Source organism: Ylistrum balloti, unplaced genomic scaffold (genome assembly GCF_031769215.1).
Source record: "Ylistrum balloti isolate Yb309-2 unplaced genomic scaffold, AGI_CSIRO_Ybal_v1 Utg370946, whole genome shotgun sequence".
In the NCBI taxonomy this organism is placed as follows: Eukaryota; Metazoa; Mollusca; class Bivalvia; order Pectinida; family Pectinidae; genus Ylistrum; species Ylistrum balloti.
In genome coordinates, this window is record NW_026782533.1 from 1,057,257 (window position 1) to 1,129,345 (window position 72,089).

At 35.1% G+C, this 72,089-nt stretch overlaps 5 protein-coding genes across 5 annotated transcripts; 1 reads left to right on the forward strand and 4 right to left on the reverse strand.

Moving 5' to 3' along the window:
- Positions 1-5,997: 5,997 nt before the first annotated feature.
- Positions 5,998-20,480, reverse strand: LOC132559626 (snake venom 5'-nucleotidase-like). Its single transcript, XM_060224259.1, has 8 exons — positions 20,145-20,480; positions 12,012-12,225; positions 11,203-11,388; positions 10,006-10,203; positions 7,703-7,954; positions 7,395-7,550; positions 6,581-6,784; positions 5,998-6,191 (listed from the first exon to the last, which is right to left on the reverse strand). The coding sequence occupies exons 1-8, from the start codon at positions 20,478-20,480 to the stop codon at positions 5,998-6,000; spliced, it is 1,740 nt and encodes a 579-aa protein (XP_060080242.1).
- A 1,573-nt stretch (positions 20,481-22,053) lies between these two features.
- Positions 22,054-23,469, reverse strand: LOC132559627 (uncharacterized). The gene has a single exon (XM_060224260.1). It carries the CDS (start codon positions 23,467-23,469, stop codon positions 22,054-22,056), a length of 1,416 nt encoding a protein of 471 aa, XP_060080243.1.
- A 15,606-nt stretch (positions 23,470-39,075) lies between these two features.
- LOC132559597 (uncharacterized) lies at positions 39,076-43,934 on the reverse strand. The gene is made up of 5 exons (XM_060224233.1): positions 43,882-43,934; positions 42,169-42,303; positions 41,678-41,758; positions 40,692-40,796; positions 39,076-40,101 (listed from the first exon to the last, which is right to left on the reverse strand). The coding sequence occupies exons 1-5, from the start codon at positions 43,891-43,893 to the stop codon at positions 39,958-39,960; spliced, it is 477 nt and encodes a 158-aa protein (XP_060080216.1). The 5' UTR covers positions 43,894-43,934; the 3' UTR covers positions 39,076-39,957.
- Positions 43,935-49,817: 5,883 nt separating this feature from the next.
- On the reverse strand, positions 49,818-51,769 carry LOC132559629 (uncharacterized). The gene is made up of 2 exons (XM_060224261.1): positions 51,765-51,769; positions 49,818-51,510 (listed from the first exon to the last, which is right to left on the reverse strand). Exons 1-2 carry the CDS (start codon positions 51,767-51,769, stop codon positions 49,818-49,820), a joined length of 1,698 nt encoding a protein of 565 aa, XP_060080244.1.
- Positions 51,770-57,681: 5,912 nt separating this feature from the next.
- Positions 57,682-67,174, forward strand: LOC132559630 (serine protease inhibitor dipetalogastin-like). The gene is made up of 11 exons (XM_060224262.1): positions 57,682-57,745; positions 59,414-59,486; positions 61,062-61,181; positions 61,412-61,531; positions 62,643-62,762; positions 63,455-63,574; positions 64,042-64,161; positions 64,901-65,020; positions 65,334-65,453; positions 66,428-66,550; positions 67,051-67,174. The coding sequence occupies exons 1-11, from the start codon at positions 57,682-57,684 to the stop codon at positions 67,172-67,174; spliced, it is 1,224 nt and encodes a 407-aa protein (XP_060080245.1).
- The last annotated feature ends 4,915 nt before the right edge of the window (positions 67,175-72,089 follow it).

Genomic DNA, 72,089 nt, shown 5'->3' on the forward strand with positions numbered 1-72,089 from the left:
ATCATGGCTATGTGGGTGCTGTTCCAATGGCAGAAAGAAAATCTTGCATGGATGTTCTTCAATAAAAGCATCCTCGTATGAAAACAAATTGAAGTCAGTCAACAGTTAGATATGTTAATAGTTGGTTGGACGATCTAGCCACCAAACCCGACGAAGATGTTGTCAACCAGAAACTTGATTCGTTTTATGATTCCATCCTCCGTATACTTATATAGACGTATATTACGAAATACATTTCAGTATGGTTAACAATTATAGGAAAAATCTCTCATAACAAGAGAATGAAGGCGTTGCTTCAGTTTAGAATGGGGAATGGTGTAAAGGGTAAAAATAAATTGCTCAGATATGTCTATAACGCTTTTGTTTTTTAACTGTTGTAAAGATCATAATGTAACATATTTACGCTCATATTCAATACGTCGCTGAAGATTGCCAAAATAACATATTTCGCGTGTGTTTGACTGAATAGACCGAAATTAATAGGATCGTTTTTTGTTCAAATATATTTTTGATCGTGATGGATACATACTCAATTTTCAAAAGAAAAATTATAAAATAATCTTCTATCCACGCTTTAATTTATTTGAATAGTGGAACAGTTAAGAATATACACATGTACTTGAAGTTCTACTGAATAATCAGAAATGTAAATGTGAAAATTACGAAATTTAATTAATAATTACCTCCCCTTTTTAAATTTTGAGATCTTTAATTTTCTTTGCAACACTGACAAGTTCCAGCACTGATGAAACAGCTGTGTGATGTAGGTACTATCCATTTGAAGAATCTAGTATACAGACTAGTGATAGAGATAAATAACTACATTCAATTACAATGACTGAACACAGTTGCATAGCCCTTACATAGTACATCATAGAGATATACTTTGAAATTGAAACAAAATCTACATATGTCAATCACTGATCTATTTCATAACAGGAACATGCTCTCTCCCTGATAAACATTCTTTGGTATGACTGCCGAATAGACGTCATACTGAAGTCAGTACAGAACCTGTCGATCCAAATCTATAACTGATTAAAAAATCGAGAAGTAATTTTGGCCTTGACAGAGAAACACCAACCCATTCTCCTGATTGAAGTCGTATGTCTCAAACAGGTCTTTTTAGATCTAAAAGCTCAGCTTTGACGAGTTCCCTCCCTTGTATCGGTGAATATCTGCATAGTTCATATTATACTCATGTAATATTTTTGTGTATTATACATGTGTCATATGGAAATAGATGTCAGATTCAATATAACACAATAATATAACAATACAATATTATTCTTTTCTTATCTTTATTTTCCTCCTTTTTTAAACGCAGTTTTTCTCACTGGTCAAGTCGTACTGCAAGGTTCATAAATACGTTTACTTCACAACAGTTCGTGGAGTATATTCTTGTAAACAATGCTTTGATTTGATTTTATTAAGTCCGATACGTAAGGGACACCGTTATAGTACTTAGCTTCAAAATGTGATATCAATAAATCGAATAAGTTATATCACTAAATCGAAATAATGATATAATTAAATGTCTGGAATGATTCGTAGCATTAATTCGAATTATTGAAGAGACAGATTAACATAAGTTTATAACTTCTTTCTGAATCCTTTTTGTATAACATGCTTTGAATGAAATGCCACTGCCCAAATAAAATAAAATTTAAAACAATTATTAGAATCAGTGTCATACCTAAATCGTATTAATGATAATGATTATCGTTATTTGATATCAGTATTACGAATTACTGATATCAATGATTTATTTTTTGATATCAATAATTCGAATATGTAATATCACTAAATGAATCAATAATTCTGATTCGATTTAGTGTCATTGATAATTCGAATCACTGAAGTATAATATAGTAGACAATGCCTTGATTGCATTTCTCTGTCCGATATCTACGTTGTATGTATTACCAATAATTCTAATTAGTGATATCATTAGATGAATTATTGATATCACGTTGTGAAGATAATGATAAATACTAAAACGGCACCCTATAGATATAAAGTATATTGTGTTCATTGCTCGTTACTAATATGTAATGAGAATATCTCTTATTTACGGACATGGCATAACCTTCTTTGACCGAACATGGCGGGTTTCTTTCCATGAATCAGACCAGCCTGAACCTGTCTTCTTCTCTTGGTAGTTTTCCAAAGTCTGTCAGTCCAAGCAAGTAATATCGACTCCTCAAACAAGATTGATGTTAGAAACATTGGAGCCAACTGGTATTGGAACAACCATCACAAAATGGCTTTTAATTTCATTTTGCACAAGAATGCAGAGTAGATTCGAACCTCGTTATCGCGGTCTCGAATACCCCGTTTAATTACAAGCATTTCGCCAGTCCTTGCCAAGCTTTACACAAAACATCCGAACTCACTTAAATCGAATACTTAGTTATCTCGATGTTTTCATATGGTCTCGCCGAATTCGATATAACGAGGTTCGACTGTATTTCTGATTATGATCATGGTGCTTATCATAAGACTCAAAATTTTGCATCTCTCCAAATTCTGGGTTGTAAGCTAAAAAAATATCTGTCACCGAATCAAATGCAGACATGTGAACACTGTCGGTGTTTCCATTTATTACTTAATAAAATGTATATCATGTAACCTAACATGGATACGACTCAGGTCGCAATGATTCAGCTTTGATTTCATTTTGTTTAAAGTCCTATAGATGTATGGTCATTTAAGGACGGCCTCCCTATGTATGCACCGTGAGTGTATGTGTTGCTTGCGTGATGATGGCGTCGACTGACGGACAAAGGCGTAACACAGGGTTCCAAAAGATGCAGGTTGATGAGAATTATGGGGATGTTTTAGGAGTCGTCGTAGTGATCATATTGGGAAATATTCTATTTCTTCGAGCGATACGGAGCTGGGCGTGATTGTTCCGTTGTTGTTTACCTTGTTCTCATTTGAGAACGTGACATTACTTACTTGGATTGACCAAAGTTTACAAAGCAGGTGTGGTTAGTGCAGACGAAAATGCTTATGATTTTGTAAACATTTGTTATTTTTCTTGTTGCTTTTGAGAGGCTGCGATACGTTCGTATAGTGCCTATACCCTAAATATCAATAGTCCTACTGAAGGCTTTCGGCAGGACATCCCACCTAGTCATATTATATTGACACTAGCAAACCAGACGTTACACTATCACAACGCCCAGCTTCAGCAAGCTGTAGTGATAACATAAAGCTTTCAACAATGGAGAAACACCTATATATCAAGAAGTGAGTCGGTGCCAAGGCAGTAATTAGGAAATAGACAACTCTTAAAAAAAAAATTGAGAGAGACGAAATAAGATTCCAACGTTAGTCGCCAGCTACGGTTATACATTGGAGGATAAGAGGTTCAACTCTTACCTGTAGGACAGTAAAGTTACAGTACTGTCCCTTATTTGATCACAATAGACGAGTAGTATGGATATACAGTTACCAAAATCAATTGTTTGGAAAATTCTGGTTCAATAGTTTACGATAAAAATACCTATACTCAAATTGTCTTTTAATTTTTCCATTTTATCAATGTAACTACATTCACATTAAAAAGTGTTCATAAAAACCGGTATCTTAAGCGCCTGCGTGTTCAGTATAATCAGCCTGCTCTCTCTAGAACCCTGTTTTTCTTCGTCAACTCCGAGATGTTGCTTGAACTTTTATTTACTTCAGGTATTAAATCCGGATGAATATACTCTAAATGCATCAATAACAAATAACTATATACCACAATGATATTCTTTATTTTCTAGTTTGGAGTCGTTGCCGTCGTTATTTTCGTGTACAGTATGTGGTATATATTTCTCCATAATATCATGTACAGTGTATACCGGTTTGCTCTATCTGTCACAAAATCGTTACCAAAAGTTTTAAAAAACCTGTTTTTTGGATTCCGTGTATATCATTTCAATTCATGCCCTAAACTTTTTAGGATTTCAAGGGCAAATTTCATACAATAGCCCTTGGAATACCCCGATTTTAAAAATTAAGTAACAAGATATTGCACATGTCCGTCACAGATGTGCATGTTGCGTAATTTTAGCATGCACCACTTTACACTGTCACTCAGATGTCATCAGTGTTTCTCATGAGAATCGGTTATCTAATATGTCAAACGAACATTTGTACCTTTTTACCTTTTCATATATAGCTTGATGTATTATTCTTATGTGAAACAACTCCAGACTGTCATTGTCAATAGGACATGACAGTTTTCTTTTTTCATCAAATGGAACCCATTTTCAGGTCTTCTCCAATTAAGTAAATAAAGAATAGTTTTGAAACACCATCTAATGTTACGTAGCCTTACATTTTCGCCAACACAGCTAACGCGTCCTCCTAAAGCTTTTAATAGCGTTTCATGTTAATAAGCAGCACGCTGACAAACTTGTTTCAGTTTGATATTGTTCCACAGAAGTCATGAATGTTATATATAAACAAGGAAACGATTACGTTTTACGAATAAACATCTTTTAGAAATCGAGATAAAACATTACAATAGAATATACCTCTCTGGTTTTACAATATAATACAGTACATAATAAAGGATTTATAGACACAAAGTATCCCAGTGTTACCAAGAACTCATTTGTGTATCATGTGACAATGTTTATTCAGACACAAAGCAATGGACACCGATTCCCTCTCAGTTTACAACCAAGACACATTCGTTCATACATGTACACCACGATAAAAGAAAAGTTACTCAAAATGTCTCTCATATCTTGAAAATGGTTATAAATTGATTATTTAAAAATAATGTGTAATGTGAATACTATGAAAAATTTGATTATTTAAAAATAATGTGTCATGTGAATATTATAAGAAAGTATGTGTAATTCTGGTGTAAGTGATATGAATGAAGTAAGAAAGCCTTCCTGCGCGAAGACATTGTATGTCATATCGTTGTATCTTTTCCGGGAATAACAATAAAAAAAGATAAATTGATTGCTTTTAAACATAACAGACAAAAATCATTCACAGAAAACAATAGTATCTCAATTGGAAATGCTGATGGTTTGAGAGCTAATAGATTTCATTTTCAAAAACAGATGAATTGATTTTCATGCAAAATTAGAATATTATTTATGAGGGTGAAGTGAGTTTGGTTGTCTATCATAGTAGTGTTGACATGCTGTACATAGATATCTTAGTATAACTGATGAGCTTCATCTGTAATTTATAGTCCCGTCAGGAAATTACAACCCAATCAGGACGTAAACAGCTTTGATAAATCTGCTTGTAACAAGTACTAACTGGACACAGAAAATCAAATACCGTTAAAACTAACCAAATCAATATGAAGATCTACATGAATGATTTTAAAACTACATTAATTACAGATTTTACGTAGAATTAGAATTATGACCATGCTTGAGATCAAAACAGTTCCTAGACCTTTAAGCTCTAGCGCAACGAACAAACCGAGCCATGACAATAAGGACTTCAACAAAAGTAAGATGAGCTGTTTTGTTTCCTAAAGTTCGCCAGTTTTGCAATGATGAACCGTTCGCATACATATAAAAGATAAAATAAACAAATGACAACTCTTATTTTTTTTTTTTTTTTTGGGGGGGGGGGGGGGGGGTGTATTAATTCTAGAGCCTACGTAATCCTTGTGAATTATTTTACAAATACTGATTTTGAGCAGTTCAAACAAATATATACTACAGTTAGAGACAGAAATATTCCTAGTTAGTCAGGCCACCTATTATTCTCTGTGCCCAATCCAATTTCAATCAACAAGAGGTACAGCATACTGAAACAGCGCAATGGCTATGCTTAAGCTACAGAAACATATAATCCTCCTAACAAATAAGCTAAGAGCAGAGGGGGGAATTTCCCGACAAAACGTTGCTGCTTTTAATTCATAATCTTTGTTTAGTTTCGTCATCATAAAAATCAATATAGTTCTTGACTTGAAGCAGGCTTTTAACACATTTGGTGATACATAGATACATAGACATCAAAACTAAATCATCTTGTCAATACGCTTTGCAAAATAACTACGGTGATCAATGTAAGCAAGCTTGCTGAACGAGTGGCAATTCCCGCCCCGACACACTGCTCAATTTCAGTTCCGTTTATGAACTTAATCCTCCCCTCTAGTCCGTGATAAAGTGGCGAAATTTCCTGGATATACTCCGTCATTACGTCTGAATCAAGGTCACCTATCATGAATAAGAAAAAAATGTTAATATTAGCTTTGTATTTTGAATGGTAGGAAAGTAATCCTCTAACATTTTTATTTTGATATGATTGGTTTTCTTTATTTCGAGATACAATGATAAATCGATATGAGGAATCTATGATAATGATGCTCAAATTTGAAAATATATTGCACTTTGATTCTAGAAAAAGTGTCTTGTACATTTAGCTAAAATAGGTGTAACAACAGATATACATGTTTCAGTGAAATGAAATAAAATTATAAGTACAATTTTATTTTTTATGTATTCATCAACGTCATGAAGCTATATCGAATCGTTATTTGCATCAGACACACGTACAAGCTAAAGACACCATCTTTTCATTTCATTTTCTTTTCATTTGATCTTACCAGAAATGTGCTCCTGTTCTGCGTTGTCCCTGATGACGTCATATCCGTCCCCTCCTTGTACAATGAAGTTAGATAAGATAATTCTGTACATTTTTGTGTCGTCAAGCGGAAGGTATTCTGGTATTGTACAGTCCGAACACAGGGCATGAACATCCACCACCCGCCTTCCGACTTCCTTCTTGAGGTCATATGTTACTCGAAGACCTAAACAGATAAAGACATGCGTCTCATTATAGAGCGCTATGAACGATTCCATAATATCCTTATTTCTATTGATATTTAGATATTTTGTGCAGTGTGATTGAGTAACGAAGAGTAATTGTAAGAAATATCTTTTACAAAGACAATAGGTATTCGATTTAACAAATTAAATATGGGAAATTTGTGGGCCTTTTTTTGTTGTAACCTTCTGATGTTGCAAGTCCACTCTATAGTATTTACAGTCGTCATACGGTAACAGTGTCTACATATACAGCGCTGTCACACTGGAATGCCATAAGCAGCAATCCTCTGCCGATAACATTATACTAAAAACAGGCTAGTCAACACTTCAACAACAAAATTTTGAAATACTAGGCTAGTGCACCTCCTCATCAAGATTTTGACCATTTTGTCACTTAGAATTCTCTGCGGCCACCTCGTAGGCTCTCAGATTTCGACATGTGTTATTAGAAGGAGGAAACAGCTATATGATGCAGATATCATTATTTGTCTCTACCGTATTGAATTCTTAATTTGTAGTCAATGGTGCTATCCATCTATGTGTCTTTTGTATAGAGACTGGTTTACCATAGTCAGTGGAAAAAACTATTACCTGAAACCTGGAGGAAGCGACCGGATGGATCAACTGTGTTCCAGCGGCTCACACTGTTCTCTAAAGCTGCGCGCAAATGGCGCCCCTGAAGGCGAATTGTCTCCAAAGTGTTCCTGAATGGTTGAACTTCGATGATATTGGCAAACGTGATGTTACCTGTGTTATAACGATTGGCGTGTTTTATGACAGATAAAAGTAGGTAACACTTATATTTCAGATCAATATGAGAATAAATGATAATTATTACATGTATGATACTAGGTCCATCGACTATTATCTACTTTCACCCCAAATATTTCATCTGTTACCTTGGTCGAAGGACGAGCGAATGGAACCGGAATTAACAAGCGCAATGAAGATCCTGGACGTCGCTAATGAGTCGGCGTGTCGGAGATTTTGATAAACCATGGCATCCGCAATCATGTTTCCCATGTTACACTCTTGTCGTCTGCACACCAGTCTGTCTCCCTCCATTCTAACCAATGAACGACCAGCTACCTTATTTTGGAAGGCGATGATTTCAGGCCTATATATGTCAAGTAGGACTTTGGCTGCAGGGTCTGTAACGAACACGTTATAATATATATATTTCGTACCGAATTAATTATCAATTTAGTATCTATTGCTGACGAATTCTATGATAGGAGACCAAAATTTATCTTCCTCATAAAATTTCGATATATAGCTCTTGGAAATATCAACCTTCTACAATATTCACCAAAGTTTTAATTAATAGACGATTACGTCAAAAACACTTCAAAAATGTCACTTGACTCAATCTATCAGCTGATTATTTCTAGCCATAAAAGACGTGTATCTCCCATAAAATATCTCAAAGTTTGAGATTGAAACATCAGTGATGCATTCACATTTGATATGCTTTTTAAACAACCTTACATATCTGAAATACCAAAAGGAGACAAAATTATGTGATTATCCAGAAACTGATTTTCAATTTTAAAAAAATACGTGCTTGTTCATGGTGAACTATTTCGTGTTGACTTTGTATGCTATGTTCTCATTTACATCGAACCCCAAGAGACATGATGTACAAACATCATGACAAACCTGACATTAGCGACAAGCGATGGTACGCCGGGACCATGCCATTGATCGGCCCGTACAAATAATTACAACAATATATGATAGACCCAGACAAAAAAGCTTACATCAGACCTCTACAGACCTGATGACCGATCAATGAAAGCTCAATGGCGACTTGTAATTACATTGTATTTGTCGTCTTTTATGATTTTCTGGGAACAATGAAAACATAAGATACATCTATTACAATTATGAGTCTACTGGTAATCAAAGCACAAAATGTAATCTTCTTTTGTCGACGGAATCACTTAGAAGGTTAATGAGTATTGCTATATTTGTATTCTAAATCAATGATATTTTTAATTATGCCATAACGTTCCCGTTTTTTCCACTACCGCGTTTTCAATCTGATGGATGTTTGGTTGACTGAAAGCTGAACTGACTACATAATCAACTTGATATGGAAATGAAGACAAAGAAAAACACTTTTACGTTCGTGGTTGTATCATACATTTATGACTCAATACTGGCACAAGCGATCAGATATATGAAATGAATATTCCTTGTATGTGTGAGCACATTATATGGGAATCTATATCAAAATATATTACAAGAGTCATATCTGAACCAAAAAAAGATATCCTGTTTAATAGTTGAGATCAACACTTTTAAAGCATATAATTTTATAATTTCAAGTCTAACCTTTTTGCAGATTTAAGATATAGAGAATGCATGGTCAGTGTCTTAAAACATAAGCTGTATTATGGCGAGGGTGAAGGAAGACAAAAGTGACGTGCCTTTGGCGAGACCCTTTTGTCTTTCTATCCCGAGCCAAAATGAAGCATATATTTTAAGATAGCAACCATGTATTCTATTTATCCTTCAACATCGATTAAAAATATCAGTCTACCACAATTTCAACAGCGTTGTTGTTCAATCTTTGTTTACTTTACGTGGACGTTACGCGGAAATTTACATGTAGTTCCAAGCGTCTATGAATATGGCAACGATTTTATGAATTTTCGTTAATATATCTGTTCAATGCAGTATATACAATAACTTGATTCAACAATTAGTTATACTATTAAACGTTAGATTTAAGTAAATTTAGAAGGGAATTCTGTTGATTTAATGCATGTATTAAAATAAATTGATTTTCCGTCACAGCGAAAATGTATGTGGCAGATGTATCCCAATGATAGCAGCCCCAGTTACAGGATAAATGTCTTATCTTTTAAAAAATTCTTTCAAACACTTACGTTTATGTTATTAATTGTGAAAAAGAAGGTTTTGTATAACAGTATATATGATAACTAATCGAAAAGCCATCCATTAGAGATTGCACGTATTGTTTTTTATAAACTTTTAAAACTATCAACACGTGTATCAAAAACACAATGTCAACATCTGCATCCTGCAAATCGGTCAAGGGAATTGTTTGAAATCTTTAAACAACCTGTGTATATTTTATGCTTTATCACCACCAATTCGAGGATGAAAGAACATGGGAGCAATTTGCGGTAAATCATGCAATAAATTGCAAATAAACATTCGATAAAATAACCACCTTTAGGCACACTTGAATCCAGAAGAACCGGATTCCCTGCATACTGAGTTATCTGTCCTTGGTCATCGAAAGTGACGTTAAGAACACCAAGGTATTTGCCGTAGGCGTAATCTTGAACGACCAGCACGGTGTTTCCATTCGTCTGTGTTATTACGGTAGGGTAGGCAGCTACAGGAAATTCGTTAGAAGGGGCGTCACCTAAAATATACATGTGTGTATCTAAAGGTTGATAGGGCAAATTATTTTTAGATTAATAACAGAGCTCATTGATTGGCGGTTAGTTTTTTTCACAATGCCGTTAAATTGCTTTCTAAATCTAATCGTTATATGTTCCCGCTACTGTGATTCTTCGTATTGTGAAAGACCACCAAAGATTTGATTTGAATTGATTTCACAGCTCGTTGTCAGCCAGGGTCATTGTATGTGATAGAATGCATCAGTAGTTGATGTGTTTCAGATTACGTAAAAGTGAAATACCTGTATACTATAGGGTGCTTTAAAATAACCAGTATACAGAAACGTGTTGTTTGCTTTCACAAAGAAAGGTGTTTTTGATTATCTGTATAAAGAAAGATGTTATGTTTATTTGTAAAGACAGATATTGCTGTGTTTACCACTATACAGAAACGTGTTGTTGTGCTTGTTTCTAAGGAAAGATGTTATATTTATCTGTACAGAAAAGCATTGCTGTGTTTACCTGTATACAAAAACGTGTTTTGTAATAAACTCTATACTAAACGAGGTCGTTGTGATTACCTGCGCAGGAAGGTGTTGTGTTTACTTGTAAACAAAATCGTGTTGTGTTTACTTGTATACAAAAATGTCTTTTTTCGTTTACTTTCTAAAGAAAGGTGTTGTATTTATCTGTACCGAAAATGATTGCTGTTTACCTGTATACAGAAATGTGTTTTGTGATTAACTGTATACCGAAAGAGGTTGTTGTGATTATCTATGCAGAAAAGTGTTGTGTTTACCTGTATACAGAAAAATTTAGTTTATCTTTTAAAAAAAGTGTTTCGTGTCTAGCTTTATGCAGAAAGGATTGATGTGTCAACTTGCACACAAAGGTGTTGTTGTGATTTCCTGTATATAGTGAGTTGTTGGGTTTACCTGTTTACAGAAAGATGTTGTGTTTAACTGCATTGAGAAAGACGTTAATGGGTGCACCTGTATAAAAAAAGGTTTTGTTTTCATTACCCGTATACAGAAAAGTGTTGCTGTGACCTCCTACTATGATGTCCAGTCCGTCCACTTCTGTCGCCATCTGTTTGTCCACTACGTATCCAGCGTGTCCAACAGCGATGATGATGTTAATACCTTGACCTTGGAGACGTGTCACCTCTGCCCTTACTGACGTGATTTCATCATTGAAGGTCAATGACCCTTATTGAAAAATAAAGGATGTTAAATGAGTTTCTATTTCATATGAGGAATAATGAAACTTTACACGATTGTCATCATGCCAAGCACAATATATTTGGCAATGTTTTTTTAATTCTGATGTAACGACAATAAATCCTGCCGACTTGACACGAATTTTCTTGATCTTTGAAATTTTTCACACCGACGAAGATATATTGACATAGTGCTCTATATCAGCTTAACTACACAGAATTGCGTGTTGTTTTTTCAGTAATGCAAGATCATAACATCGGGTACTTTATGTGACTTCGTGTTAAACTGCATATCATAAATAGACAATGATTGATAGCGTAAATACATTTCGTGTCCTCCATAATTTGAACTAAAGTTGTACTTCGTAAACATATCATAAAACAATATCATACACAAGAATAATGTATCACAAGTGAGCATACATAGCTACCTCCATAACCTTTCAATATATATTCTGGCATTTGAATAAATTTTGTTAATATTTCTATCTACATTTTGTACGGTATATTGACTATGGAACATACCTACAGCAACAGCAAAGCAATACTAATCCATATGTTTTTTTGTCTTTAATATTTCGATTGATAAATATCTAGTATAAATCTTACTACCTGGATTGGAAATAATTGTTGTGTCCTTGGTAGTGTACCCAATGACCCCGATTTGTTTCCCGCCGACAGACAGCACAGTGGATTTAGCATACTTTCCCTGAATGGAGGGTTCCATAGAGTCCTCTATGTTACTACTAAGGACAGGAAATGTTGTGTTGTCCAAGAAGGGGATAAGACCAGAGATACCCCGGTCAAACTCATGGTTACCGAGGGCCTGAAAATATTCCGATAGAGGAGGAATTCATCACTTCATTTTACAAAAACTTGGATGTTGTCATTACAGCATCTGAGCATCAGACGCTTACTCTTCTCGAACACCTGGCCTTATTCATTCTTGTATCTTTTCTTCCGCCTCCGTGCTGATGTTATTAGCCCTCATTGTTGAGATGCCTGTTTCTCTCTAATAAATTGTCTGCAAATGTTTACCGCCATTATTTCTTATTTGTTATTTTTATTCTATTTTTATACTGCCTTGAAAAATCTAAAGTCGAAGGTGTTCGACATATACCTCCTCCGTTGAACCCAATTTTTTTCATTTCGATACAAACAATTCAACCTTAACCCTTGCTTTTACTGTTTTAAAACCGACAAATACGTTCTTAAAACCGATAAATAAGTTTTTGAAAACCAACATTTTATGTTTCTTAAAAGCAGATAAATACGATTTTTAAAACCGATAAATATGATTTTTGAAACCGATAAATACTTTTTTTATAACCGACATATATGGTTTTAAAACTGACATATATGTGAACAAGTATATCAGTCGATATATCTTTACAAAATCATTTCATTTTCTGTGCGCCACAGGCAAACCCACTGCCGATGATTAAAATGCAACATGTGTGCACCATTTGTAATAGATATCTAAGACCTATTTTTACATCTGGCATACGAATGTTACTGGTGAGGCGAGAGGAATGCCGCTTCTAAACTCAATGACTGACCTTGTCTATCAGGAGAAAGAGAAACCTCAGTCGTCATTTCAAATGATAAATGTGAAAATTTAAAAGAAATTCAAGCGCCGATTCATAAAAAGAAACATATCAGATGTCAAGGAAACATTAATATTTTCTGTCTTGTGTACACGACAACCATGTAAACCCAGATTACATCAATGTAATGTGATGCTAACTAAAGAAGAATCAGGGCAGCGGAGATAAAACTGTTTTGATCTCCGTAGATACTGCGTAACAAACAATATAAAAGTTACAAAGTTATTTGACAACAAAGGTAAAATATTTAAAAGATTGTATGAACACAAGAAATTATTGTATATAAATTATCATTGAACCTTAAACCGACATACAATTCAAAGAATTCAAACATGTGCGAAAATTATGAGTCGTTGTGTTCAAACTTCACGATAGTATCTGTTTTTATTATCTTCCAAAAGTGTATAAAAAGAGATTCAAGACTGATCTGGATATCTAAGGAATATCTGTGGATGTTAGCATTCATTGGTAACTTATTCTCCACAGAAGCTAAGTTGCTTCACGTCTTGAACAAAACACATCTTTCACAGGAGAAGAAACTTGTTTTGAATACTTTATAACTCTTCTCGAATGTATGCATTTATTGTGTGTGATTGCCTTTTATTTTCATCAATGCTAAATACAACCTCGTACATTTATGCAAAAACGTGAAATCATTATATCTAGTTTGAAACGACCAATAATCTGTTTGGAGGTCATACAAAAATTGCTATTTGCGAAAGGTTAAAGTCTAAATGTTGTACCGAAAGATTGAAAAAAATAATTGTCTATCATGGATGTCTTTAAAAGAACTGAGTTCTAATTTTCCTTTTAGAGCAGTAAAATAACACTCCTTAAACATTCATTGTCAATAAAGCGCTTTTGACATAGTATATATCTTCGTCGGTATGAAACGTTTCAACGATCAAAACAATTCGTATCAAGTCGGCAGGATTGATTGTCGTTACATCAGAATAAAGGAACATTGCCAAATATATTGTGCACGGGATAAATAGAAAGGTGATTTGTTCTGATCAACCAGCTTGTGCTCTATATTGAAGGTGAGTCTAAAGGTAAACTGAATTGCTGTAGTAAATATACCGGTCTTCAAAGAAGGAACTTTTATACAGTCTTCGACAAAACACTTTCTTATTGACATAGCGAAATGCTTAAATGAAATGAAACAGTTTTATTAGTCCGGAGGAAATGGCATATGACTAAAGTAACATAATAAGATGACTAAATACAAGTTATCTTAACTAGTTCCAGATTACGTACGTTTTTCAAAATTTTCTTTTTTTCTTTTATATGATTATCTTTACGCCAATATATATTACACCAATACCGTACAAAAATTACTTCAACAATGTCAGATACCTTCAACAATGCCAGATACCTTCAACAATGTCAGATAACTTCAACAATGTCAGATACCTTCAACAATGTCAGATACCTTCAACAATGTCAAATACCTTCAACAATGTCAAATACCTTCAACAATGTCAGATAGCTTTGACAATATCAAATAACTTAAACTTCAACAATGTCAGATACCTTCAACAATGTCAGATACCTTCAACAATGTCAAATACCTTCAACAATGTCTGATAGCTTCAACAATGCCAGATAACTTCAACAATGTCAGATAACTTTAACAGTGTCAAATACCTCCAACAATGTCAGATAACTTCAACAATGCCAGATAACTTCAACAATGTCAGATAGCTTTGACAATATCAAATAACTTAAACAATATTTTCAACAATGCCAGATACCTTCAACAATGTCAGATACCTTCAACAATGTCAAATACCTTCAACAATGTCTGATAACTTCAACAATGCCAGATAACTTCAACAATGTCAGATAACTTTAACAGTGTCAAATACCTCCAACAATGTCAGATAACTTCAACAATGCCAGATAACTTCAACAATGTCAGATACCTTCAACAATGTCAGATACCTTCAACAATGTCAGATAGCTTTGACAATATCAAATAACTTAAACAATATTTTCAACAATGCTAGATACCTTTAACAATACCAGATACCTTCAACAATGCCAGATACCTTTAACAATACCAGATACCTTTAACAATGTCAGATAGCTTTGACAATATCAAATAACTTAAACAATATTTTCAACAATGCTAGATACCTTTAACAATACCAGATACCTTTAACAATGTCAGATAGCTTTGACAATATCAAATAACTTAAACAATATTTTCAACAATGCCAGATACCTTTAACAATACCAGATACCTTCAACAATGTCAGATAGCTTTGACAATATCAAATAACTTAAACTTCAACAATGCCAGATACCTTTAACAATACCAGATACCTTTAACAATACCAGATACCTTCAACAATGTCAGATACCTTCAACAATGTCAGATACCTTCAACAATGTCAAATACCTTCAACAATGCCAGATAACTTCAACAATGTCAGATAGCTTCAACAATGTCAGATAACTTCAACAATGTCAAATACCTTCAACAATGTCAGATACCTTCAACAATGTCAGATACCTTCAACAATGTCAGATACCTTCAACAGTGTCAGATACCTTCAACAATGTCAGATACCTTCAACAGTGTCAGATACCTTCAACAGTGTCAGATAACTTCAACAGTGTCAGAAAACTTCAACAATGTCAAATACCTTCAACAATGTCAGATACCTTCAACAATGTCAGATAGCTTCAACAATGTCAGATAACTTCAACAATGTCAAATACCTTCAACAATGTCTGATATCTTTACCTTGTCAGATACCTTCAACAATGTCAGATAACTTCAACAATGTCAAATACCTTCAACGATGTCAAATACCTTCAACAATGTCAGATAACTTCAACAATGTCAAATACCTTCAACAATGTCAGATAGCTTTGACAATATCAAATAACTTAAACAATATTTTCAACAATGCCAGATACCTTCAACAATGTCAGATACCTTCAACAGATATGACAATATCAAATAACTTAAACTTCAACAATGCCAGATACCTTTAACAATACCAGATACCTTCAACAATGCCAGATAACTTCAACAATGTCAGATAGCTTCAACAATGTCAGATAACTTCAACAATGTCAAATACCTTCAACAATGTCAGATACCTTCAACAATGTCAGATACCTTCAACAGTGTCAGATACCTTCAACAATGTCAGATACCTTCAACAGTGTCAGATACCTTCAACAGTGTCAGATAACTTCAACAGTGTCAGATAACTTCAACAATGTCAAATACCTTCAACAATGTCAGATACCTTCAACAATGTCAGATAGCTTCAACAATGTCAGATAACTTCAACAATGTCAAATACCTTCAACAATGTCAAATACCTTCAACAATGTCAGATAACTTTACCTTGTCAGATACCTTCAACAATGTCAGATAACTTCAACAATGTCAAATACCTTCAACAATGCCTGATAGCTTTGACAATATCAAATAACTTAAACAATATTTTCAACAATGTCAGATAGCTTCAACGATGTCAAATACCTTCAACAATGCCAGATACCTTTAACAATACCAGATACCTTCAACAATGTCAGATAACTTCAACAATGTTTTCAGCAATGCCAGATATCTTAAACAATGTCTTCCCGATGTCAGATAATCACCTTCAACAATGTCAGATACCTTCAACAGTGATAAGATACCTTTAACCTTGTCAGATACCTTCAACAAAGCTTTGACAATATCAAATAACTTAAACAATATTTTCAACAATGCCAGATACCTTTAACAATACCAGATAACTTCAACAATGCCAGATAACTTCAACAATGTTTTCAGCAATGCCAGATATCTTAAACAATGTCTTCCCGATGTCAGATAAGTTCATCAGTGTAAGATAATGTCAACAATGTCAGATACCTTCAACAGTGTCAGATAACTTCAACAATGTCAGATAACTTCAACAATGTCAGATAACTTCAACAATGTCTGATAGCTTTGACAATATCAAATAACTTAAACAATATTTTCAACAATGCCAGATACCTTCAACAATGTCAGATAACTTCAACAATGTCAGATACCTTCAACAATGTCAGATAACTTCAACAATGTCAGATACCTTCAACAGTGTCAGATACTTTTAACAGCGTCAGATAACTTCAATAATGTCTTCACAATGTCAGATAAGGTATTACATAAACATCGTACGAAATATCATACTTTGTACGATAGTAATCGGAAGGACCAACTTTTGTAATAACACCTGTAAACGAATATTACATTTCTGTTCCATTTTACTTGAAATTCGCCCTGTATAATTTATCTCTTCATACTAAACGCCCTTAATAGAGATATAATTTTCGAGCTTATGTCAGAAAAAAGCAAACAAATCCAGTTCAACGAGTTTTGCATTCCATAGCTATCCATTTCTCGACAATCTGATACCATTCCACCGTTTAGAATGGTATTATTGTGTGGTGTCTATATATGTCATGTTTACAAGTACACCGTGACATGCTGCACAATACCGATACCAATTTTAACCGATAGAAAAGACAAATTGCCGGTTTCCCCTCTCTTGCAGTCATAAATAAGTGGGTCAAAAGTTAAATAAAAAGAGCTGTCTTATTCCATTACAAGTACATAAACTTTGAATGACCTTCTTATAAAACTGATTTCGGGTACGTTGATACATAGGCACCAGTTTAAACAAAACAAACTGAACACAGTACAAAAATAGAAAAACAAAATGAAGGGTTTGACACAAATACGGCAAGTAAAATCGTTAAAGTTTGTATGATGATTAAATTTGTATTTCCCTGTCAATGTTTTTACCAATATCGTCAATTTTTTCACCAGAATGGAATTAACAATCACTATCTAACGTTCACTTAGATATGTATTGTTCAAACAGCTATGTTCTAGTGTATATTGATAGTAAGATAGGACTTATGATTTTCTTGTAACCTGCTTTAATATTAGACCCATATTCTCGTTAGTACCGTTGTGGGAACGCACCAAAGTTTTCACCAAACCGCACCGAACGATACTGTATCGTGCGTATGTGCAGTATATTGCCACAACTGTATCTTCCTTAAAAGACTTATCTTATTTTCATGGAATTTTAAGTTCTTTGATCTTGAATGTAGCAGAAGCACTTGGGTAAGGTATGATATGTAATGGTTTTTTTTCAATTATAATTCCACGCATATGTTAACGACAAATAATTTTACACAAGTAAACATGGTATAAATGTAGATACTGTTTATCACAGGTTTAAAAATCCGCAAATGTATTTCTTAAAAGGCAATATCTGCATGTGCAATATAAACACCCACATGTATAGGAAAGAGGTGGCATATGAAGGACGATGGATGAAACTTTTAATAGCATTTTTAACTCAACAACAATGTGTCTGTCATGATAAGATATTCATTGCGCGTTTACCATCACCTCGAGAATTACCGGGTCAATGCGTCCCACAGAGTCAACACAGATCAGTTCAATAGGATTCTATAACAATCCTACCTGAAGTTTGCTTCCAGTTAAAATTGAGAACACGAATACAAGCTGGTTCATTAGCATATCAATCCGGAATCGTGATCAGAGACGACGGTTTGAAGAGAGATATACTTGAACGTAAAAAGTAGGTTTTCTGAAATCAGTAAACAGATATTTTGGGGAAAAGGCATTATACTAACTAGGTACAAATAGCACTTACCTATTTTGCGGTATCCCGGATACTCGATGGCTAAGTACTGGTTGATTATATCTCGTTTAAGGTTAAGGGTAACGTGCTCCCATAACCAGACAAACGGCAATGTTGTTGATACACAGACGTCCGGTACTATTTATCATTAACAACAGAAATTCAGTTATCATACCACCTCATATATATGGTAGATGGACGAATCAGGCACTCAACCATACGAATCATGTAAAAATCGCTTTTCCATTTTTGAATATACTGGTCTTTTAAAATCTGTTTAACAGTCAACATTAACCATTCTACCTTTACATTTATAGTGCTTTGCGTATCCTATATATAGCTTAAACCACATTCATTCAAGATTTTTCTGATATATAACAGTCACAGACTAGTTATACCATTTCTAATGTTACTTTTATATAAAACAGTATATAAAATAGAAGAGTACTTGCAATCATGTGCCTGTAACAATTTAGACCAATAGGTAATCATGCGGACCTTTACATGATTATGTAAATGATTATGCGTAGATTTATTATTTATCAATTTGACACAGTAAGAAGTTGATTCACTTTTTAAAAGGACATGTGCATGTATACATGCACTTTCTGACTGCAATACTGAAGTATTAAGAGACAAAATATCAATAATTAATTGTTGATTTATAATGATACATCTGTAATATCTGTAAAAATCACAGGTAGATCCACAGGTAAAATATCTCAGGTAAATGCAGTACCTATAAGAAACAGATTATAATTACCCTCCCTTTGATGTTTCTACCCATTTCCATGGACATGTATGCGTTCCGGGAACACTCCGTAAAAAGTACACCACTACAAACAGATTGATGATTAAAGAGAGTAGAGACGTAGAGTCCAATGATCAAACTACATCATACAGCTGTTTTGTCCTTATAGGACTGCGTCAGTAATACTAAGGAACCGTGCCAGTGTACTATCGGATGAATTAACTCTTGAAGAACAAGCTTCGACGTGTGACAAAACAAATGCAAAACAAAACAATATCTCTCGTAGAGAGTGTGGAGGTTCGTTATAACTAACAATTGGCATTCAACACAACATCCACCAGAATATATTTAACATCAATAACTGGTATACGTCAAATTCAATTTGAAAAGTATATGTCGAGAAGATTCGTTCAATCATTAAGTTTTTTTTATTCCAAGTTGAAACGGCATGAATCTTTATAAAACTGTCAGTATTATACTCTATACAATCAAATAAAGATGATGTTTTTGATGATACTTGAATATTTACAATGCATTTGAACTTACAGAACTTTCATAACGGTAGTTTGATCGTTGTGTGTTTTACCGTTTGATGGCCCTAATGAACTTTTATGTGTTGACGGGCTGTTAAAAATGTAATAATAATAATAATGATAATAATAATAATAACAATACGTAATTTGACATGCAATTCTACAAATTTCATACTTACCATAGCATCATAGCCTAGAAAGTTTGCAAAGAAGCCGCTGAGTGCTCCGCCAAATTGGTTGAACCAGATGGTACCTTGATACATATCTCCTCCATCCAGTAAGATTGTATTAGGTACAGCAGCTCGGAACTCCTCAATCTTTGTCTTCAGACGGCCAAGTCCTCCGTAACAATTGTTATCAGAACAACTTCCACTGTACTTATTGGTTTCCTCATAACGTGCATGTATATCATTTGTGTGCAACACCGTCAGGTTGAACGCGGATGACAGACAGACATTGACGAGAAGACACACTGCTAGGATACAAACGGACGCAAAACATCTATCTCCACTCATGATGGGCAATGATTGCTCAATTTGAATTAAATGATTGCAACAACGGCAGATATTCTTACTTCAATAACACCAGTGACAGTGTTAGCTCGGCAACTCTAAAACACTTTTACGAAAATAAGATTCTAAAATATGTAGCGTACAACTGCTTAATTTCCGCGATATACAACAAAATAACGTGCGTTATATTTGTGTAGGATATATTCTAGTGTCTGACACCGCCTCCCGTTCCACGTTAATGAAGATATTTCTGTCATTCCACGAATGAATTTTACAGGTGACACTTGTAAATCCTGTTACACATATTTAGTTCCCGGCTATATTGAGTAAAACTTGTTCTAGGCATGAAATGATGTAAATGGAATCCACCATAAGCATTACAGCGCCTATATATTAAAGAATAGTTTGAGCTCACAAACCTACAGTGCAAGTCAAATATTTACCGCGAGTCCAGCTACTCCACGTGGTAATAGCTCGAGAAATGAAGTGTATTTACATAGGTTTAATGATAATATGTCCTCTATCAGTCTATTCATCCATACATGCGTGAAAGTAGGCAGGTCCAATTATAACACACACACACACACCAGTTTACACACGAGCAATCACTAAGCTCAGGTGAACATCCCAATTGTGTCTTGCACAATGATTGGTCAATTTTTTTTTGGTTGTATTTCCTCCTGTTCTTAGAAAATGTGAAAATAAAAGACTAGCCATTACTTTTGTGACTTGTCCAGCGGATATCAAGTTGTTTGAAAAGACCCGAGTCTAGTTATAACAACTCATTTAGAGATGCCCCGGGGGGAAATTCATTCATTTCGTTCTACGTTGTGAATTGATGAACAAACATACCTGAGGCAGCAATAACTGATAGAGGAAATGGCAAACAGCAATGACGCACTAGTGCGGTTTAGGAATTTAACAGAGAAATTTCTATGAATATGTATAACATTATCCACTAGAAACAGATTAATCACTATATTATATCTAAAAGCAAAATCTCTTTAACAAAAAGTGGATATATAGATACAAAATGTATATATTATAGTATTAAGCGTATTTAAACAATTAAACATTTTTAGAAAGTAAAAAAAAAAAAAAAAAATGTCCTGTTGTATTTTTATATCAATGTACGTCTTAACAGGTGACTAATTATTAGGGCCATTGTTTCATCAAACCTCAGCCATCCACTGCAATAACCACACCGGACTCCAAACATGTCGGCATTGTACATTGCATCCTCTTTCGTTATATTTTTTAACATCAGACATTGCTGTAATCATTACATCAAAAAAAATAGTTCAATACTGGTCTATAAGGAATTAAAAATGATCAGCACATTTATATCCCTAATCACTGTACATTTTGTATGCCTACAGAAGTTGAACCTGTCCATGACCTCAACCTGTCAATTAAGTGCTTAATTATCACAACTATACCAAAATAAAACATAACTGACTAGACTTGGTCATATATAAAACAACTAAATTAAGCTAAACTACCAAATTGTCAACACAAACTATTATTAATGGATAATATGTCAATGAGTCACTCGCGTGCAGTACACTCAATGAGTCTATATCCTTACAAAGTCATCAAGGTATTTTGGTTTCCTACTCTCGCGTCCCGACCGCGTTCGGATCTCGTTTTTCGCGACCTTTGGCACATCCCTTGGAGGGTTAACACATTTTGTGCTACTGTCTCTTCTTGGACTACACGGCGCGTATCCTGAACCGATCGCGTCTGGTGCTACATGTATCTTTGGGTTTTGGTTTCCTGGCACTAAACTGTATGGCTGCGCGACCTTTGGTTCATTCGCGACGATTTTGTGCGGTTCTTCACGCGTTCTCATGAGGTGTTCTGTATTGCGCCTGTATTCTCTCGCGCTGTCGCCTGCTTTGACGATATATGATCGTGGTGTTCTTGCTTTCCCTACAACTTCGGCAGGTTTCCACCCTGAAGGGGTTTGAATACGAATCGCGTCACCAGGTCCGATTTCTTTCCTGTCCTTCGTATTCCAGTCATAATAATATTTCTGCTGTTGGCGGTGAGCCACAAGTTTTGATGTCACCTTACTCGGGTCAGAAACTTGAGGTTTCCGGAGATTCGGTGTAATAGGTAAGAGAGTCTTCCCTCGTCTTCCCATCAGTCTCTGCATTGGAGAACCTGTCTCCTCATCGCGCGGTGTGTTACGTAGTTCTAACAAACTCAAATATATGTCATCCCCGCATTCTGTGCATTTCTTTATGATGTTTTTTACCATTTGGACTGCCTTCCCCGCCAATCCGTTTGCCTGCTGATGTAATGGAGATGACATAAGGTGGTTGATTCCATAGACAGACGTGAATGCCTTGAATTCTGCGCTCGAATACTGTGGACCATTGTCGCTGACTAGAGTGTCCATGATTCCGTAACGGGCAATGTTTTCCTTCATGTGTCTAATGACTGTACTTGTCCTAGTATCTTTAAGTGGTGCTACCTCAATGAAATTGGAATAATAGTCAACTAGCACCAGGTAGGTTTTGCCATTGAGCTCGCAAAGATCGGTCCCTACCTTGCTCCATGGGAGTGATGGCACAGGGTGGATTATCATCGGTTCCCTGGGCATCTTGTTCCTGTACGTGAGACATGCACTGCATCTACCTACAACGTCCTCTATCTGCTTATTCATGCCAGGCCAAAAAACTAATTCCCTGGCTCTCTGTTTGCATTTGACGATCCCCAAGTGTGAACTATGAATTGTTTTGAGGGTTGCCGCCCTCAGGTCAGTAGGAATGCACACACGTTCCCCACGATATACAACTCCGTTGTATGTAGAAAGTTCGTCACGATAGTCCCAGAATGGTAGTGCTTCAAAAGGCACATCTCCCTTATCCTGTGGCCAACCCTGGCATATGACTTGTTTGAGGACCTTGAACTGGTTGTCCTCTCGGGTTGCCTTGGCAATCGTGTCATGGTTACCACACGATAGAGCCTCTACAGTCAGAACCATCATTTCATCGTCGATTGGCTTTTCACCGACCTCATCTAACGGTAGTCTGCTGAGACAGTCAGCTAGTCCTATGTGTTTTCCTTGAACATATGTCAACTCAAACTCATATGGCTGTAATTTGAGTAGCATCTTTTGCAAACGCATCGGCGCCTTGTGTATCGGTTTCCGCATAATGTTTCAAGCGGCTTATGATCCGATTCAATGGTAACGTCAGATTTTCCGTACAGCAGTTTGTGAAACCGTTCGCAACCGAAAACTACCGCTAGCATCTCTTTCTCAATTTGCGCGTAACGCTGTTCAGCTGGTGTGAGGGCTCTTGATGCGTATGCCACAACTCCATCCTCTTGAATGATCGCTGCGCCCAATCCTTTCATAGACGCGTCTACAGTCACTCTTACCGGTTTGTGTACATCATAGTACCTCAATACCTTTGTTGAAGTTAGCGTGTTCTTTATGTTCTGGAACGCTTCCTTCGCTTGGTCCGTCCATTCCCACTCTTTGGCTTGTTTCAGCTCACGAAGTGGCGCATTGAGCTCACTCAAATTTGGTATAAATTTTGATACATATGCCAACATTCCAAGAATTGTTTCCAACTCATTGTGGTTCTCCGGGTCTCTCATACGCATGATCGCCCCAACTCTCTTCTGAGTTGGTTTGACTCCGTCTCCAGTTAGTCTGTGACCCACATAATCGACTTCTGGTTTAGCCAATATACACTTGTCTTTGTTTAGTTTGAGGTTGGCGGACCTAGCCTTGCTCAAGACTTTCTCTAAACGGGCATTGTGCTCTTCAATTGTCTTACCGTGTACCAGCACATCGTCCACCACTACCTCAACACCATCCAGGTTGCCAAACTGTGTAATCATTTCGCGTTGGAAAACTTCTCCAGCACATTTCAGACCCATAGGTAAACGTAGGTACCGGTAATGCCCAAACGGCGTGTTGAATGTGGTTAGAAATTAACTTTGTTCTGACAACTTTATCTGATAGTATCCCATGTTAGCGTCAAGGGTTGAGAAGTATTTGCTGCCGTGTACGCGAGTTACAATATCATCAATACTGTTCATTGGATAGTGTTCACGGAGTATGGCCTTATTAAGGTCTCCTGGGTCAATGCATATTCTGACTCTTCCGTTTTTCTTCCTCACGCACACCATGCTATTTACCCATTCAGTTGGATGTTCCACGGGAGAGATGATACCACATTTCTGCAGATTGTCTAGCTCTGCCTTTACTTGCTCGCGAAGGGTAACAGGTACTGGTCTCGGCGCATGAATAACCGGTGTAATACTCTTGTCTATCTTTATTTCGTACTCGCCCGGCATGCACCCAATCTGGTCACCTACGACGTCATCGTAGCTACGGAGTATCCCTTCCATAGTTAGCTCTACTTCGTTTACCCTGGCTATGAGTCCAAACTGAACACAATCCTCTCTACCTAGTAGATTTACTTTGGTCACAGTGTCCAAAATTTGAAACTCGACCAGTCGCTTGACTGATTTGTACGCGCATGGGAGGGTTACCATTCCGCACGCTTTCAACGGTCTGCCGCTAACGCCATTTATAATTACATCGCTCTCCTCGATCTGGGAATCTGACAGAAATTTGCTCGCAGAGTCCTTTGACAAAACATTACATCGCGCTCCGCTGTCGATTTCAACTGTTAATGTTTGACTATTAACATCGAGATGTGCTTTCCAGTCATTGTCGCTGTGATGTTTGATGTTAAACACGTCAGTTTTGAAAACATCTTGCACAGTACACTGATCAAATATTTCACTGATATTGTCCTGACTGGCATCCTGGTTTTCGGTATAATGTACCTTTTTGTTACCACTTCCTCTGTCGTGTCCTCTACCAGTGCCCCCGTGTCCTCTACCCGCACCTCTGTATGGTCTACGGTTTGTCCGACCGCGGTCAAACTTCTGGTTACAAACACTGGATGCCTTGAAATGACCCTTTTGACCGCAGTTGTCACAGTATTTATTATACGCAGGGCATTGTTTATATTCATGATGTCTACAACAGCTTTTACAATATGGGTGGTCTCCCTTGTAGCTCCTTTCGCTATCTCTCTTATGCCTAGTCGAACCACGTCCCCGACTTCTGTGTACCATGTTTACATTTGGATTTTCAGCCCCAAGATTCTTCAGATGTGCTGCAGTTAACTCAACTTGGCGGCATGTTTGAATTACTTTGTCAAGTGTTAAATCTGCGACGGGAATTTCCATAAGTTTCTCTGAACATTTCCTGTCGTTTACGCCATTGATAACCATGTCGCATATCAGCCCCTCAGTCTGTTCGCCATACTGACAATGTTCGGCCGTGCGTTTCAACGTCGAAATAAAGTCCATGATCGATTTTGCCTCTCGCTTGGTGTTTAGAAATTCTTGCCTTTTAATATTTCTGTATGTGTGAACACCAAAATGCTGATCAAACTTTCTGAATACAGTGTTCAAGTCATGTTTATCTTCAGCAGCACGTGCCTGAATACCAGCATCCTCGTTAGGTTGGACTTCCGGTGCCCAAACAAATGAATCATATATTTTCACTGAGTCTCTGCCCATGTTTGATAACAAAACACCAACCTTTCGTCTGCCGGGTTTATCATCAAGTCCTAAAGCGTCTAGATGTATTAGAAAATCACGCTTGTAGAGTTCCCACTCCGGCGCTCCTGCTTCTGATGGGTTGAAATCGGGTAAGTTTTAAATGCCTTTCCCTGCCATTCTTCCTTAAACGCTGATGTGTAAAGGAGAATCAGTGTTTCAGCTGTAATTAGGACTTAATATGATGACTATATCATGTCTATCTTTGCCGATGATGGTGGATCTTCTGACACCATGCAATAACCACACCGGACTCCAAACATGTCGGCAGGAAGAGTAAACTTTATTGACTCCACATAGGAGAGTTACATAATGTTAAGGTTGCACAACAGTAATGCATACAGTACATTGCATCCACTTCAAGAGCACGTCTCATACTCTTCTGTCAGATTCACACATCCGCATGTGACAGTGAACAGAAAGTTAACATTCTCATCCTTGCAGACCAATGAACACAACATGGACATGACCTCTGGCACAACATTGACCGGTTTCTTTCCATAAATACTATAACAAAATGGAACCTTCTCATCATCCATCATAATCAGCTAAAACATAGGCAAATTCGGGATTTGCCCACTTTTTTAACAAAGAAAGTAGTTGTTTTAGGAAGACAATAGAAAACCAATTATAGTCAGTTTCAGATTAACTATAGATTTCACCTGAGTTCATTTTACCTGTGTGAGCTATTACCTGAGATTCTACCTGTAGTCTACACTAAGTACTTTTCATTACATTTTATTTTATTTTGTTTCATTTATTTTATTACACACATTATATTAGATAGCAAAAGCAGAAAGTTTATCATTAAACATTACATACATATAAATAAAATAAAACATAGTATTCTAAAGGACGTTTGAAAGTCCAGCACATTACACATTATTATCAGTCCAGCACATTGCACATTATAAAACTGAGGAATTCATCCCAGGTGTATAATTGGTGATGCTGCGTCGGCGTACTCCATAATGTTGATCCTCTGAGTCTGGAATCGCTCCTTAAATTGGGCCAGTCTGTTGTCGATGCTTCGATATCTCTTCGCGCGTGGTCTTGTTGCTCCTCCTACATCACGCTGTATCCTGTTGATTTCGTTGGCGGCTTGAATGTCCTGGAACACTTTGATAATGGGGTGTGAGTGGTGTACCTTCTTCTTCAGCTTCCCATGCCAGGCTTCTAGATGGTTGGTGGTACTAGGTCCCTTTGTGGTGAAGTGGTAGAAGATGTCGATCAGAAGGTCCTCAACAGGCAATGGTATGGTTTTAACAGCTGCCACAGTACACAAATTGGCCAAATGGCACACACACCCCAAGTCAAATATATCTGGTTGCACCTCCCGAATGCGACTGATGACGGAGTTATGACGTCCTGTCATCACACTGCAGTTGTCTGACATGAAGCTGATGCAGTTTCTCCATGGTATGTCGTAATCCGTCAGGACCTGATTGAGGTGATGAAAGATGTTCTGTCCAGTTCCAATGTTACATATCGGCAGGGCAAGAAACTTTGTTGTGGCAAGTTTGTCGAAGTATCGCACAAGAATGGCTAAACTCTTCTCACCGTTGTGGTCATTGCTTTCATCACAGCTCAGTGAAAATGGATGGCTCTGGCAGTGCTCCACAACCTCTTCTTTCAAGACCGGGGCAAGTGACCTCTTGATGATCTGTGTTGTCTTGGTCCTTCCACAATGAAACTTCTGTGCAATTTTACTGTCTGGAAACATCTGCTTACATAGCTTTGTGAAGTGGTCAGCGGTGTTGAAGGACAGGTTGTGTTCACAGATGAAGTTGGCAAAGAGGCATTCAGCAGTGATAACAGCTTGATCATCAGTCTGTTTTGTGAAGAAGGATGGCAAACTTTTGGAGGTATTCTCTGCCTTTTCATTGGACTTGTGCATTGCTGTTGTTGCGTGCTTTTTGACATCATTCTTCCCTCCATGGCTGACACTAAAATTTCTTCTGCATACCTGGATAAAAATAAAAAAATATTGTCTAGTCAATTATTATTAATTGTTTAAATTATTTTTTATTGATTTTTTTTTTCAAATAATTCAAATCTTTAACATAATTCACAAAACCGTCTATTGACAAATCTAAATAGTTCAATACCGTCTGTCACAGAAATAAATGAAAGAAAAATATAAGTGTCTTTCTGTGGTAATAAAGAAGGTAATCTTGGCCTTTTTGCTTACATTCTTATATAATCTCTGATTTCACATAAGATCTCGTTATTTAAACGTAGGCCGTAGAATAATTTTAACGATGCATTCGCAGAACAAAATGCAGAAAACAATATAAGAAAACATCGTCTACTTAACGACTTTATCGCCTATGTATGGTCGACTTTTAACGTAAAATCAATTTAATCCAAGCATTCAAGCCTAAACGTAAACAAATATCGCATTACAGTATGAACTCTCAACTTTGACCGTACGTGCGAGGTCGGAGCAGGACAGGTGAATCAACAGACATGAAATGTACAAACAGGAAAGTTGGACAGGTAGTAACGACCAAAAGTCATTCAATGTGACGGCGAATCACAAAACATACATTAGTTTACATGAAGTGATTATATACAATTATAAACTTTTAATGCGGTCAGTATTGAGATTTTATCGACACCTTTCCTTTTTGAAAGGTAGAATTTGTAATACCTTGTAGATTTAACATCAACATGACAATGCTGCGTGAGTCATCATCACGTAACAAGAAACCCGTACATGTCTTGTAACGTCTTAACACAAAAAGGAAAATTCATACAATTTTATCTTCTCTGCTGCATGATTTTGTTTGTTAACAACACTATCATGTTAAATAAGTTGGATGAAAGGACTTAACAAAATTATTTCTTGTATACAATATTGTGCAGATATAAACACATGTATATCCGTTTAAAGATATCAATAAAGCTATATTAAAAACAGCGCAATGCTTATATTTATCATTTTTAATTTCTGTGATATGGAAAAACAATCTCAAATTTTACCTGACTTGCAATACAGCGTTTGCAGTTCATGAGCGGATAATTCACAACTGAAGTCAGAAAGGTTAAACCGCAGCAATGCCTTACGAATGTAGCTATACCCAGACACATTTCCTTGTACAATGTGATATTCGTTGTGTTAATTGTTGTTTCTTTATTACTAACCTGGTATATTTTTGAGAACGCTAACCCTTTCGGAACACGTGGTCTTGCAATCCTTGTAGTTTTATATTACTCTTAATAATCCCTCCGTTTTATCGATCACTACTTAAAGAATAGTTAATTAGTCTGGTATAGTCATACTGTAGTCCGCTGGGTTCTATCTATCCACAACTTTATTTTGTCTCGGTCGTGGTAATAGTGAAAAAACGGGATTTTAGTGACCCGTGCATGTGTCGGTAATCACGAAATGTTTTTTTATAGCGATAAGTATAAATCATTCATCGATGGAAAGATAAAATATTGTTTTCTATCAACTTGCATATGTGTAAAAACAACCACAATATAGATGTCGTAAACCAACCATTTCTGCTCATTATTCCTCGACAATTCAAAGGATTCTCCGGCATATTTACAATGGCCGCCGTTAACGGAATCTCTCTAGAGTTGTCCTTGTAAACATGTCAAAAAGTAAAATCTCGCGAGATTGGCGTGATTTGCAGTGTTATAACGACAAGTGCTCCATATAGAAAGGAATTCTGACTATCGATCGCGACGAAAACAAAAAATAAAATCGCGGATAGTTAGTTAGAATCCTTCAGACTAGTCTTACTATTGTTAAAAAGCACACAATAACATATAATATTTCGCAACACGTGACATCCACACTATTTATTCGAGATCAAGACCTCCATAGTTAGTCCACCTTGATTTTAATCTTAGGCAATTGATACATTACAATGATCGATGAAAACTCATGTAATTTTATCTAAATTTTCAATAGCCGGGGTATCCCTTTAAAAAAGAATAATCTTAAAGCTTTACGGCATAAAGTTATAAAATAAGATTGCTGATGAAAAAGTGTTATATTAAAGTGTGACGTCATAAATGGTAACACAACTCCATGTTAGATAAGAGGTCGACATTTGCAGGCGTAAACTATAACATGCTTTGTACATGCATATTCGGGTGCACGTCAGGTTTCGAATTCGACACGATTGCCTGTGACACGTAAATTTTTTGCTATGAACACAGAAGATAAGATTTCATAATGAATACTCTTGCACCGTTACACAGTGTACATGTACGATCTAAATGAGTACACATTAATCTGTCGTTGCCATAGTTTTGCCGATAGTTTACAATTACTCGTCGGATCCCGGAAGTCCCTCGACACCTGCCATGAAGAGTTATTTATTTCATGAATACTGGCACAATATAAATAGTTTAGTTCATCATACAGTCGTATTTATATGGGGATATAATTGACCATATAATATAAAAGAAAGGCATGATTCACAACCGACTAAAGTTATACATTAACATAAGTGAAATATGGCGTTGTTATGATTAAAATGTACGATCCCACCGGTGCTTGTTGACATAAGTGTATTAGAGAATAAACAATTCTATAACGTCCAGATATTTAATATAATTTTTTCTCATGAGTAACCATATTTAGTAAAACAAACCAACAAAAATCACAAACACGTCCATAAGTACTTGTGTGATACGCATCTCTAAATCCAAATCCTCCGTGAAGCTCTCGCACGTTATGAATTTTCCGATATCCAATTGGCAGACCAAAGGAAGACAGTTCAATGCTTGTATCAACTTATTTCTTTTGTTATCTGACTTTTTAATTTGATCATGTTTTGTTTATTGGAATTCAAATTTGATGATAACCACTTTTTTAAACAATGGATATATATATTGTCAGTACAAAAAGTTGGTATCTATATGCACACTTAGTCAGCTACGACTGCAAGGTTTGCGTAGCTGAAGTACGGGTTATGTTAATACATTTCATAGATAAATTTAGTCTATATTTTGTTGTATTTACTGGTGATCTTGAATTAAACATCGGGGAAATCACAGATTTGGACTGGTCTGTTAAGATCATGATGATAAAGTATGGTGAATGTCCCTTTCTATTGTTATATACAAACTATATGAGATCACAGGCACTCGACCTGGTTATGTCATTAAAAATACACACATAGTGTATTTTTAATGTTCAACCGGCACATAAACTTCGTTTAAATAACGTCAGTCATGAGTGCTAAAACAAAAATCAATGTTTAAAAAATAATATCCTGGCCTCGAGTGCCTGTGTATGAGATGGTTAATTTGCGAGATATATATTAAAATAGTTTAATTGTACGTTAAGAGTTATTTCCCTTACCATGTTAATTCCGGATATTTTATTCCGTATCGTTTTTCATTTAATTATAATTTACTTTTTCCGGATTATTGTTTTTTTTTATTATATTATGTATTTTTTGGTCATAAAGAAGTTTGAAAAATGTAGAAGTTTGAGGAGCTTTTGTTTTTGAACGTTTTCCAGTACTGCACATGGTGAAGAATCCTAATTCCGTCGAACTCTCACTGCCAAGCGATCATCGATCATTCCTGAAATTGTATGTGTATAGACATTACAATAGACAATGATCTTACACAGTCTGAGAGGGACCGAAGAAGAGTTCTGTATGATGAAGCAAAGAAAATAGAATCACAGTCGTTGGGGGAAGCCAAATTCCGTGTACGAGGCCCACCGCGGGCCATGAGAATTGTGAAGGTGGTGCAAAAGAAAAGCACACAAAGTAAAAAAATAACAATGTACGTCCTGTAAATAAGTTAAGTAAATTTATTAAGTTCTTTGTCCAAAACAGTTGTTGATAAATCTCTGTTAAAAAATCAGTCAAATCAAAAGTTATTATATATAACTGCTAATGCAGACAGTTTCTCAAATAAAATAGATGAGTTCAAATCCCAGATCATAAGCGATATGGCACCTGATATTATAGCAATCACAGAGGTACTACCAAAAAACATGAGATTTCCTATTACAAAAGCTGAACTTGAGTGACCTGGTTATGACATGTTCCCTAGCTCCTTCCCAGGAGCAGCTAAACGTGGTGTTGTAATATATATGTTAGCCAAGCTGAATGCTGTGGAATTACAAATGGAGAATTGGTTCAATGAAAGTGTATGGGTTTCAATTAAACTTAAAGGAAATGACTCGATCCTGTTCGGCTGCATCTATAAGAGTCCTTCATCAAATGAACATAAACATATGGAGCTAAATAACTTAATAAGTAAAGCTTGTGATTTTAACTACTCGCACACCATTATCACAGGTGATTTCAACTTTCCTGATATATGCTGGAATACTTGGAGCTTAAAAGATAATAGTTCTGAGAGAATATAAGTGACAAGGACCTACATCATTCAGTCTAGCAAAACTCAAGACATAGACATGGCCAAGAATCATCACTCTAGACCTAATACTTGTTAATGATAAGTATAATATTGGCAAAATTGAATATCTGGATCCATTAGGGTCTAGTGACCACTCTGTAATCATATATGAGTATATTTGCTACTTTAAATATGAAAACACACGGGAGGAAAGATTAAACTACAACAAAGGAAGTTATGAAGCACTTAAAGCTGAATTAAACATAGACTAGGATAATGAACGAAAAGGACTGGATACAAATGGAATGTTGGAGGTGTTCATGAAAAAATTGGACCTGGGTGTTAAAAGGCATATTCCAAAATGCAAACCTAGGAAATCTAAGGGCTCTTTCCCACTGAGTAAGGAAACTGTTAAGAGTATACATGGAGGATCGTAGTGAGATGAAATATAGAGAATAATGTAAAGCAAGGAACAAAGTGAAGAAAATAGTTCAAGGAGAAAGAAAGGAGAAGGAACGACAAGCGGCATATCTAAAACCAACAGCAAACATTTCTGGAAGAGGAAGACAAAGTGTGGAATCTCAGAGCTACAGGAAAATACAGAGAATGGGAATTTTGTTGCTAGCTGTGATACAGATAAAGCAGGAGTTCTGAGAAGATTCTTTAGCAGTGTGTTCACCGACCGTAGAAGATGAAAGTTTTATACCAGATCCTGATGTTCCTATAGTTACAGCAACTCAGGAGGAGTTGCAAGAACTCATATTAGAAGAGATAAATAAGCTACTTAAGGAACTAAATATTGCAAAATCACCTGGTCCTAATAAAGTACAACCAAAATTGCTTTATGAATTACGAGATGTAATAAATAACCCAATACCTATGATATTCAAAAAGTCCCTTGATACAGGAGAAGTCCCAGAAAAATGGAAATCAGCAATAATTACTGCACTCTTCAAAAAGGGAGACAAAAAGTTAGCATGCAATTATAGACCAGTGAGTCTTACAAGCATCTGGTGTAAGCTGATGGAAAAAATTATACGAGCTTGAATCACTGAACACATGAACAATCACAATCTCTTCAGTAATAAGTATGTATTTTTGGGGCTTTTGGAATGTAACCAGTGATAGTTTTCCAGTTCCAGGACACATGGTGTGAGACCACATGGTGACTGTGATAACTGATGATCTCCCGAACGAGACCAGATTGCGGAACTTTTGGCGGTTTGTCATAAATGTGCAAGTGATAGCTTTATTCGTTCCATATTCATGACAATCATGTACTGAAAGACTTACTGTTTCGCAGAATTGTTAGATGAATCACTGAATCTACATGTGCGATGGCCACATCATGGCGAAAGTGCCAATATACACATTGCAAAATAACTTTTTTATATCATATTTTCAGTTGAATACACCTTTAAACATGGCAAATTTTGATGATGATCATGCATAGGACATTTTTTTGGAGGAGTTCTTAAAGCAAAATTAACTTAAATCGAAATCATATGGTCTCCCACCAATGTTGTCCCATTCCCAGATGTTAGACCTAGATACTTGTGTATCAAAACCACCTTCAACTGATCCGTCCAAGATATTAAAAGTCTGTCGCACGTTCTCAGGATTTTGTACTGAAGATCCAAAGAGATTTTTAAAAGACTATGAGGCATATGCCGCGCTTTTGGACTTGGGTGGGAAAAGGTTGGTTGCTTTTCCATTATTATTAACTGGTCCAGCATGGACATGGTATGATGCACTGCATTTTACCAAAACAATGACGTGGAAGGATTTAGGAACAGTATTTCGTGGGAAATTTATTAATTTGGGGGCTCAGAGCCCTAGGAGACTTTTAGAAGTAGAGGCATATGCAAAACTACAGCTTCGCCCACACCAACCACTGGAAGACTTTTATTTGCGTCTCATTGAGCTGAGGAAAATTCTTCAAAAACTGAAATTTACTAGTTGTTTACCAACTGTCGAATGTCCATCTTGCGTCCGTCAACTTTTCATTTAAATAACTTCTTCTGAAATACCAAAAGGCGTAGAGTTATGATATTTGACTGGAAGGTTCCTTTGATGAAGTCAAACAAAGTTTGAAAAAGAAATGACCTTGACCCATATTCAAGGTCACAGAGGTCAAATGTGTTTAAACTTTTAAACGACTTCTTTCAATATACGAGAAGGCCAAGAATCATTATATTTGGCTGGAAGGTTCCTTTCATGAAGCCCAAGAAAGTTTGTGAAAAAAAGTAACCTTGACCCATATTCAAAGTCACAGGGGTCAAATGTATTTAAACCTTTTAAAAGACTTCTTTCAATATATGGGAAGGCCTAGAATCATTATATTTGGCTGGAAGGTTCCTTTGATGAAGCCCAACAAAGTTTGTAAAAAAAGATAATCTTGACCCATATTCAAGGTCACAGAGGTTAAATGTGTTAAAAACTTTAAGCGATTTCTTCCAAAATACCAGAAGGACTGGAAATGTTATATATGGCTGGAGGTTTCTTTGATGAAGCCCAACAAAATTTGCGAAAACAAATGACCTTGACCCATAATCAAGGTCGCAGAAGTCAAATGTGTTAAAACCTTTAAACGACTTCTCCCCAAATACCGGAAGGCCTAGTATCATTATATTAGGCTACTCTGTTCCTCATATGGTGTCCTACAAAGCTTGCTTAAAGAAATGACCTTGACCAATCTGCAAGGTCACAGGTGTCAAATGTGTTAAAATGTTTTAAAGAATTTCTTCTGATATATCGAAATGCCTAGAATCATATTTGGCCAGTATGTTCCTTTTATGAAAGTTTGCAAAAAGAAATGACCTTGACCCATAGTCATGGTCACAGAGGTCAAATGTGTTAAAAACTTTAAGTGACTTCTTCCAAAATACTGCAAGGCCTGGAAACATTATATATGGCTGGAAGGTTCCTTTGATGAAGCCCAACAAATTTTGCGAAAAGAAATGACCTTGACCCATATTCAAGGTCGCAGACGTCAAATGTGTTAGAACCTTTAAACGACTTCTCCCCAAATACTGGAAGGCCTAGAAACATTATGTTAGGCTACTCTTTTCCTCATATGGTGTCCTACAAAGTTTGCTAAAAAAAATGACCTTGACCAATCTGCAAGGTCACAGGTGTCAAATGTGTTAAAATGTTTTAAACAATTTCTTCTGAAATATCATATTTGGCCAGTGTGTTCCTTTTGTGAAATTTTGCAAAAAGAAATGACCTTGACCCATAGTCTAATGTGTTAAACATGGAACATATATACAGATATAGTAGTGTTGGTCATAAAGATTAGCAAATTCACCACTCATTTTCTATCCCTACAACTTTGTTGTCTGTCAATTGAGGGGGCGGGATGTTATATACAAACTATATGAGATGGTTAATTTGCTAAATATATATTAAAATACTTTGTTTAATTGTACCTAAGAGTTATTTCCCTTACCATGTTAATTCTGGATATTTCATTCCATATCCTTTTTCATTAATTTTAATTTACTTTTTCCGGAAGTTTGGTTTCTTATATTATGTATTTTTTTGGTGATAAAGAAGTTTATTAAAATATAGAAGTTTGAGAAGCTTTGTTTTTGAATGTTTTCTTGTACTGCACACTATCTACATGCCACAGCAGAAGCAAGACTACAGCCCCTATTGTACAAAAAGAGGGGGAAGCGGATCTAGAAACAGTTTGGAGCAACTGGAGAGGAGATATTACAGGTTTACCAGGTTGGTTCAAAATTTGTCAATTCTGTCTGGAGACATCGCCTACCAAATATACATACAAGAGATCCTTGAATGATCTTGGCATCGATTGGGGTTACACACATTCATTTCACGCCAAAAAAATGTTCATGACACAGAAATAAAAAAAAACATTAAATCAAAATATCAAGAAAAAAGTAGTCCTTTTCGTTTTGCTAAAATATTTAAGTTAATCAAATTTTAAAGCTGTGAGTTAAAAACCAAGAGAAAAACAAGAGGCCCATGGGCCTTAACGGTCATCTGACAAAAAGCAAGCCAAACCTAGAAAGTGGGTTGAGGTCATTCATTTGAACAAACTTGGTAGCCTCTCCTCCAAGCATCTTACAGGCCCAATATCAGCACTCATGGACTTTTGCTTGTTGAGAAGAAGTCGTTTGTATATTTTAACATATTTGACCCCTGTGACCTTGCAAGTGGGTTGAGGTCATTCATTTGAATAAACTTGGTAGCCTTTCCTCCCAGCATGCTACACACCCAATATCGGCACTCATAGACTTTTGCTTATTGAGATGAAGTCCTTTGTATATTTTAACATATTTGACCCCTGTGACCTTGAAAGTGGGCCAAGGTCATTCATTTGAACAAACTTTGTAGGGCTCCATGCCAGCATGCTATGGGCCAAGTATTAGCCCCCTAGGCCTTCTAGTATTTGAGAAGAAGTTATTTAAAGATTTTGACATATTTGACCCCTGCGACCTTGAAAGTTGTTCAAGGTCATTCATTTAAATAAACTTGGTAGCCTTTCCTCCCAGCATACTACAGACCCAATATCGGCACTCATAGACTTTTGCTTATTGAGATGAAGTCCTTTGTATATTTTAACATATTTGACCCCTGTGACCTTGAAAGTGGGCCAAGGTCATTCATTTGAACAAACTTTGTAGGGCTCCATGCCAGCATGCTATGGGCCAAGTATTAGCCCCCTAGGCCTTCTAGTATTTGAGAAGAAGTTATTTAAAGATTTTGACATATTTGACCCCTGCGACCTTGAAAGTTGTTCAAGGTCATTCATTTAAATAAACTTGGTAGCCTTTCCTCCCAGCATACTACAGACCCAATATCGGCACTCATAGACTTTTGCTTATTGAGATGAAGTCCTTTGTATATTTTAACATATTTGACCCCTGTGACCTTGAAAGTGGGCCAAGGTCATTCATTTGAACAAACTTTGTAGGGCTCCATGCCAGCATGCTATGGGCCAAGTATTAGCCCCCTAGGCCTTCTAGTATTTGAGAAGAAGTTATTTAAAGATTTTGACATATTTGACCCCTGTGACCTTGAAAGTTGTTCAAGGTCATTCATTTAAACAAACTTGATAGCCCTTCATCCCAGCATGCCACAGGCACAATATCAGCAATCTGAGCCTTTTGGTTATTGAGAAGAAGTTGTTTAAAGATTTTAACATATTTGACCCCTGTGACCTTTAAAGTGGGTCAAGGTCATTCATTTGAACAAACTTGGTAGTCCTTCATCCCAGCATGTCACAGGCCCAATATCTACACTCTGAGCCTTTTGGTTAATGAGAAGAAGTTGTTTAAAGATTTTAACATATTTGACCCCTGTGACCTTGAAAGTGGGTTGAGGTCATTCATTTGAACAAACTTGGTAGAGCTCCATGCCAGTATCCTCTGTGCCAAGTATTAGCCCCCTAGACCTTCTAGTATTTGAGAAGAAGTCGTTTGAATGAAAAGTTTACGGACGGCGCACGGCGGACGACGACGGACGAAGCATGATGACTATAGGTCATCTGACCCGAAGAAAAATTGTGAACAAGATCAAAATGTAGAAAAAATAAAGGGAAATGAATCTTTCAGATATTGCTGAATCTTAATGCCGTTGAGGAAAACACAGGTTCATAGTATACAATGTTTGAAAGAAATCTGTTGAAATCAGAGATCTCCTGACAATATTACATTATGGAAAATACAAAGGGCAGCAACTCTTCCCTATAAGATGGAATCAAATTGACTTTCTGCAAGAGACAACTCCATACCGCGGTGATTAAGATCGAAAGAAGTCGGCTGAAAACTGTAAAAGATTTCAGATTAAGATTAACAGGGTGTATACCAATTACATATATTGAATCTGAGGAAATTCATCCAACACATCTCCAGAAATAATGATGGCAAACATTATCACATTGAAAACAAGCTGTCAGTAAGCAATTCCACACTTTTCAGCCACGCAGGCTTAAAGTAGGTAATGTAAACTAGACTTCAACAAACGAAATATGACAATGATTCATCGTCTTAACAACATGTATTGTCAAAATTCAAGATGGCTTCCTGTCTGCCATTTTCTTTTTCAGTCCTAGAATCAAATGGACAACATGGTACGAGGCCTACATATGAAACTTTAGATATTTTGATCTGGTACTTCTCAAGAAAAAGCAATTACAAACGTTCATTGTAAAAATCCAAGATGGCCGCAAGTAGGGAGCAAGGGACATATACACACGAGATTGGAGAAAAACCATCCAGAAATATTTATAACAAGAAATGTAAACAAATAGACGAAAGGCCACAGATAAAGGGCAATTTGAACAGACTATCTGATTAGGGCTAATAATTGAATTGTCAGAACACTTAATTTATTATATTTATTATTATAGCTTAATAAATCAACTTTCACTAATTTTAACAGTTTGTGCTCATATGAATTTGTGGGTTAGGATTTTCAACGGAAATAAAACTCCCCTGAAAATCAATGACTTTACATGGTTTTTTTTTACTGTGACAAGTGTTTTTTTTTTTTTTTTTTGCTAATTAGAATTGATTAATTATATATTTTTTATGAAATGTGTTGTTGAGTATCTTAGTTTTAAGAAAACACACCAAAACATTAAATATAAAGATATCTTTATTGCAAAACAGTACATGTGAAAATGTCTAAAACAATGAAAAATCACACATTATGCATTCATAATATTGAGAAAGGATCAATTAGGAAGAAAAGGGAATAGGTCCAATGATTTAGCTTACTACTACATGAATTCTTCTGGTGAAAATAAAACAAAAGTATTTGTAAAGATATAGCAGATAAAAGATTGTCACAAAAAGAATCTAAAGGTATAAAAAGTAAAGACATTTGAATGCACGTAAACATAAGTATTCAATCATCAGAAAAGTGACTCCCAAAAATTCACTGACATTTCAATTTTGTCAACCGATATCAATTAAATAATATCTGGATCAGTAATTTCCCTAAATAAATATAACTAAAACATCACATTTGACACTCTGTAATAGGACTGAAACTTTTTCTCTAGATCACAGATCTGCCTTTTATAGAATGTTTGTATCTATGTTAATTCCTTTCGCACACACCACATTCACATCTCTCACATTTTCACACTGACTACTGCAATGTAACTATTATCTTATTACTGTGCAAATAATGGTCACCAAATGTTTAATAAGTAAGGGAAATTGCCCACTGTATACTGTATTGCATTCCACAAATATTGAACGTTGGTTGATCATTTTTCAACCATTGAAATAATAATAAATATCTTTTGTATAGATCATTATTGCAAGTTACTCTCCCTTATAATCAATGTTCATGATTCTGGCTGAATCAGCACTTATACCACACATGTCCTTTACAAACATTGCACAACACAATTGATTAATTGATTGCGAAAGTGAATGTATTTCTCCATTTGTCCGATGGTAAAATGGCCGTGCGAATTCAATATTCACTTACACAGCTAACCACTGATCAGTCTGACCAGCTATTGTTGTATACAGTTGACTGATATGACTTGGCACTGTCACATACAGAAGTCGAGACTGACCGTCTGTCCCTGATTTACGTTGACCATGTGAGTTTGTTGTTGTTGTGTCCCCCATGATCCGGCAGTAACAGCATACGTCCCAGGATGGACCACCACATGGACATCTTCAGTCCTCTGCAGCTGTAAGTAAACAGCAACAAGGACTTCTATATGTCATTATCTTCAAAGTTTCCATTGAATAATGATAATGATTTCTCTTAAAATTGATGTTTCTAAAATTGAAGGAACAAAATGAAATTCATGGCTCACTTATAAAGGTCGCCGAGCATTCAGTGATAATACAATTCATGATACACTGTTAAAAGTGTCATTGATCTATTACTTCTATTCTATTGAAAAACGTTCTTCAAGGGGAAGTAAGTCTTGTCTGCTAGTGCATTCAATCCTAAATCTGTACAAGATGGAGAACTAACAAGACAATTAATGACTTTTTTGCTTTTTTTCTTGTTGGATCACCAAATTTGACAGCAATGGGTACTTAATAAAATAATAAGTGGCTTTTTGTGTTGGATCTCTGTATAAACTGGGGTATTCGGTGAAATAATTACTGGGTTTTTGTGTTGGATCTCTGTGTAAGCCGAGGTATTTAGTGAAATACTTCTGGCTTTTTTGCTGGATCTCTATGTAAGCTAGGGTATATTGTGAAATACTTACTGGGGTTTTTTGTGTTGGATCTCTGTGTAAGCTGGGGTATTTAGTGAACTACTTACTGGGTTTTTGTGTTGGATTTCTGTGTACGCTGGGGTATGGAAGCGGTTACAATGGACTTCATCACAATGATTCCTTGCATTGTCTTCGTTACTCTTGTAAAATCTCTGCAATTATACCAAATAGGATATAAAACATACCCTGATAATATTTTTTGAAAAATCAACATGTATCTTAACATCAAAAATCATTAGTAGCAGAGCATGAGTAACTAACACCACATAAGAACCCTCCTTAGCTATATTCATTTTCAAGTGTAGCATGAAGGTAACTGATGCAATTTTTGTCAATGTTACAAATCTCCTCACTCCCATTTAAAATGAAAATGTGATGCATCCAAGATTTTCAATAAATTGTAACGGTGACTGTCATTGACCCTGGCATGCTGAAGCTTGAACTCATTAACGGTATAAAGGTACTTGACTAATAGCTGAAGTTTTATTAAAATCAGTTGAGAATGAAGTTGCTAGAATGATGACGAAAAAGTGAACACGGATATGTTTGACGGATATGCTATATCCCCTTTACAGTCATCGCAAGGGGATAACGATAAACAATTATAGATCTATCAGCGAGTTCTTTATCATTCTTTGGTTCAATCTTAGATCAACAGTATTGTAACTTATATATATCTGTCATATTTTACAAATAGATATGATTACATTATCATATGTACACACTGATTATAAGATAAGTTTTGTTGAACAAAAGAACATAGATAAGATATTTGTTTCATGTGTATCAAAATTTAAAACAAATAAACTGAGTTTTAGCTTCTCTAATAATCTTTGTTTCTAGATCTATTGTATAAACATATAAAATTTAAGCATTGCTGGATCCGTTTTCTTTCAAAATTACACATAAATCTACCAAAACGTAAATAAATATGTTCTTTCTAATATGAAAATCATGTAATGCTTTCTATTTTTGAAAACAATGAACAAACAATTGAAGAAATTTGCTGTCAAGATTCATAGGAGATCCTCACCTGACACTGTCTGGTAGTTTGGGACATAAACTGTAGCACAGAAGCAAATGCATCATCTACTGTTGTATACACCAATGGATCCTACAAGGATGAAAAACTCTTAATTTGAAGCAATGTTTTATTGTTTTAGACTGATGTACATGTATAATATAAATAAATGAATTACGAAATACTATATTAATACAACAACACATACAAAAATTTAATTTTTATTTAAAGATTTACAATGTTTTACAGAAATTATTTGGTCCTTCAAATACAATAAGCATTATCATGGACAACCTAAATACCAGTGACAATACTGCACACGGAAAAAAAAAATCTTCATAAAAAAATCATCAAAAATTATCTATCCCTACATAAAAAGTATAGTAATTTAAGAAGTCGATCAGTTGGACATACTGATAATTACAAAGAAATCTGATGTCACGTCAGTATTGTGTGAAAGCGTTATAAATATCAATTACTAAAATTTAATTAATTAGGTGTACCTCAACAGGGTTTTTCTGGTCATGCCTCTGTGACGGCCATTCTATCTTCCGCATCACTGTGCGCTGGAGAACGTTTTGTCCCATTCTCTGTGCCCGGTCGAGAGTACAGTGGGCCCACTCTCCACCAAGATGATCCTTCAAATAAAAAAATAATAATAATACAGTGTATGTTTCCAACTTGAAATTAAGAGGACAAGTACATTATGATTTATATGATCAGCAAATGTTCTAAAAGAAGCTTAGCAGAGCATTTAAAAGCAGCAAGCACACAAACTGCTTTGAAATTGCATTCATAGTCAATATGGAGGACATAGCATCATCTGGGCATCCACTAGTGTGGCCGGTTCAATTGCATACAGTTTATCATAAAAGTGATTTATATTTGCAATTGTACATGTTTGATCTCCAAGTGAAGCTATTCGTTTTAGGACAATTAATCACAAGACCCAGATTGAGATTATCATACAATAATAGGTGATTTTCGGCTATTGTTAAAGTCACTAAATCATTAAAATATTATTTTTTAAACATAACTTTTTGGTTGTACAATTTTATTTTGACTGTCATGATGTACTTGCAATGTGAGCAATCAAGCATGAACTATCAAAGCAGCACTGTAACCCTGCCCCCAAAGAACATGGATTCATGGGTTTCAGACACACTGGCAGCATGTCTGCTGGGTAAGCTGTCTCTACATACACCATTGTGACTGTAGACACAGTTGTTGGAAATGAAATTCTGTTTGTAAAAATCTTTTTTTTTCTAGCATAGTGATACCCTTATTTTTCATATATGGTAAATGTTGACAATTTATAGCCAGAATTTCAAACACCAGTGTTGTTGGTATTAGGGCCACAATATGTATCAATAATGGCTTTACAGTTTGAGATTCCTCTTGTGCTGTGACTTTTATGTATAACTGCACTGAACAGTACAACATTGCTGCAGCACTCATCATCATCCACTCCAGTTGTCATTCTGAACAGTTTGCATGTCTCCTCATATTCTTCTGAAACCTAGTGCTGGAATTTTAAGTTTCTTATTGTTTTCTCTGCGTGTTAAATATATAAGTATTACTTGGTGGCTCTTTTCTCTTGATATATATATATATATATATATATATGTGTGTGTATATTAAGTTATATTTTTATTCAGTTTTTCAAAGCACATTTATTTATACATGATAATATCATAACTTCACAGATTTTCTCCATTCTTGATGTTTACCCAACGGGTATATATGACGTCCAAATAGTGGACTGCCATAACCCCCACCCCTCCCGTCACCATTACTATCAACATTCAATTCGAAACAATGTCTGTTGACTTAGATTAGAACACATGAGCAGCGTCGAGACGAGAGCTATTCTATATTGTTGTACATGTTGTCAACGCAAAAAAGTATCATTCTTCAGAGTGCGTTACATATATAACAGTAAAATTAAATGCAATATGCACCCGTATTTTTTGTTTGCTTGTACTCAATGTACATGTCTATAAAGTCTTGGACACACGGGACATTCTCAATGCTACAATGATGACAAAATACGTTTATAATGTAAACAAAACCGCTTTCCAATTGACATTTGCTTTCGTTTTTCGATAGTTCTGTCCGTTGCATTGGAAAAACGCGGTGTTAATGGTTATCTTCCTATGGTGTAACTAACGCTCCTCATTTTGTTATATAGCATTAAGTCTGCAAGCAAAACAAACCTGCTGTGGCATTTCTTCGTTTTTCAAAAACAAGTTCAATCTGGTAACCGGAAGTAAAATATTTCACCGGTAAAACCATGCGCAAATCCACATCCGGTCTGCTGAAAGTTTTCCCGCGAAATTTTGATTTCATGAAACAACTTTTAACAAAAAAAAAATAGATTGAGATACAGTAGAGCTAAACAATGAATTGTAATGCATCATACAACCTTTTTTTCTGAAAAAATGTGCACTACGTGTACATTTCAACAAAAATGTTCATCGGTGTGGGTCAAGGAATGGGTGTATTCATATCAAGAAATCGCGGTCTTTCAACAAAAGAAGTTCACCTCAGTTATCTCCCCTTTTTACTGAAAAACATTAAAAACATGGCGTGCGGTAGAAGTCCGTCTGGAAACTTCAAGACCAAAACGCAACACCTCGATCAAAAGAGAAGGTGTGTCAGTGGGTTCCTACGAGTAAGTACTTTGTAAGTAATGATAATAATTGTTTATTTTTGTGGCGAGATAATCAGGAACACGGATAATTATGATAATTAATTTGGAGACCTGACCGCGGCCGATGCAGATGCAAAAATCAACCCACTTAGATAACAAACTTTCAATGACGGTGTAATGTGATTATGTGATACCAGCTACACCTCTTGTTTACATCAAATATTTGGCCATGCAAAGAAGCAACACATTTAATCATATCATTTGGCTAATTGTTTACCGGTATGTTGGTCTACCGATAAATCGACCTAAGTTTTTTTTTCTGGGGGGGGGGGGGGGGGGGGGGGTTGTTGATTTTAATGAAATTCGAGAGAAAACCTGAACGTGTCATATTATGCAGTGTCTGCTTGAAACTAGATCTCAACAAAAAAAAGTTGTATCCATGAGGGGGGATCAGCGTATTAAGTGAATTTGATTGGCTTCAATTCATCATTGTTATTATACACTTTAGTCTGTGAGCATTTGTTTACTAAATTGTCTCGAGTCTTACTGTTCACTGTTATATTGGTCTTTGAAGAATTTACTGGTAATCACTTTTGTTTTCAAATCAGCAAATAGCTATGGATTATCATTTTAAAGTTTTTTTTATGTTTTTAGTTGTTACATCCCATAAATAATCTGTGATTTAACATGATTTTTATATACATGATTAATACTGTAATTTTTGTGTTTTTTTTTGTTTTTTGTTTGTTTTTTTTATACATTTTACATTGTTTTACTGTAATTTTTTGTCTTTATATATTCAGGAAAGATTTATTGTTTATTTTGGTGGACATTCCTGTGCTAGTCAAGGTTTTACATTTTGTCTTGTCTGAAGATATTTTTGAACTTCTGCAGTGCTTATTTGATTGATCCTAACTGAGGATTGTACCTCAGGGCTCTCGATCTGCCAGATTTGGGGCCGATATTTGGCCCCATTCCCAATGCAAAATAGTATCTTTTTTTCCAAATTTAGACCCCAAGTTTTCCCAGTTCTAAGGAAAACACCATTATTTTTCCCAATTCTAAGGGCCTGGGCCCCAGTCCTAAAATAGGGTGTGAGAGCCCTGTACCTGGTTATAGTAAATGTTTAATTAGCCTACAATGTTAAATGTTTTCTTAATTGACATAATGCAATGATTTTGTGTAATTGTGACAAATAATTAATTTTATACATTAAACTAATTTTCTATAAATAAAATGTCCTGTTTCATCTGTCAATGCTCTCAAAACGGACTTGTGCAAGTCTATATAAAAGTTTAAAGATATCAGAAAATTTGAAGAACAACAAAATTCACATTTACAGTAGATAAATATGGTTTCTTTTACTTCTCAATCACAGATTATACGAACATGTACAACAACAATACACATACAGATGAATGGTACCTAATCTCGAAGGTATCATGTTATATGTGGGCACAAAACTGCCTTTACACCGGAAGGTTTTCCGGGCAGTTTTTTGTTGAGAATTGCAGAGGTTTTTTTTGTGATATGGCCTTGAAACCTGATTGGCTTTCAAGGAATAACTTTGGATGATGTCATAACAAGCGAAATAGCTGATTGGACAAGGCGAAACTTAGGGAATCCTTAAAAGTTAACGACGTCATGATCTCTTCCATCACTGGATCGTTACATAGTCTGTTGCAGCGTGGTGATTTGAAGTAAAAAATACAGCATTTTTATTTCAGCTTGCTATCAGTCAGTGTATCAGAATGAAAGAGCAGAGTTTCTTTGATGATATTCCGAGCGTGATAATATAACTTAAGCTTTCAAGTGGAGGGATTCCGATAAATGCATCTAATCTGATGCCATTTCGCTGTGGTAGTTGGTAGGTGGGGCTGAGATTCAAGGGCGGCAACTCTTGTTGTATGATGAATATTTGTTGATATGTTGATTTTTAAAGATGAATGAACTATCAGAAATCTGTAGTAAAGCGTAATGTACTTAGCTATACATACATTTTAAAAGACAAAATAGGCCTGCTCTAAATCTCTTGTGACTTTGATAGTATCATTTTGGTATACCATAACGTACATTGTGGTACCATAGATTAGTAAATTAAGAATGCATTGTTGTCATGTATGTCCTTATATCGTACTACAATGTTTTTCTGCATTATATTGTCATTGTATTTTGTGATTATTAAACATTTATAGTGTATATCATTTTATCATTCTTAAACGTCTACTACCAATCACTTTTATTTTGACACAAGATATTGCAAACTGTCAAAATAAATAAATAAATAAATAAATAACCCACGGCATTACACCTGATACTGTACAATGTGCTTATTAGGATGCTATTGTCGCAATAACGAGATTACATGATAACACGTGTTAAAAACGAAGCACATAACTACACGTAAACGTAAAATCATAATCGAATACCCATAATTCCACTTGTTGTCAATTAAAGACATCACAATGAGCTTACGTCATTTTCATTGTTTCATGGTGAATTCCCATACAACGCGGTGGACAAACTGGTGGTGGGGGGGGGGGGGGGGGGAAGAGAGAGAGACTTCAACTTTGTAGACGAGTCAGTAAAGAATGTCAGTAAAACTTTTGTCTCATAAACTTTTTCTTCCTTTTATACATGTGTGACAGGGAGAGGAGCGGGGATGTCAAATTGCCATCCATCTCGACTCAATATGCAAACAAAACGGAGACAAGGACCTATATCTTATTGCTAATATCATGTCTACCTAGATAGACACACCAGGATTACAAACCACAAAATGAGGAACCGGAATGTTACGTTCTGATTTTAATAAATTTTACGTTTATTAATGTCGTTGTCACACAGAAATATTTTAACTCAATGGTATTCTTCAGTCTCAAGATTTTTCCGGCGATTTATTATATGTTCTCCCACACTTCCCCATAAAAGCTATACGCCATGATACTGTGGGTCAAAATTGATGACGTCATCCATTATGACAAGGTTAAGCTACATAAAGTGATGACGTAAGCCAATAAACGCGTGTGCTCTCACCAACTGATTGATTTATGCCATAATCAAATCCATATAGTTGCAAACAAATTTATAGATCTAGAGATTCCGCTGATTGCTATCATCTGGCATTGATGTAGAATTTTGTAAACCCGTATTACGACTAGAATGTAAAAATGTAGAATGTTAAAACCTGGTTAAAACTTTGTCTTTCTTAAAGTCATTCAATTGTTCAAATTTTTTGATATTTAATTCCTGAAATGAAAGTTCATATTTATTTATATTAAAAGAAAGTAAATGTTTACGATATATTTGACAGCCAAATGTTAATTAACGTCTAATATTCAACAGTTATATATACTGTCAAATCAATCATTTTCATGGATGTTTCAGTTCCGTTTATTTCGTTTGTATAGCATGAGTAGAATTCGTGATTATGATTTATCTACAAAATAAACTATCAGTTAAAATAAACATTGAACAGCATCTGCTGAAATAGCCATACAATTAATTGACATTCCTCTACTTCAGATTTTTGGTCATACGATCTGGTTATATTGAATTTATATCATGAATCATTGTAGTAGATCAACAGGTATGTTGTTTTTACTATAACATCATATACTAAACTTATCAAAGTAGAAATACTTGTAACAGGATTCAGTATTTTGACAGCTTGTTGATGGTTAAATTGTTTTAGAGGACCTTGCGGATGTGGCCAGTCTGGTGGTACAGAAGAGGGCCCAGCTCAACTAATGGGAAGGTGTTTGTTGTGATGTTACTACCTTTTTCGCCCGAGTAAAACACCAGTTGTCTTCAAGATAGACTTAACATTATTTGTGGAACCCGTTTGGACTGGCACCCATTCGACTGACGTTCAAACAGACGATGAAGTGGTAATCGACACATTAGTGGAATCTAAGCCACTGCAACTCAGATCTACAGTATTCTCCAGCACCCTGGTGCCCTCTATCAGTCAATCAAGGACTGTCCAACTACCAGGACAACTACCGGACAAGATGGAATCTCCAGTTCCAGTATCAGCAAGTTTAGAGAAAGGTGTGGATGGAGCAGAGGAACTAACCGACGTGAGGACAGCCGATGGAGACGGCGACAAAAAACAATCGGTTAAACATACCTTGGATGTGTCCGTACAGCGATATGAATGGTTCCGACCCATTCTCGGATGGACCACTGTAATTCGAACATTCACGACGGTGGGGGTAGCAAACTGGAATATTGGTATCGTCTTCTAACTTTACAAAAAATATTACAATGACTATACCCTCAATGCAATGGGTTGTTTGATAGGTTGATATTTGATAAATGACCAGATGGTGTGGTCATCTGGTCAGATGTGAACAGTCGAGAATGATTTTTGTCATATACACAAACATTGATATCTATTTCAATAAAACATTGATAAATGTTGATTTTGTTTGTGCTATATTATTTGTAAGTCAACAATATTTTGATTTATCAAACATTTCGTCTGATTGATTTGATTGTTTGATTGAAACGTTTTATTGCATATAAGTAGCAATAGGATTGTGCACGTGTTGTAAGCATTATAACTTGTATAAAGCCCTTTCCCAACATCAATACACACACATTATATTTACAAGGTGGCAGTATGATATTATAACAATGAAACAATTATATACAAGTTTAGAGAGAGAGAGAAGGGGGGGGGGGGGGGGGGGGGGGGAGAGAAGACAAAGAGAGATGGAGATGGTGAGGAGGTGCTTGACAAGTACTTTGTATGTTGAGAACACTTGTATATATGTAGATCATGCATATGCTTCTTCTCCATGAAAGTCATATAGGTGATACACTGTCCACATGCCTAAATCACGTCTTGTAAATGTTCATCCCTTCCTGATACTTAGCCGTGATTCATTGACATAGTGAATGTTTTTTTTATGTGTGTATGTTTTGATACATCACTGCTTAAACGTGTGACAAATTTTATAAACGGAATGAAATGTCATAAAAACATCATAAATGACGACAAGAAGTAATGTTCACGAGTTTCTCAAAAATGGTTTCTAAATTGATACCGAGAGTGGAGAGTGGAGCTTAATATGATGAGGAAAAACGTGTAGATATTGACCTTTTGTCCCCCCCCCCCCCCATGCCGTTTAAAAAAGAATTATTTCATTGATTTTTATTGCGTTCTGATTACTAGATAGCGGGATTCATTTTCAGCGTCCGTAACTTTTACTTAATACAAAATTACTATCATAAGGCTCAATCCGTTCCCCCGCATTATACAAATGTACCAATATAAGCGTTTTCCGTTTTTTATCGAGATATCTTTAAAATATGGCTGGCTTTCTGTTTTTCATCAATTGATTTCCTATTCCAAATAGAATGTATGTAAGACAATCTGAAAATATTTATGTTTAAAAACATTTATTTGATATTTACTTTTATAAACTAAACTGTAACAGGATGATACATTGAAGTTTGAGAAGTATTTTTATAAGGAGGACTGAGTTGTTCTCAAACAACATATTCCAACGAGTCCGTGATGCTGTCACGTAGTCGCTTGGGCAAGGGCAGACGTGCTGCTTGGTCAATTTTACGGCCACAACTGACCCACACGGTAAATACACACCACCTACGAAGTGTCCAAACGTCCGAAATACGTTTCTCGTACTCGGTCTTTATTCCAGCCAAAATTCGCTTGTGCTTCGATGACGGCTGATCGAAGCTTGCTGCCATGTTGCTGAAAATTTCATATGAATCTCTCAAAGCTGACTGTGCCATAGAGTCCATTACAAACGAACTGTGTTCGATGCCAAAGACATGAGATCTGTCCGAGGTTGTAGCATATGCTAAAAGGTGTTCAAAAAACACATTTAAAGGGTAATATCCGTATATCTTTGCGTCCGGATTCGCGCCATGACGTAAGAGTAGTTTTAACATCTTCCAGCCAAGGCCAATTTTTGGAGCAATTCTACAAAAACAATGTAAGCTGTTTCCATAAGTATTACATTGATCTTCAATCCTTCCCACGTAGTTTAAATCTGCTCCATGTTTTAATAGAGCTTCTGTACACTTCCCAAGATGACTCCTCAGGGAAAGTTTTTGTTCTATTTGCACTTGATCGGAATATTTCCCAATTGTGTCAAACAAACAATGTATTGCCGAAGAAAATGCAGATCTCCCAAATGCTGCAGTTGAATTGAATTTTCTTTTCGTAAGCTCCTTTTCGAATTCCAGTTCATCAAAATTGGGGTCAGCACCAGCATTGAGCATGACCAGAAGGCATGCAAGGAGGTACGGGGACGAGTTGTCCAAGTCATGACAAGACGAATGAGATAATAGGCTATAAAGCGGATATGTCCTGTAGGGAAGACATTTCGACAAGTCGTGTGAATGCTTGATCAGAAGAGTCGTAACGGTAAGCAGTGATTCGTACCAGGATTTCTTAAAGGAAAGACTGTAGGAGAAGAGAACATGGTATAGATTCATGCCACCAAATAATGAACTGATGTCAGGTTTTAGACCCAGTAAAACGTCCAGACATTCTGGTCGAGCCATCTTTAATGCAACCCCTACAGCATTTTTAATATCCTCTTCTGTTGGATTGTGTGATAACAATAGCCGGAGAGCTGGTGGGGAATCGAGCTCACAGGCCAGGTTCACATAAGCATCTTTGGTACTTTTGGATTTGTGCCTCACTTTACCGCCATAAAAATGATCAAGTATGGTACACACGCACCCAATATGTCCGTACTCTCCAGCTATGTCAAGGGGAGATAATTTATCTTTTCCATCTACTATTGGTATTCTCATAGCTTTTGGAGAGTCCTCGCTTAACCCTGTTTGTCCGTAGTATTTAAACTTCATTGGGACGTTATCATGGCCCCGTTCTTGAATCAACATAGCAAGAATGGTTTTGTGTCCGAGTCGAGCGCTTAAGTGAAGATATGGCACTGAAGGTGATTCGTGTGGAAGCTTGAAGTACCCTTGATGGAAAAACAAACCCACTGCTTCTATATTATTACATATTATAGCATGATGTAAAATGTCAAGGTCTTCGCTGTCGACATACCATTCTATTGCAGCTTTGGAAAACTTAGCGATCCCATCTTTTAATACAGAAGCTTCATTGGTAGATTTAATTAAATTGACAATAGTTTTAACACCTTCTACCGGTTTCTCCATGATATAATTCAATGGTACCCTTCTTCACTCAATAAATCGTCTCATTTCTCCAATGTTTATAAATAATTTGATCTATTAGTCATTTACGAGCACGTCTGTCATACACGTGTGTTTCAACATGTATCCAGCTTGATACACGAGCGAATTCTACACGATTTCCCTCATTTAAATGCCCAAAATTGAACTCCGGAACATGAGGTCCCTGTACAGGTAACATGGCCTTCTCTGACTTTAAAATGCTGATGTACGGTAAAGCCTGTCTATCTGTTTAAATACCGCATTGCAAAATGTTAGGCCTTATTGATTGAGCTTTACACACATGTCCATGAAAGATTATCGATGGGTAATTGCCAGGCTTTAGGCCTATGTCGATACACTTTCGAGTCGGAACAATAGTATAAGACAAAGTTGCGTGCCTAGTTTCCTGATCTTGATCTTAAAGGTGTTCGTTGTTATTGATTCTATTCGACTAACGCACTCAACGTTATCAAACATTCATATGACCTGAAGCTGAAATGAACTAAATTTTGAAGAAGCGATAAAATATTCCGGAAATTTTAACTTTAAAGGTATATTATTAATTATGAAAAGATATCTTATATGATTGCTTAAACACATGATCAACATTGCTTTATGGATAAATGACGAGTTGGCTTATCACAAAAAGTAGAGTAGATGGTTATGCGTTTTTTTAGACTGATGTTATGTAACCTATTCAAATATATTATCGGCTAATTTTAAATTTTACATTTTCTTTTAATGGGAAAACGCCCCAGAAAAAATGTAATTCGTTTTAACTCCACATACTCTAATATTTTCATACATAATTTTGACGTTAAATGTTAATGTGATTATTTTTTTTAACTTTTACATTCAAAGAGGTACATGTGCGCTTTTATAATGCCTAGGAGGTATACCCAACTGGCTAGAATTCCGGGTTAATCTAAATATCAGTAGTAACGTTAGTTCTGTCATGTCCTTCCCAACTCTGAGGTAAATCGCTCCAGGGGGTTATCTTCTGACACTGCCCGTCTATTGTTTATTTGTGTCAAAATTCCCAAGTGCCGCGGGGCATCAGAAACCTACCTATAGCTTATTAGCAAAAACAAAATTAATCACGACTGAAGAATTCAATTCAAATTATATGACAGTAACAGCACAGTGATTTGTATTTAACTTTGTATATGATTGGGTTACTTTTATAAAAAAAAATGAAATTTTGTCACTTGGTTTCGGATATGTATGGGTACACCAAGAAATGTATGCAAATTATGCAGATAATATTTTGCCTGAAATAAAGCAGAGAATTTTTTATCAAGCCCAACAATACTAGAGTCATCGGCGAATTGTCATATATATAAACATCTTGTGGATAGTGACCTGACCTTTTCATATTACTAGATATATTCCAAACAAATCTAGAACTTGTCTCACTAAGATACGTCTGTCGGCACATTGTTTAGCTATTGAATCTGGTCGATATGATGATACCCCAAGACAAAGACGTTTTTGTAATATGTGTAATACCGGTCAGGTGGAGGATGAGTATAATTTTATTTTTGAATGCAACAGGTATAGAGATTTAAAGGAAAAGTATATCAAACGTTATTATTGGAATAGGCCATCTGTTTTTAAATTGGTTCAGTTTTTGAGAGTTGAAAGTATTAAGGAATTGTGTTCTCGAGGAAAGTTTATATATGAGGCAACTAAGTTAAGAAATAATACATAATTAAATATTAAGTAATAATAACATAAAACATTAAGTATGAAATACAGGGATTTTATATGTCATTCTCTATATATGTATGTTACGCCATGCTGTAATTTGTTTATATTGTTTTTTATGACTGATAAGCCGTAAGGCCTAAGATAATAAAAGAATAAAAGAATGTTGTTTCGATAATATTGTCGATTAATTTTGGGTGTGTCTTGTTTTATCATAAAATTGACACCAACATTTATATGATGCCACAACCGCTTAACTTAATTAATCTTTCTTACAGGATGGCCCCATATTTCTTGTGAAATGGCTCTATTACAACATAGCCGAAAGTACATGGGAACCAGAGAATCACATCCCATCAGACATAGTAGAAACTTACGCTTCACCTGTTATTAGTCACGAAAGATTAGAAGCTTCAGTCAGTGCTTTCGAGAATGCCGTTCAACAGCGGTTATCAGCGAGAAATTGCAAAGCCGTACTACCATTTCAGTTGGTTGTGTTCAGATATTGTTTCGGAGTAGAAAATATTGTTTTGGTGAACAAAAATGATTTCGCTAAGCTACTTCTGCCTGAAAACTGGTACTATAAAATCAACTGTAAGGGAAACGGTCTTCAACTGTCAATTGCCTTTACTGTATAACCAGACAACGTTCTGAATTCATTTTTCCTGACCAATCATGTAGCCCGCGGGCATCGGTTGACCAGAGCTTCACACGGGTGTTTTTGAATCCGGTGGCTTGGAATTAAGTGTTATTTGATAATTACCAACGTAAATATCAGTATGGCTGTATTTTGTGAAACTTTTATTTCTGGTATCATCTGCGGGCAATACACAGGGAAATATCGGGTATATGATCGTAGTAGTAACTACATGCTACATTTTATCTGCACATTATACAATAGTCGCTAGTTCAAGTAGTGTTGTGATTTATATGTTTTTTTTCTCGCATATATTGAAAAGATGGATTGTTATTATTGCATTTTGTAACTCTGTTTATATTAAATACCAATAAATCATAAAAACCATGTTGATGAGCAGATAATTTGAGAAATGATGATAATTTAAATAAATAAATAAATAATTTTTTATACGAATTATTATTCGTTTATACTTGAGCGTCTCTTGTCAGTGTATCACGTCCAGTGTAGCATATCGCGGGAGAAACCAAGGGCGACAACTCCTACTTATTGGTTAAACTTTGGCGAGGAGAAAAGTTAGGGATGTGTGATGCGCGAATTCATCGTTGCGATAATTTTCCAAAAATATGATATATATGAGATTTGATGGGATGTTTACACTTTTATAATGTTACTGGTAAATCGTTTACCAATCTAAACATTTGGTGTAGATCTGGCGCTCCATTCTTCACGTGTGCTTGTGATTTGATCTGTTTCTTTAACAAAGGATAAAAATGCATTTACAGCCAATTACGTAGGAAATGCCAATATCTCTAACTGAAAAAAATTGAGAAGAACGCAACAGACACGAAGGGCATTAGATATTCACATTTTTATTTCCTGCATCAACTTTTTGAAGTTTAACATGTGTACGTTGCTATCGAACACGTGTTTGTTGAACGAACCACTCTTGAACAAATCATCGTGTACGATGTATTCTGACGTGTAAGAATATTCGTACGTACAAAGAAATCGTTTTTATTTTCAATTTGTTGCTCATATGGAGGCATTGAAATGACAAACGTTTTCTTTTTCGATGAAACTGTATTTATATAGGACAATTTCATGCCTTTGTTTTTATCTCAACCTCAAATCTGATGAAACTAGGGCATAATATGAATAAAGTGACGAATTACAATGAAATTGTTCATAAAGTAGAGATATATGATTAAATATTTGAAAATGAGCACCATCGAATTGAAATTGATATTACCGCATCCTAGTTACCCAATATTTGTCTGGATTGTATTCACGAGAGTATAGATACATTCTACACAATAAGACAATAGCATGATGTCATTTTGGTGCCATATTGATCTACGCTACGTCAACAATTTGTACCAGACAGCACTCATTATATCTTAACCTAACTCGTTTGCATGATTACATGATTTTGAAAGAGCAATAGACAATTGTATAAAAGACACACGAGCGAATTTGCATTATACCGCTATTTCGTCCTTAAAGGAATAGTCAAAGATGCTAAGGGCCTACAATTTTCATAATTGAAGTAAATAGTGAAATTGACATTCTAATATCTTAAAATAATTTCTGAAACGAGAATGTAACAATAAAAACGATTTTAAGTTTGAATTTATTAATGATATGAATGCATACAGGTGAATGAAACTTCCTAACGGAGATCATTCTATTTTTCTGTCACACGGATTACATTTATATTAACATTAGTTGCAATCCGACGAGCGTTATGTACTTAAATAATAATGTCGCGGACAAAATTTATGTTTTCAACGCAATGCGATACGATAAACGGCTTCTAGAACGTACAGCTATGTTTTCAACGCAATGCGATAAACGGCTTTTAGAACATACAGCTATGTTTTCAACACAATGACATAGGATAAACGGCTTCTAGAACATACAGTTATGTTTTCAACGTACTACCATACAATAATCAAGATTCCATTTTTTTCAAACATCAGCATTTTCTATTTATGGACAAATCCCAAATTCCTTCTTGTGTGAAGCTTAGTAATGGCATGTATTGATATTGTTATGAGTTGTTTGTAGTGTTCCAGCTGTTACTTGACACTTTTCATTTACAGAACTCTGTGAACAGTATTGAAATATTACATCAAACGGTTTAGATACCGATACAAGAATCAAGTGCAATGCATGCACAAAAACATTAATTATGAATCATTAAAAAATTACTTTCATCAAATAAAAATACTCTCCAAATAAAATCGAATCGAATATGAATGAAAAAGGCCACCCTTACAGAGAGGGTGACTTTGTATTTATTTATGAAATTAAAAACATATCTTATAATTACATAAACCATAAAACGAACAAAAACTTTTTTTTTTCAGTAGTTATAATAAAAAGCCAATGTGGGGTTAACAAAAAAATAGAACAGATAATAGGGTGGAAGTGGGTGGGTAAATTTTGCATAACAAATGCAAATCCACTCCACTAAATGAAATGCGTATTGCTATAATTGAAGATGGCTACCTAATGAGAGGGGTCTCAGCATTCCCGCGAAAGTAACTGGCCAATCAGATGACCGATAGCCCTCTAATTCAAGGGACAGAACTTAGTTATTTTTGGAAAGAAAATTAAGGGAAATAACTATTATAATTCTTTAACAGAAAAATAACTCGTATATCTATTCAACAGAAAATTCGACAATAAAAGTATCTTGTATAGTGTTTCCAATACATAAATTATGCTTATGCCTTAGCTGCCTTTTATCTTTAAACGACATTTGTCATAATCGAGTTAAGTGACACTTTCACCCAGTCACAGCTGGAGGGCACAGATGAACAGTTTTTTCCCTATATATATATATATATATATATATCAAGAGAAAACTTTATTGCTGTTTAGTTTTGAGCTTACTATGCGTTAACTGTTTGAAAGATAACGCTATTTTAGGGCCTGAGTAGTTGACACGATCGGTAAGTTGAAATATTGGATAAATAGTTACTAGATACATTTGTTTATTATAAAACGCAATAATCATCAACATACATGTAAAACAAATCCGGTAGAGTACAATTCTTTTGTTTGTAGCCGTTGTATTTAAAGACGGTAATCTGTTACTAAATGTACCTCCCGTAATTCTGTCAGGGGTCACCCTTGCTTCTTTTCTTTCAGTGTTTCCTTGGTTTGTTTTAATGTTACTCTGTACCTTTATAACCTCAGTTTCTGGTTTTGCCTTCCGTTGTTTTATGTTGTCAGTTTCTGTTGTTCCTTTTCTATGTTGCTTTATAATCAATAAGTATTGCTGTCTTCTGATTTATCCTGGCTCACTCTGTGTTATGTGGAAATACTTTTATTTTCGTTGATTTTTATTTCTAAAGTTGTATTTGTTTTGGTGTCTTTTCTATTCATTTTGCAATTTTTCATTCTGTTCCAACGTCTCTTCATTGTCAGTTTTTGTCTTTCTTTTCGTCATATTCCTATTTCTAGATGTTGCGTTTTGTTTGGTGTCTCCTCTGTTCAGTTGTCTTTCTTCTGTGTAGTCTTATTTTTATATAGTTTTTTATTGATAGCGCTATTTTCACATGTCAATTTTCAGTTCCTGATTATATATAGATGATGATATATTAATACATAGGTGAATCCTGACACAAAAATTTAAGTTTGACTGGGAGAAATATAGAACATTCATTTAGGCACATATGGTGATTCATTTGATGGTATCCAGCGATTCTGGGGTGTCGTATAATTTATAGACAAATACCCTAATAGTCTTAATAGTCTTCATCAATGTCATAATTTTGCTGTCGCTTTTCCTATCTTGCTGATTGCTGACATTTTTCAGTTATGACGTCACATCCGTTGGTTATAGCTGGACTGCTGCTCATCATCGCAACTGTAGTTGAATGCCGTAAGTAAACTGATTTGTTATGTTTTGCAGATGTTATATGTTTATGTACATCTCGTGTGCTTTATGCCTGCCTTATGTTCATTTATGTTTAAAATTTACCGTTTTTATGTATATGTCGCATGCTTACGTAGTTGTTGTATGTTACTATTGTTTGCCGTGAAAAGTTATGAAGAGTTTTTTTAAAGTATGCAGTTTCAAAAAAATACTGAGAATGCTAATTTTGAATATGTATCATTTATCCTGATAATCAATGAACTTGTTTTGTACTTCTCTCGATCGGTCACATATTACTACTGCCTTTATTAAAAAATAACATTTTCTTCAGTTTCCTCTATTCATTTGCATTTTAGCATTTGATGTTAAATTTTTTTTCTAAAAGTTTCCGTTAAAACTAGAAGACGATATTTTTTCTCAGACAACATACCGCCCTGTCGTTAAAAAGGAATCCGCTCTATTAAATCTGATTTGAAAACATGTGTTGAATTTAAAGTTGGTTTTATACGTTTTCATACACTTTCTGAACATCTGTGGATATTCTCCTTTTTTAATGATCTGACTTTTTTTGTCTCTCTTTTCTATAAAGTTTGCAATAGCTTTATTGCGTTAAGGTTTAAACATTTTATTCATACAGTCAAACTTCGCATAAAGACTACCTCAAAGACCATCTCGCAATTAAAATGATCTCGCAACTTAGACTACTTTTAAAAAGTCGCAAACATGAGTTTTCCATTGAATTTCACTTCACTTATCAGACGACTAACCAGTTACAATGTTCTAAGTTTACCGTGTAAATAGGTCAGATCAATTAGCTATGTTTATGTGTCAAACTTATTTCTTAAATATGATTACTTTTTGTTTAATTTTATAACATTTTATATAAGTGAATTATTGTGAAAATAAAAGAATAAAATTCTGGGGTCATGTAATTGCTAATGACGTCATGTTTATGACGTGTCGGGAACAGACGGGGTCTTTGACGTCATTAACTATTGTCATCCGGGTCTTCCAGCTTCCCTTCCAGCCAGTGAAAGATTATTAATCTACTTGTTCATACTCAGATCACACTACTGTATTTTAGATAGATAAACCGCTTTTTAATCACTCTATGTACAAAAAAGCTATTGGCATTTCCTGCCTTTATTGTTAGGTCAGAAATGAGTTATGGAGTTTTTTCCAGCTAGGGAAAGATTATTAATCTACTTGTTCATACTCAGATCACACCACTATATATTAGATAGATAAACCGCTTTTTAATCACTCTATGTACAAAAAAGCTATTGGCATTTCCTGCCTCTATTGTTAGGTCAGAAATGAGTTATGGAGTTAAAGTTCCATGCTTCTGAAATTGTCATGTGTAAAACACACAAAATATTTTAATTTGGAGGATTTCTATCTTTCGCAAACGAGAATTCTGTCATGAATATTGAAAAGTTATTAAATTTGGTACAATCAAATGTAAACGTATTATCTGCATTTATAAAATTAGCGTATCCAGAATGAATGCTATATAGACAACATATAGAAACTGTGATTAGCATAAACATACATGTATTTTAGCGTTACACGTTTAGCGTGAAATACGCTACAAATAAATCCTGTACAATTTGGGTTAATCCACAAAAAATAAATCAATGGAAAATCATATTGTAATGTTTCTTCTTATTTCAGAATGTAACAGAAGAAGTGGACCTGTCTGTGCCGTTAGAAAAAGAACATTTAGGAATGAATGCAAAGTTAGAAAGTAAATATTGCTAAATAACCAATATATTACGTTTACATTGTAGCGAATGCAATGTCAAATATACCCCACTTCCATTTAAATAGTAGCACGGTTCAGAATATGTACATGTTCTTGACTGTTCCGAAATGATCTGATATATGAAAATGACGGAATTAATTTGATTATGGACAAATGCACTTGCCCGTATAGATTTGGACTTATCTTTTGACCACTTTTACTTTTCCTCAATCACCTCCAATACATCAAAATCACTGACGAGTCCTAGAAGGACGAAACAGCTGTATGATGCAGTTTGATTAATTGTTTGGCGTCACTGTACCTTACTCTGAATTTGAATTGCCTCGTGTATCGTTTTCACAATTTTCCATACCAGGATTTTCTTTCATATGATGCTTAAGACATCTCACTTACAATGAGATGAAACATTTCACATGAATATACCCAACAAAGCATTTTAAAGCAAACCTTGAGGCAGCGTATCCATAATCCAAAATCCATAATATCAAATTGATATCAATAGGTACTTTTATACTTGTAACATATGTTACATGAGCCTTGTACCTGAGATATGTAAATAGCAGAAATGTATGATTTACTTACCATTGCTATATAAGTAATAGATCAAAATTCACAAATGACTTATGAAAACAGGATGTTGCAAGATAACTGTAATGGAAAGATATTATCCTGTAGGCACTACACAAGCAAAAAAAATACAGGATAAACATACTTTTTTAAATATTCCCTATTGTAAATTTTCCTTTTTCAGATTATACTACACTAATCTACATTGATAACAAGACACATATGGTTCGATATCCTAAAGGTTGTTGCAAATTTTACAAATCCTGCGATAGTTTTAGAATGCTTACCGAAAATAGATCGGTAAATGGAAAGACTATTAGAAAATCATTAAGAGATCATTGAGAAATACTCTCTGCAATAAATTAGGGGTGTTCGATGCATAGTGGTTTCATTACTTCTGCCCCAATCTTCTTGTTGAGAACATAGAATCACCTTGATTTTGAAATAGATAGTACATGGTGTGAGGGATGGAAGATATCTTTCCCTTCGGGACACGTGGGGACGGATTTTTACCTGGGTATGATATCAAAGACTTTTGATATAAATCTGAGACACCGATGAAGTGAACATAGCAATAATGGGAAAATTTTTGTGATGTATTTTTTTTTTTTTTTTTTTTTTGGGGGGGGGGGGGGGGGATTCAACATATCGGAGAAACGTAAATTTACCATAATGACCATGGTTGCCACAATTTCATTTTAACGTCGCGCTGCCGCCTATAGAGATATTGACGGTCGACACGTGACGTCAATTATCCAACGAGATGCGCAGGTGTTATTTAGAGGATCTATGCTACATTTAATACAGTCGGAGATGCTTGATTCTTTATGGATATTGGTTGCATGAATAACACACAAGTGTTAGTAAATGTTAAAAGGATACATATGAAAAACATAAGTATGTACATTTGTAATGTAGAATTAAAGGTGTGGAAATTTACCCATAATTTAGAGAAACGTGGAAATAAAAACTAATAACTATAATTCACAGGAACTTCAACATCATCACTTCCGGTAAATGTGGAGGTGATTGTGTTTGTCATCAGGATTATACTCCAGTATGTGGAGTGGATGGTGAAACGTACTCCAATAAATGCTTCGCCGGCTGCAAGTAAGAAAATTATTTCAATATATAAAACAGGCTGCAAATATATGCTTGAAAATATTACCATTTAGCCCAGACTATGATATTTACATTGAATATTCAATAGATAGTAAGGAAATCGATACATTTTTGCACAGAGCATCATCCAGAAATCACTATTTTATCCTGGTTGTACATTTTTCTTGAGTTTTTCTTTTACTATATATGTATATCGCAGAACCTTTACATTTCTAAAGGGGCGTCAAGGTTGCCTGCATAGGGAAATGTCCATGTGACTGTAGCTGTACTCGTAAGTATGACCCTGTTTGTGGCGTGGATGGAAAGACATACGGGAACGCTTGTGTAGCAGGATGCCAGTAAGTGGATTGTTACAAATTTCCTGATTTTGTTAGGCGAAAAGTCTCCATAACAAAGTTATGAATGCGATACATAGCACGCTTATGTAGTTAAACATTAGTTTATTTTAAATGAGATTTTGTTCTTAGTATATTTCTGAAAAAGAGTAAATCTATTTGAAATAGAAATGCAATAAAACACGTTTAAATAAAATCACTTCATGGGAGGTGGCATAATCATAGGCATGCCAAAAAATCTTGAAAAAATTGCTAAGGCCCATTTTCATGTTGGATTCGAGTGTCGAACGTAGATATATAAAAGTCTCAGAGTATCTTCAATTTCAGTCTTTATAATTTCAAACTAATGACAAAGGCCTAATATCAAAGTATCGTTTATAAATTGTTACTGGGACTTAGGTTTAAAATATTTACTTTTGGATATTGGCATGACATTTTACATAACTGGGAATTTTAGATTTAGGAGAAATTTGGGCACGGTCGGTTTTTATAACATTGGCAGGTCACGTGACGCCTTCGTGAACCTGTTTCGAACGCTTTGTACATTCAATAGTAGTCATCATGTTGCTTTCGAGTGTCATTCGGGTAAAGTTCTTAATAAACATGCACATCTTCGTATAGCCTTCATGTGTGGTTCGGGTGGCCTTGTGGTATGCTTCGGTTGTTGATTGGCTGTTGACTAAATTCGGGACTAACTTCGCGTGAAATTAAAAGTTCATATTCGTATGAATATCGGTTTTCAGTTTCGGGACAGTTGCGCGCCTGCATAAAATATTTCACGGTGAATATTGAACTGATAGATTTTTGATGGATAAAAAAACCGAGTGAAAGTTAGATATTCCAGAAAAAAAAAAAAATTCATACTTTTTTTTATTAAGCGGAGTTTTCATCTCTAATGTATATAAGTGAATTCACTCTGTACAAAGCAAGTTCGTATATTCTATCAAGCGACACTATGTGACGAATATTGGTCTGTAAGGGAAAAAATAGAAAACTTATACATTCTTTAGATGAACTTTTTATTGATACAATTCTTAATTGGAAACTGCTAAAAATATGACAAATTAAGAAAAACATTGTCAAATCCTTTGTTATTGTGGTATTCTTATTTCAGGGGTGTTGGCATTAAATGTCATCAGAAGTGTCCTTGTCCATGTATTTGCACTCTGGATTATACACCAGTATGTGGAGTTGACAATAAAACCTACAGCAACGCGTGTGCCGCCGATTGTGCGTGAGTGCGATAAACTATTATCAAAAGGAATTTTTTTGTAGATTATAGAAGTATATGCATTGTAGCTGGGGGTATACAGATATATCACAAACTGGTCCATGTTGTTATGTGTAAAGTTTTTGGTGATGGGTAGTTATTGGTTACATGCTTATGCATTCTGTATGATTATTAATAAGCCTACCTACTTATATTGAATAATATTTCAGTAACTTAGTAAAGCAAAATCAATAATCTATAAAGTTTAGCACTGTGTGCATTTTGACATGATTACCTGTCAAATTACCGTCATTTAGGCCCATTTTGCCTTTTGACCATCAAGGCAAAAGAGTGATGTAAAAGTATATGTTATGTATTTGATAGCAAATATGAGAAACCGCAAAAATGAAAAGTTTTATACGAGGGCGAACGAAATACTAGACGAATATTTCCCCGTGTACAGTATATGTCTGTAGCTATGGTACCACAGTTAAAGATAGTCATTTTTCTATTCTTACTAAAACTGTTTGCTGATTGTCATAGCCAAAATGAATCTCGTTCCGAAATTGGCTTGGAAATGATTAGACTTCTATTGTTAACATTCGTACTGAAATGACAAAAAGTGTTATTTGTCACTACACTACTGTAAATGATATTTTTGAGAGTACATTTCTTATTGTTGCGATATAAATAAATGTAAAATTGTTTTTGTACAGTGGTGTGGCTGCAAACTGTGCTGGTGAGTGCCCATGTGAGTGTGTATGTACCTTGAAATACGATCCAGTTTGTGGTACCGACGGCAAAACTTATGGTAACGACTGCTTCGCTGGTTGCCAGTAAGTGCATTTGCAATACCGTCTAATACATAAATTGAATTAAATAACACAAGACATAGGTCTAATGTTAAAATAGAATGTTTCTATTTATTAATGAAACTCTCTCCACATTTTAGTGATGTGAAATTTCCTAGCCTGCCCTCGTTGGGTTGATACTGGAGGCTCTTTCATAGCTATGTCGTTATTGAGATACAACAACGCATATGTCAGAAGGCAAGCAGGACGAGAAAAAGATGATAATCAAAGTTAGTCCCATCCCATATCATCATGATTATCCCAATCCTTGGGGAAAGGTTATGAGGTTGCAACACTGCAAACATCGTGTAGAAAAAGCAGGCGTAACAGTAGCAAAAATACAATAGTAGTAATATATATGTAGCAATATCAGTGCTAGTAGTTTTAAGGCTATAATAGCAATAGCAACTGTTATGCTATATCTTGTTAATATCATATCATACCATCCACAGTGGTGTAGGGATTGCCTGCAAACAGCAGTGTCCATGTCTATGCATTTGTCCTGCAATATATAGCCCAGTGTGTGGGGCGGACGGTAAAACCTACAGTAACGATTGTGCTGCCAGCTGCGCGTAAGTGGCCATTGCGATCTTTTTCTTTGTACTTTTGCATAACTTGCAATATTCACTACCCTTTTTTATTTTAATGTTTGGTATTTTGTTCATGTGTTTGTTGCCAATGTTTCAAATAGAAAGAAAAAAATGGTCTAAATAAAAAGCATGTAGAATACAGACGATAACTTTATACAGTTAAGACAAGTAGATGATTTTCAATGTATTCATATACCAAATGGTATTTACATATAAGCCTTTGCGAAGAAATCGAAAATAAAAATCTAATTAGATAGATATTTATTTCAAATAATAGCATTTGTCTAACTGTAATTTCCTCGATTTTGGGTTTTAGGAAGTTAAATATAACTAATTTTGATTATTCTTCATGATGATAATAGCGCTTTTTGTAATGTCATCCCAATGTCCACAAATTCCATATGCTATTTTATCGGACCTGATGACGTGAGTGATAAGGCTATAGTATCATTGCATCGAAACAAAATTTCACAATTTTTTTTTACCAAATTGCACCTTAGAAATGTGAAAAAGATCAATTATGAGAAAGGAGAGCTCTGAAATTCGTAGCTATTTCTGATATTCGTGAATGGTATAGGGAATATAAATAGAGTGAAATAAGTTAAAACAAAAAGGGGAAAAAAAGAAGGAAAAAAGAATGCAGAACGGCAATATGTATGTATTCTATCATGATACAACGCATTACTGAAATCGGAAAGAATATCCGGATGTGCTGTTGTAGAAATGTAAAAGTGGCATGTGTTGGTAAATGCCCATGTGATTGTGGCTGCACTGAAGATTACAACCCTGTTTGTGGGCATGATGGCCGAACATATGGAAACCAATGTGTGGCAAAATGTCAGTAAGTATATAATTCTTATGTGTTTGGTCTCAAATACCGGGAAAATAGAGATATATTTGGAAAGCTTATCCCTAACATGGGATTAGACACATGTAGATATAGTGAATATTAACATATAACTAGATCACAGACATTAACCTTATAAATTATTGATCATATTGGAAGTGAAATTTTTTTTAAAAGGTCATCTTTAAAACATAAGACACTTATCCTTCCCGAACACAATCCAACAATATGTTTTTGTTCTAAAGGATATTTTAAAAAGGTTAGTGACATCTAGGATATAAATATCTTTGTCTTACTTAAAATCTAGAGGTGTGGCAGTACGATGTAACCAACAATGTCCCTGCCCATGTATATGTACAAAGGAGTTCCGGCCGGTGTGCGGTGTTGACGGAAAAACATACTCAAACAAATGTTTTGCTGCATGCAAGTAAGTTATGTTTTGTCAGTCTATTATTTTCGTGCAGGTTGATTTATTATCCTGAGTCAAATTAGGTAAGAATGTGTCTTTTACTATTTCTCATGTGAAAATCACGGTCTGATCCACGTGTAATTATTCCGTATGTTATTTCGGCCTGGTTTTTATCGAATCTCATCTACAAACAGTTTTTAGAAATGTATGCCAGGAACGCATACGTCACCATATTTTTAACGCTTGATTAGGCTCTGGTGTCATATGGTAGGTCATATTGCATGTACTTAACAAACACTGTAATCGGATTATTTCGCGTAGCATATTCTAATCTTAACTGACAATGAATTCATAGATTTTATGGATCTCAAAATTTTGTCGGTGTATATATTGCAGAGCAAATAATACTTCTTAAACATATTAAAGGTTACAACGAATACCACCGAGTACCAGTAAAATTCATAATCGTACAAAACGTAAAAATGCACAAATGAATATTTAAATACACGTTTAGAGTTTGATACAGTAAAATCAAACAATGATTTAAACTTCATCATTCAGCTGTTTCATCCTTCTAGGACTATGGGGCTATATTTTAAAGCTTAGGAGGCGCCTGAGGAAAATACAAAGTAATCGACAGAGAGGCCAACACCTATTTGAGGAGGTGCAATTGGGACTATTGATTTTTTAATACAATAAATATCGTAAATTCATTATATCTAATAACTTTGGGACAATGTCAAGTACCTGTGTATATTCTGAACTGCATTATATTCGTATTGTTCAGCTATTCCTGTGTTTGTTTTACGACAATTTGATATTGGGTTCAAAAGTTTTGAGCATATAAATATATAGTGCTCCTGGTAACTTTCACTAAACCAAACCGCGTTTATATTTTATCTTTTCAGGGGTTTGTTAAGTATCAAAGTAGTAAACCTCGTTTAATCTCATTCAAAGTCTGTAAATTAATATGTGGTCGTGTATTTATTAAGCGAGACCGATGTTGAATGCCCCGGCGAATGCCCTTGCGAAGAATGTATTTGTACAAAAGAGTATGTCCCTGTGTGTGGAGTAGATGGGCAGACATATGGAAACAAATGTGAAGCAAAATGTCAGTAAGTACATTACTATTAAATTATTTTTTTCTACTAATGGTAGTGGTAGCAGTAGTAGTAGTAGTAAGTAGTAGTAGTAGTAGTAGTAGTAGAAGTAGTAGTTGTAATACTGATAGTAGTAGTAGTGGTATAGTAGTATTAGTAGTAGTAGTAGTATTAGTAGTAGTAGTAGTAGTAGTAGTAGTAGTAGTAGTAGTGTGGTAGTAGTAGAAGTAGTAACGATAGTAGTAGAACTAGTAATAGAAGTTGTTGTGTTTTAGTGGTGTAGTTTGTGTTGATTTTGACGCTGTTGCTGCTATTAACAGCAATATTATTAGCAGTAGTCAGTGGTTGCAGTAGTGTTAGTAATAGCGGAAAATATATCTCAGTGTTGTCTCATCCTGGCTTCGACTATTGACTATTACTTTGTCTAATCTTAGACCATAACCGAGTCAACCCTTTGCCTGTAAGACTATTTTTAAGACATTTGATTTCTTTTATACTGATTTGGTGTTTTCTAGAAATGTTAACATAAAATGTAAAGGAAAGTGCCCGTGTCCGTGTCCTTGTCCAAAAATACTGGCCCCAGTGTGTGGTTCTGATGGGGAAACCTACGACAATAAGTGTCTTGCCGATTGCGCGTAAGTATCAAGTTTACTTACTATATTTATAAGATACATTTATCACGGAAAAACGACTGGATATTTCTGTTACAACAGGAGCGTTATCAATGTCTATAGGCTGTTGGCATCGAAAAGATGTTCCTAGGCAGGTCATTAAACCTGTCTGAAGGTGGCGAATAATTTGATCTAGGAAGGAATTCGCTAAAATAGAGATTTATATAGCGAAGTACGGCATCAGACAACTACTTTCATACAGATATGAAAGTAGACACCCGTAAGAAATTACTGATAATCCAGATTACATATATTTTTGCAGTGTTTAAGGAATAAATCATTGTCGAATTTTATTATTTATTCTTTAGGAAAGTTAAAGTAGCGTGTGAAGGGAGCTGTCCATGTGGAATAACGAAGGGCTGAATTTAGGTAAGTTGGGTTTCCTGAAAATAAAAATCCCAAACAGAAACCTTTAATGTGTACGCAGGATTTTAGGAGTTGATTGTCTTTCCAAATAACACAGATATCAGAACCCTCCTTTAATGGATATGAATCTGACTATCTGGCCCTGACACACTAGTTCATAGCATATTTCAATACAAAATCAGAATTGAAGACGGTATTGCAAACGAATGAATTCAGTCTCACTTTGAGCAGCCAAATAATATTAAATCCTGAATGATATTTGCAACTAGATTTATTACACCTTAATGGAACTGATGTAGATCGATAACCTTTATTTTCATTTTTATTATATTAGAACAAACTAAAAAAATATAGTCAAAGGTTAATAATATCATACTTCTCAGGCGCCAGGTGCCCGAGCTTAGGTCTTTAAAAACCAGAGATTTGAAATTAAAATCATAAACAGGAATGAATTACCCCCTTTCCATTTGTGTTGTCTTTTGTCTATGAAATACCGGAAGCAGTACTACAGTTTAGACATATTTCCCGAAAAGATCAGGCTACTGGATGAAATAATATGAGCGTACCGTTAATGTTGTTGAGGTGTATACTGTATCCCGACTCTCATTTCTGATACAATAATAATAATCATTTACCGACCAGATTATATTGTTCGGTTTAATATATATAAGATAAATTTAATGCTATTAGGAAAAATATATTCCTTTGAAAGTAATATGTAAATAAAATGATAATTCATCCATGTGGCAGAATGTTGTACAAACTTGAACACTCGGTATTTGATTTTTTTATACACTTAAATCAAGACGGCCTATGGTAACTCCTGGATTTCCAGAAACAAGATGAAATTTATTTTGTCCAACATCCAAAATAACGAAAGTACACTCTTATGATCTTTGTTCTCAACAAAGGCAAAAAAATTGAATTATGTAAATGTAGTATTATTGATCTTTACATTATTGTTTATCTGTTTACCAAACCATTTTTGTATGTATATTTACAGCTATGGTAGAGTTACCTGAATCGTTTGCTGGATCCGCCTGTGTGGAAAATGGGAAACTGTCTAGAGTGTAACTTATAAAGCCATGAATAACAAAAGAAATAAAAAAATCACTTACATTTCGCGATTTTATTATTATCTACATATGGACGGAAATTGAATGATTAGTTATAATGAATGTTTATTTGTACAAATATATCCATTCACGCCGAGGGATGGTACTAAGTACACAAATGACCCACTATTTTTCCATTTATCTGATAATTTAAAAGAACATCAATTTCACAAGTACTATTGTATGTTCTGAATTAATACCTGGCATGGAGGTTACAGCGAACCTCGAGAACTAAGCGTACAAAAATAATAAATTAAATTTCATCATACAGCCGTATCTTTCTTCTTGGACTCCTACTGATTCCGTTAGTTACGTTTGTAGAATTCATATCTTACGGGTATGTTCCAACAAGTGACTTGTGATTCACCATACAAAGTACACGAAACAATATACATGTTGGAATTCATATCTAATGTACCAATGATGTAATATACAGTGCAACTGCAATTGATATGATATGATATACAGAGAATGCAAGGTCAATGTCTTAAAATGTAAGCTGTATTTTGGCGCGGGTGAACTTAAATAGACTGAACAAAATTAGAGAAATATTTTCTGAATATTTTTCTAACCTGATAACAAAATCAGGAACATTTTCATTAGCCTCTTGGATACGTCTTCACTGCACACATTTCTCGAGTAGTTTATTTTACAAGTAAAGGTACCAAGAACAGCGAAATCTTTCATATTTCTTGTAAAAGTGATGCCGTTCACTTGACAAAACATATAGACACTGCATATACTGTTCAAAAGAGGTTGTGGGTATTATTGTTTTCAAAGAGCATACATTTTTCTCAATTTTTTAGGACAATGTACGAGTCTAAACTTTAGTGAAACATACGTCTTCTATGCATCAAGCGTTTGGTAAAACCAGTAAAATTTGAGCTGAACTAACTACCTTTGCAGTAACAGTCAGGACGGTCGAAGTGTTATGAAATAATTATTACATGTGTATATCTGTCTGTCCCACACATTCAGGAATCAACTCCTCCAACAGTTTCAGTCGATTCTCTTCATCAATACATACATACATACATACATGATTATAAGGTACCTTAAATATCTTCATTTTTCCATGTAGTTTCCTTTCCTGTTGTGGTTTTATGACTCATTTGCTATTCTATTTCCAATTAGAGCTTGTGAAACGAACGCCTTTACTGGATTCTTTTAAAACATTTTCACACTTTCAGTCTAACAAGAAGATTGCATTTTCAGCAGTTCTGTTTTTTTAATGAAATTATTCATTTTTACTATCAAAATAAAACAAATCTAGGAAATAAACTCCCGTTTAGTTTCAATCTATTTCACGGCAAAACGTTCGTCAAATTGAATACAAATACATTTTATTGTATAACAAGAAATTGTCTTCTTAACAAACTACTACAAGTCGACATTGAATGTTTCTCATCGTGTTTTTTATTTATTTTTTCCATGGTTCAATTTTTTACTGATTTGTCAAAAGCTTCAATTGAGATAAGGATGATCACATGAATCACATGATTCAGATTTGATGACATCAGTGATATCGAACAGTTGTGGACTATTCATGACAACCTGCTACCCTATCAAAATAAATGACGTCACCATTGATGAAGATACAATCCAAAATCAAGGACATATTGAATGACGTATTAAAACCTTTCGTGTCGAAATAAAAGCCGAGCCAAGCTTTTCATTTTACTACATTTGGTAATTATCTAATATAGATTGAAAAAAAAAAAAATGATACTGTCATTTAAAAATTAACACAAGGCGGAAGTTTTTAATTGAAGGCATGACTAGCGTCGATATATTATAAAAGAACTATCGTATCCTTTAGTATAAATCCTCCTAAAAATAATTGATCTTTTCATTCTTTCTCCTTCTTAAGTACCTTATCCCCAATATTTTTTTCTCAGGTTTGTTTTAGGGTAAACATGTATATCAACGTTCCGCCGATTTCTAGAGAAATAGTCTTCTTATACTTACAATGAATGCTATCTGGCAGCTTCCTCTATAGATTTGCGTTATCATTGCATGTTCTTTTTCATTTCTATTAACGAGTGTTTTTTAAACTTACAACAAATACTAAATCAACAGAATTATGTTCTAACCAATTAGCAAATCGTGGTCAGTCGTTCGATATTTCTATCTAAATTGATTTTGACCGACATTTTATTTTTGGATTTGATTTTAAAATGTAAAAACTGTTCTTAATACAATAAACTATTATCGTACATCAAATTTAAACTCAATCAAAATAAATTTGCTTCACGTTTTGTAGTGATTGATTGATACATTTAAATAACATTTCTGTATTTAAAGGTGGGCGCGACAGGTAGTACGATTCCATCCATGCAAACATACATCAATACTCTAGCCAATAATAAACAAACTGTCACGTGGTTAGTCAAATCAGCAAAACAGCTGTAAGTTGTTTTAAAAAAAATTGCATCTTCGGCATTAAAATTAGCATTGAAGAGACAATTGATACTGGTCAGGAAATATTGTTGTCACCGAGCTGAAAGGATTTATATGTTAAAGATGTTTAAACGTAAAAGGTTTTGTAAATGTATGATGAGAATTCAGATACCTGTTATTTAATAACAAAATTGTGTATATATATTATTTATATATACTGTTTAAAGAGGTGAAATTTCGCTGCAGTTTATCGTTTCGCCCTTTCGCCATAAGGATATTTTCCCACAAGTGACTTGTTGATTCACCATACAAAGTACACGAAACAATATACATGTGGAATTTATATCTAATGTACCAATGATGTAATATACAATGCAATTGCAATTGTATGATATACAGAGCACGTCAGGTTTCGAATTCGACACGATTGCCTGTGATACGTAAACATTTTTCTATGAACACAGAAGATAAGATTCCATGATGAATATTCTTGCACCGTTACACAGTGTACATGTACGATCTAAATGAGTACACATTAATCTGTCGTTGCCATAGTTTTGCCAATAGTTTACAATTACTCGTCGGATCCCAGAGGTCCCTCGACACCTGTCATGAAGAGTTATTTATTTCATGAATACCGGCACTATATAAATAGTTCAGTTCATCATACAGTCGTATTTATATGGGGATATAATTGACCATATAATACAAAAGAAAGGCATGATTCACAACCGACTAAAATTATACATTAACATAAGTGGAATATGGCGTTGTTATGATTAAAATGTACGATACACCACCGGTGCTACTTGATATAAGTGTATTAGAGAATAAACAATTCTATAACGTTCAGATATTTAATATAATTTTTTTTCATGAGTAACCATATTTAGTTAAACAAACCAACAAAAATCACAAACATGTCCATAAGTACTTGTGTGATACGCACCTCTAAATCCAAATCCTCCGTGAAGCTCTCGCACGTTATGAATTTTCCGATGT

Bases quoted from the DNA above. Each gene is read 5' to 3' on its own strand.
- LOC132559626 (XM_060224259.1), bottom strand. From the start codon at position 20,480: ATGAGTGGAGATAGATGTTTTGCGTCCGTTTGTATCCTAGCAGTGTGT. The intron at 10,204-11,202 runs GTAATGAAAACA...TGTATATTTTAG, and splicing joins CAACACTTTTCTGTATACGG to GTGACGCCCCTTCTAACGAA. The intron at 7,955-10,005 runs GTGGTTATTTTA...TGTTCGTTACAG, and splicing joins GGATTCAAGTGTGCCTAAAG to ACCCTGCAGCCAAAGTCCTA.
- LOC132559627 (XM_060224260.1), bottom strand. From the start codon at position 23,469: ATGGTTCTGACTGTAGAGGCTCTATCGTGTGGTAACCATGACACGATT.
- LOC132559597 (XM_060224233.1), bottom strand. The intron at 41,759-42,168 runs GTACACCTAATT...TCATCCTTGTAG, and splicing joins ACCAGAAAAACCCTGTTGAG to GATCCATTGGTGTATACAAC. The intron at 40,797-41,677 runs GTGAGGATCTCC...GTATAATTGCAG, and splicing joins AAACTACCAGACAGTGTCAG to AGATTTTACAAGAGTAACGA.
- LOC132559630 (XM_060224262.1), top strand. From the start codon at position 57,682: ATGACGTCACATCCGTTGGTTATAGCTGGACTGCTGCTCATCATCGCA. The intron at 61,532-62,642 runs GTAAGTGGATTG...TTCTTATTTCAG, and splicing joins GCTTGTGTAGCAGGATGCCA to GGGTGTTGGCATTAAATGTC. The intron at 65,454-66,427 runs GTAAGTTATGTT...GTATTTATTAAG, and splicing joins AAATGTTTTGCTGCATGCAA to CGAGACCGATGTTGAATGCC.